Source organism: Schistocerca gregaria, chromosome 4 (genome assembly GCF_023897955.1).
Source record: "Schistocerca gregaria isolate iqSchGreg1 chromosome 4, iqSchGreg1.2, whole genome shotgun sequence".
Taxonomy (NCBI): Eukaryota; Metazoa; Arthropoda; class Insecta; order Orthoptera; family Acrididae; genus Schistocerca; species Schistocerca gregaria.
Window position 1 is genome coordinate 172,216,305 of NC_064923.1, and position 72,089 is coordinate 172,288,393.

A 72,089-nucleotide genomic window follows, 5' to 3' on the forward strand; every position below is an offset into this window, starting at 1 on the left:
TTGCAACTGCACTCTTAGCATATTTAATCCCCTATCAATTTCCACTTTAACTATGGGGAGTTTATTAACCTCTGTAACCATAGGGTTACTGTGTTCTACAGGGCGACTGGAGTCGTTGCAGATAATGATATACGTATGTGTTGGTTTGTGAAAGAATGAAAACTTCAACCTATTGCCTTTTCATGACAACAGTTGGTCTACATAGCTTGATATTCGTTCCTCCTCAAATTCGAGAGTATACTTAATGTTCGAGTGTTGTCGGGTAAATAAACTATTTACTCGTACATCATTTATCTGTTCAATTTTTAATTTGACCAGTAAAGGAGAATGATGTACACAGCGCTTATACAAGACAATTGCATCCAGCAATTCTGGGTTATTACTGAAGATCACAGATTCTAAATCATTAATAGAAACGTCAGCTAGTGAGCTTGATACTCAGTTTCCCATTATCAACCACTTCGGTTGTTGAGGCAATTCTTTTCATATTCAAAACAGGTATAGCTAACACTGAGCTGTAACAGGTCAAGAAGTTTGATAAGCTCACCTTTTATTTGTTAGTTGCTGTTAATGAGATTTTTTTTTATGATTTGGAGCATATTCTCAATCGATATGTTTGTGTAAGGACGATGTCCAAAGACGCCATCGCCATACTGCCAGCGAGCTGGATTTCTTTGACCTCATTCGTGGATATCACACTTTTTGGTACACAATAATCTGTGAAGTGGCTGAAGTGTCCTCCCGAATGGACGCAACTGGTCCTGGCGGGCTGAGACAATTTTCGACTGGCGCCACGGGCGACGCTTTGATGCTCGGCACTAATCACAAGTGCGGCCCAGTTAGAAACCTCCACACTGCCTCCATTGAAATGGACTTCGCAGTGTGATAAGCGGCCACAACAGACAGCAACGGACAGTTCATGTTCGGCATTGGTGTGCGACAGTTCTAGAATGGATTTCCAGAGTTGCTGTTTGTAGCTACACTTCGTAGTGCAGGTCAGCCTGTGAGACATAGTCTACAAGTGGGGTCGCCTACGGCCTTAGCATAGGGGTAAGCGTTTACTACAGTGCTTGACAGTGTAATGCCCATTACAGACATAGTCTTGCTGACATTCGGTTCAGTAACTTACTCCATGACAGGCCAGTGCTTACTTGTTTCAGTCTGAAAGCACATCCAACGTGTTGCTGTGAAATTGAAATAAAATACCGCAGCACAATAAAGTGTATATTTGTGTGACACTAATTTGTTCGCACTGTCACACTTCACCCATCCACCCATCCACCTAAACAAAAGACGATCTGTGTGAGCCATTCTACCCATATGACCTGTACACATCAGTGGCAGTATTTTGCACCTTGCAAAAATTAGACCTGCACACATTGTCACGTGATCAGTCTGAAATTAGGGAATAATCTATAGATTCTGTATCTTTATGAGGACATTTGAATGTGACTCACATCGCAAGGTACACTTTCTCCACTAATTCTTAATGTTCATTCCGTGATGGTTGTTTGATTTTTATTACCAAAGACTATGAGCTCAGTGTAGAAAGAGGCAGAAACGGGATATAGGTCTCACGGTGTGTGTGCGGGCAGTCCCCGCCAGCCCGGTAGCAGCGAGTAGTCTGGGGACTTCGCAGAACAGCTTTCAGTGGCGGTTTCCCAGTCCAACTCACCACAGTAGTACCCAGAGGGATACGCGGGCTGGCTCAGGGTTCTTCCATGTTAGAACAGTCACCGACCTCGCAGACTGTATCGCGAAAGCGCAGCCATAATGTGTTCTCGAAGTCGGCTGGCTCCTTGCAGTGACGTCCGGAAATCTTCTTGTACAGGACAGAGGAAATTTGCAAAGTCCTAAGCGACACACGTCGGCGCCAGCAGCCATTCACTCAGCAGTCACATGCGCCAGGCTGCTTCCCGCAAATTTGTCACTGAGTGGGCTCCAGTTGCTGGAATGTTGTTTAGATAGCAATGTAGTGATAAATTATAGAAGTGCGATGCCAACACGAAACTAAATTTGTTGGCTGGTCGGTGTTCAGAAGAAAGAGCACAGTAGGATAACGTCCGGGGAATTGTGTGATTGTGATTGAGAGGTTTGCTGGAGAGAGAGAGAGAGAGAGACTGTGAGAAGGTTTTCCATCTTTCCACCCGTGAGGAACTGATGTACTTAGTGTCATTTCTTGTTGACATGGGTGGGATTTATTTTTTGTTCACAGGCAATACTACAATTTAGCGAGCGATTAGGTCATTGTAATTGTAAAATTAGACGATTCTGAAAATCGTCTTTCTAGCTAGGAGATCTCGTCTAATACGTAGCATATGGAGGCTCTGAAAGCCCTTCTTTTGTTGTATTCTGATGTCGAGATGTTTCTGAATTTCGCAGGTCAGGCTGGAAGTTCATGTCTCTCGTCTGTTGTGTGCAGAGGAGCTACAACACCGTATTCAGACTTAGTAGTTTGTATACCGCAGCCGTCCAAAATCTTTTATTGTAGCATCCAGAATATTCAGAAGGGCTGCATCTATCCGATGGCGTAGATTTCTTCGAGAATCGTTACTCCATTTCATCACCATGCTCTATTCACCGTGATATTGTGGCTCATATTGACATTTTGGGGCTGTAAAAATAGATTACTGCGTTAACGTATTTTAATCTCCACTGAGGTTTCACACTAATTGTTCTGAAGTAGTTCCTTTTAGATTTTTGTGCTGAGATGATGTCAGCCATTTCGCGTTTTATGTTACAAAATGAAATGATCATATCGCATTAATTGACTGAGAATCCTCTCTGGAGTTCAGTCACCATATTGCAAGTCTTTTTAGTTCACGCCACCGTGGCGACTTCCCTGCCACTGATGAAAGACACACAACACCCAGTCCCGTGTCGGGAATTGAGCTCGGGACCCCTCGCATGGTAGGCGTTAACGCTAGTGCTGCGCTACGTAGGCGGACTTTAATTTCACAAAACATGTACTAAAAAAAAAAAGGAACAGAGCAGAACTAGACAGTTATTTGCTGAAGACAGCGTTACGTAGTAAGGCGCTTCCTCGCATAGTGGGGGAACGGAAAGGAATGTGCTGGAGGGGGGGATATATGCATGCGCGACAGCAGAGAGTGGACAAACGAAGTCCGCATTTCCTAACTGTGCTGCTGCGGACAACAATTGGTACATCGTATTATACGTTCGTCATGACAAACATATCAAAGGGTTGATTTGATGACGTAGCGTCCACTGCTCCACAGATTTACTTTGCGTGACGTCGGGAGGTGAGAACAACTGACACAGCTTTGTAAAGACGTGAACCACAATTTCTCTCAAAATGATAATTGTCTAACAACAAGTTATTTGAAACTGCTTGCAATAATTACCATTTAATGCGATTTGAACTGCATTGTAAGTAAAAATTTCATACACAACAAAATCAACTTCAGGCACAAACCGAAATCATTTTGCTTCTACTCAATAGAATTTTCAAAAATGTGTAGGGGTGAGTGTGTGTTTGTGTGTGTGTGTCTGTGTGTGTGTGTGTGTGTGTTTGTGTGTATGTGTGTTTGTGTGTGAGTGGATGTGTTTGACTATGGTTACATGTAATCACTGGGTGTAAAAAAGAATTAGTGGTAGAAAAAACTAATTTAAAAGACAATCATAAAAATGGTCAGTAAGTTGTCATGTTTTTTGCTGATAACGGGGATTATGAAAGGAAACAAATGCGTTCGACATTACAGTGAGAGACCGAATTTATAATCCATTGAACAAGCAAACAATTAACAATCAACCTCGAGTAACTGCAGAGAATGCTGACCAATAACATCGAAAATCACTGAGATCTCGACAAGTAAGAGTTGCGGTAATTATAGGAGGGCCTTATTCAGTTCGTGCCTTGAAATTGACATAGGTTTAAATGTGGAAATATCATGACGAATTGATCTAGCTGCATTTCGTGTGGTACTACAGCATACAACATGGTGGGAGAAACTTAACTCCTCCTTGGGTAACATGTTGAACATTATAGTCGATATAATTAAAACGATATGAAGTCCTAATCAACAAGACCAGGAAGTTCTGTTTGTAATGTATGCAGCTGAAATGTTGACAAACAAATTTTTAAACTACGAGTCTTTAAAACTAAGAAATATTATTACCTTGTTCCAAACTCTACATCCTAATACCATCGTCACTTCGATTTCAGTCAGTTTCCGAACAAACTGACTGTAAATTCACGATGATAGGTTCAAGGCTTATATCTATAATCACTTCCCTATCAAGTTCTTCTTTCTGAAGCTTGTCAGTATATTGTACAGATTGTGCACACGCTACGCTTGGGATGTATGTTGCCTCATGCACGTGCGATTCAGTGTACGTGATGTTGAATGTTTTGTTTCTTTCTCCCACATACCCTCAAACCCCTTTGCCCAAATTAATTCCTTGGCGCTACAGTGACAACTGGGTAAACGCAAAATTGTGTAACCCCCATTAAAGTGTAATGAATTCACGTTTGTACGTTCTGTCACGTGACTTGTGTAAATTAACAAGCTGCAAGGAGACCGGCAAGAATCTAGATTATACTGTGTTTAATATTTTTATATGTACTCTGTGGAAAAATATCCGCTCTTCTGGTATTTGTATTTGATGTAAATCTGTAACAGTTGAATTATAACTGGCGATGACCGACTTTGGAGCAAGGTTTGTCAAGAATTGTAAATCACCTCACAAAATTGACAGCGTTCATTTCCGAATGGTAGTTATTGGTGTTTTTCTTACACGTAAATACAAGTTTTCTCTCAGAAACAAAACCAGATTAAGAGTCAGTATGCAGAATAATTATCCGAGAACCTATTCCTATGAGAATTTTAAAACCCCCACTACCATCACTCATTTTCTCGCAGATCGGCCTGGAATTATTCTAAGTGACCCATTTTCATCGAGGTAAAACAGCATTAAACCATCACCCCTCCTTGTAGCAATAACCTTTATGTGAGATATAATTCGTGCTGCACCTATGCCACCTATGTGAAGCACTTCACATTAATTGCCATCACCTGGCTTTCTTCTTACTCGCACATAAACATTTACAGATACAGATACATATTCGCAGCTATACTGCTGCAAGGAAAAAAAAAGAACTAATAGTTGAACGAATAATTCTGTTGTCGCAAAGTATGGCAACAGTGCAGCATGTAGAAGCGAGATTTTCGAACTCTAGCTGTAACTCTCCGCTAACCTCTTGGATAGAGAATGAATTTTATTGGCTTCGAGTGGCTAGTGGAGAGGGACGTGCAGAACTGTGACCCTTATTACATGACGCAAACAATAGTATTAGATTAGAGTGTCTTTTATTTTCTTTTTCATGTTCGTTATACGATTATGTCATTGTTTCATCTGAATTTAAATGCGTTCTGACTTCAAATGGATTTGTGTACTGCATTTGTTCTTTCACAAGAGGTTATTTGTCCTTTATCGTCGATTTTTTTTATGTCGCTTTTTTATTAATAACGTTCATTTGCAGTAAGCTTGAGAACGAGAACATAGAATTAATATCCTACAAAATCACTTAACAATTCACATGATATGCTGTAATTATAGGATGTTCATTGTGATGTAAGTATATGTTGTTGGTTATCTATTGTTTCTTCTCACTACGTACAGTAGTTATATAAGTGAAGCACACTGCGAATGATGTTAGTTAAATCCATTGAGCAGCTTTGCCCACTTCGGGCACCAATGATTTGTCTGCCTCCATATGGTACAATAATGACACAGATATTATAGAAAAATTAATTAATGACCACTAACAATTTCATGATCATAGCAAAGAAATACAGGGTGATTCAAAAAGAATACCACAACTTTCAAAATGTGTATTTAATGAATGAAACATAATATAACCTTCTGTTATACATCATTACAAAGAGTATTTAAAAAGGTTTTTTTTCACTCAAAAACAAGTTCAGAGATGTTCAATATGGCCCCCTCCAGACACTCGAGCAATATCAACCCGATACTCCAACTCGTTCCACACTCTCTGTAGCATATCAGGCGTAACATTTTGGATAGCTGCTGTTATTTCTCGTTTCAAATCATCAATGGTGGCCGGGAGAGGTGGCCGAAACAACATATCCTTAACATACCCCCATAAGAAAAAATCGCATGGGGTGTCTGCGAGTCGATTTTCCTGGGCTGCGAACAAATGCTTGCTGGATGTGTGCTACATTTTCATCACTCGTTCTCGGCCGTCCAGAACTTTTCCCTTTGCACAAACACCCATTCTCTGTAAACTGTTTATACCAACGTTTAATACACCACCTATCAGGAGGTTTAACACCGTACTTCGTTCGAAATGCACGCTGAAGAACTGGCGTCGATTCACTTCTGCTGTACTCAATAACACAAAAAGCTTTCTGTTGAGCGGTCGCCATCTTAGCATCAACTGACGCTGACGCCTAGTCAACAGCGCCTCAAGCGAACAAATGTACAACTAAATGAAACTTTATAGCTCCCTTAATTCGCCGACAGATAGTGCTTAGCTCTGTCTTTTGTCGTTTCAGAGTTTTAAATTCCTAAAGTTGTGGTATTCTTTTTGAATCACCCTGTAGTTCAAACTACTGTACAAGTGGTTAAAGAATAGCTTCCAAGAACAACTGTTCTGGATACAGGTGCTATTGTGAATGCCGTGTCACCCACGTTATTTAGCCATACTAGTCACAATACTACCGACGTTTCCTGGACGGAACTGTAAGGTTATTGTTGCAATCAGTGTGAAGCCATGAAACGTTAAAATACAAATTCAGGTGGGGGTTGTACTAGGAAGTGGGGATAAAACGCCAGTTCCTAAATGGAAGTGGTTTGTTGTACAATGTATGTCGGCACTGAATTCGAAGGGAGAAGGATATAACGATCAACTTTTCCACAAGTAAATGTTTTTTGAACATCAGTGACCAAAATACTGCAATCAACATGGTAAAGACAAGGACTAAATGTTGGAAAGACATAAAACTGAACTTACTGAGAACAGAATTTCACAATTTTATAATATACCATCTCACTGTATGTCAGTTGAGAATAATAATGATTGACTATTAAAAGGTAAAGTTACAGTCTAAAAATATAGACTACTTGCAACATGGAGAATAAAAGGATTTGCTTTTAAGTACAAACATGATTTTTAGGAAGAAAAGTATTATTAGCACATACCAACATCATGTGGATGTTCAGCCCCATGATATTCACTGTCAGAATACATACTTTGTTCTATGGAACAAGTGAGTGGTAGTTATTTGCAAACTATGTCAAATGTTCGAGTCTAGCACTAGATGCAAGGGCAGTAAGCAAAATTTTTTCCGTGTGAATTAGACCAGATAATTTAGATGCACAGTTCCAGAAGTTTCATGGAAATAAATGCCTTATTATCGACGGTGAGACATTCCTATTGGCAGGTAAGCTTGTCAAAATAATCCACAAAATATACTTCCTTATTTAGAGGAAGGAGTTACCAGTTTCATCTATTACCATTTCGATTAAATATTAGTTCATATGTATTTATTACCGCTGTGGACATAGAGTTAGAGCCTGATTTACTTGATGATCTATTAACCTGTGCCCCCAAATGGGAAGAGCATTTCGATTTATTAGAAAGAATATGAAACAAATTTTCAGAAGCAGGATTTACAGCTAATCTGTGGAACGCTAATGATTAAATTTCTAGGATGTATCATTAATTCCACAAAGTTAACAGCAGACCCAGAAAAACTCAATGATATAAATAAGTTTCCTTAGCCAAGTGGAATTAAAGCATTTTTTTAAATCTCATTTTTATAATTATTTATACGTAATAAATTTGAATAGTGCAGCTTTGTTGAACATGTTGAAGAAAAATGCACTGTCAGTATGGACACATGACCTCTAGAAATATTTTTATTGAACAATTCATCCTTTAGTTAACTCTGATCTTTTACATTATACAAATATGTCCACAGATGTTTGTGTTGTTACTGATGGCTCATTCGCTGCTTTCGGAGCATGTTTATTCCAAATAATGAACAAGATGGTAATCTTGATTTTCGTTTTACAAGTGTCGCTAGGTGTCAAATGAAGGAATGTGAGTAAACTCACTCCGCTAATGTTTGGGACCTCTAGCTGTATTTTACACTCAACAAGTTTTGTTACTATGTTTTATGCCAAAAATACCAGTGATTCATCAGACATTGAGCTTTCTTATGGCATGCAAATTACTCCAAACACACGTGGTGCACTGGTGACAATTTTTACAGAAGTATAGTTTTGAACCCAGGCATATTTCTGGAAAAGATAATATAGTGGGAGATGATCTGTGTTGTCTACCACAAAGTTTACCGGAGCACACAAGAATTATGGAACACCTTTACTTGGTGCACACACCATAGACGGGAGAACTGTGGTGCAATGAAACCTAGAAGAAAGGTTAATTCGTTCTACTATTTTGCTTATGTGAGGGGACTAACATAGCATCTCTTATTTGAGAAAACAAAACCTGTGAACAAAAGACGGCATATGGCATTACATCCCACAGTATCAACTAGAACGCTAGAAAAGTTTTCAGTTGATATTTCAGGACTTTCGCAGTCAGCAAGAGGCAGAGTTAAACATGTAGATGTGCTTTACGATAATTTAAAGGCGACTTCTGCCACCGAATGTATCAGAATGACCAAATGTATTGAGAAGACACAAAATATAGTGGGTGGGTGGCAGGAGGTGCCGTATTAAAAGTCGGCAAGGACTTTCCAGGTGATATGCTGGTTTTTAGCTATAGTGCCCCGTTCACCTTGGTCCAGGTCAAACGGTCCCGCAATGTTGAGGCCACCGCTCCAGCGACCCAGTGCAACATGCTGCTGTGTTGAGCCGGCCTTGTACAGCCCGCTGAGTTCCACTGATGTCAGGGGGCTGTACCAGCAGCCGACTCAGTGGCCACCGTTCTTGATGTCTCCACACTTCTCCGCCAGGACCCGTCACATGGCCAGCTAACAACTGCAAAACGCCCGTGCCACATGAACATGCCGGTGTGGGCCGAGTCGCGGCGCCAACAAGTGCCTGCGATGCACCGTCAAAACCTGTGGCCCTTGCCTCGGAATGTCTCCAGCGTGTGTCCGGAGCCGAGAAAACTGCCCACAGTAGTGAGGTGAAGAGTGGCCGACTGCTGGCTGGCTGCAGACCCTGCGATGGCCTCAGAGCGTCGAACCAAAGACTCGCTGTGGACTGGGACGCTGGCACCCCATCTGTTGCTGCTTCTAGTCCGGTGGTGTCATATAGGAGAGTTGCCACACTTGAATGAATCTCGTTAGAAAACCGCACTTACTTATATATGGCTTTATATATGGCTGTGCACCTCTGATTTGCTAACACGCTGCTCCAAGTCGCGTACTCACCATACCCCAGTTGCGCCAGTGAGCCCCTTCCACCTTCATACTGTGCTATGTGAACTGTTGCATTTATGCTTTTCAGTGGTTTGTCAGTCCTGTGGCCTCCATTCTACTTCACAACCGTTGGTATGCTTAACTCACTGCAATCTGTCCCACACCTGGCTGTAACTTGTTCTCACAATATCGAACAAATCTAACTTTCCCTATCCTAAATGGTAGTGCTGTTACAATATTTTCTCACGTATGTAAAGTTACACACTATGAGGTTTACCACACAAGGCACAGTTACTACAATAATTTTGGTTGATTATGTAATGGGTGATAAAAAAGTCAGTATAAATTTGAAAACTGAATAAATCACGGAATAATGTAAATAGAGAGGTACAAATTGACACACATGCTTGGAACAACATAGGGTTTTATTAGGACCAAAAAAATACAAACGTTCAAAAAATGTCTGACAGATGGCGCTTCATCTGATCAGAATAGCAATAATTAGCGTAACAAAGTAAGACAAACAAAGATGATGTCCTTTACAGGAAATGCTCAATATATCCACTATTATTCCCCAACAATAACTGTAGTCGAGCAATAATGTTGTCAACAACACTGTAAAGCATGTCCAGAGTTATCGTGAGCCCTTGGCGTCGGATCTTGTCTTTCAGCATCCCTAGATATGTTGGTCTATCACGATACACTTGCAACTTCAGGTAACCCCAAAGCCAATAATCGCACGGACTGAGGTCTGTGGACCTGAGAGGCCAAGCATGAAGAAAGTGGCGGCTGAGCACACGATCAACACCAAGCGACGCGCGCAAGAGATCTTTCACTTTTCTAGGAATATGGGGCGTTTTTTTTTTGTTCTGATAAAACCCCATGTCATTCCAAGCATGTGTGTCAATTTTTAGCTGTCTATCTACATTATTCCATGGTTTTTTAAGTTTTCAAATTTATACTGACTTTTTGACCACCCGGTACCTACAACTGACAAAAATGCTGTAGCCTTGCCCTCTGACCCCACGTCAGCCTTCACTAGCCAAGCATAGAAAACATTTCTGCATTATCACTGAATTAAAACCAATACCAATATCACCCAGAAAGTAATCTTATTATGAGAATTTTCCATTAATTCAATGCATTCATAGATGCATAGATACTAAATCAGGGAACACAGAGGGAGGAATAACTAGATTTATTCGAACAAATCGTAAATAAATTCCCAGTATATACAACACCATAGACTCTATATGAACTAGTATGCAAGACGAGGGAGGAGCATAAGTGAAAAGATGCTATTCCATGTCTCCGGACGGGGGAGTGTTCCCAGTAGGAAAAGATAAGGACAACATCATTTTGACCGACAGAACAGGACACTGGAGGGAGGTATATTAGACAAGAAATTTCAATTGTCACAAGGGTATCAGGTAGAAAAACGTATTCTTTTGAAAAACCATCTAAAACCTTCACTAGTGTGATAAAGGAGTTGTAAAACACAGCTGCTATGTGCTGATCTTTTACTATAGACAGGATTCCACATGAGAAATGGTAATTGCTAGCTATCCAAAAATCAACAAAATTCTAGGATTATATGCGCACAGTGACCTTAAGAACTATCTTCATAGATGATGTATTTCATGAAAACTTTGTATGCATGGATTATTAATTACTATGGGTGTGTGCTGGCTTAACAAATAAGGTCTATAGAAACGTTTGGCGCCCCATTTATACACGGTATCTACATGGAATGAAGAAGGCTGTTTGATTAGTACTGTTTGTACTTAGACATCTATTACAGGAAGAAAATTAGTATATAGGACAGGAAAACTTTCAAACACATTGTAAAAGTTAGATGTATTGTTTACTAGTCACTGCTGTTTGCAATGCCTGTGTTATTAGCACTAGTTGATATGTATCTAAATAGCAGTTATTATAAACGCAAAATCAGACAACATATTGCTCCACAAGGTACTTTCACAGACTCGTAAGCTGGAGAATACTATCCTCTACTTTTTCTGGTAAAAATTTTTATTATGTTACAGAGTGAGGGAAAATAAAACACAGAAGAGGGCAGGAAATACAGCAATAACGTGACTGTATCACATGTTGAAAGTGAGCACTATTCATCTCGTGGCACTTGTAGCCCCTTGTGAGCAAGTTAATCGAATTGCTACAATGTTCCACTGCAGTTCTTGAAAACTATGAAGGCTGTTGCAGTACACGTTAGACTTAAGGGCTCTCCACACAGAGTAGTCGCACAATAACAGAGCAGCTGACCTAGGTGGACAGCTAGGCCCGCAACCAGGTTGGCCTCTGCTAACAACATTTTCAGGGGAGAAGATTGTGTACATAAGCTCCAAGATTTGGCCGACTGTATGGGCAGTTGCTCCTTGTGTTGAAAGAGCCTGTAGTCATGGCAACTAATAAAAGTGGCCTGTACGAATGGATGCGATTGGACGTGAATTTGTTGCATCAGTAACGCCCCAACCAGTGTAACATTTAAGACTACTATGATTTTGTAGTATGAAAAAAGGGGAAGCAGCTATTAAGACGTGTAAGTACGGACTCTTCACTGTCTGAACGTTTTATGATATCGTCTGAAAACTAGGCATTCAACAGTAAGGAAGATTTCTTTTAATATTTCTTCAGTATTCTTGGACCAAATAATATCAAACACTGGAACATGAAGTACATCCCCTCATTACCAGCTGTTTGGAATTACACAACATGTCGCTTTACTATATGTTAAGAATGGAACGTTGATTTAGTATTAATATAACTCAAAGCCATGTAAATATTATTACCAGCAGTATAAATGATTAAATTTGTTCTGGAACGTCGCAAGTTCCAAATGAATGTTTTGCTCAGATTTGAGTGCGTTTTTTGTTCATTCTCTTTGTTTTGCCAATAAATTTCGTGTGGGTTTGACTTGATCCACATACTAAAACCTCATTCTGTCTCACCAATAGACGATGTAGCCCTGGATGACGTGAATTTTAAGACGTTGAGAATCTCAAGGTTTTTGACATTAGGCCAGGGTCAAAAAACGAAAACTGTTTTATTGACTGTTATCTCATTTCTGTAGTGGCGTATGGATTAATTCCTACAGAAGAATGTGTATAATTTGCTATATAAGCATATTAACTGTGTTTAGCTTCCCTAAAAGTGTTGATATCCTTGGGGATGACACAAAAGCAGGTACTGTGAATAATATTTAGTGATATACTCTGATGTAATTAACTCACTTTCTAAAACGTCATTGCGTTAGAGAGTACGCTTCGAAAATATAGAACGCTTATGGACACGTATGGTGTGAAGTTAAGGCAAAGACAAGCTTCCACTGTGCTGGGATGTTTTAAACTGGACAACAAGAACTAAAACTTCGATTTAGCTCTATGATGAATTTGCCTGAGATGAAATCAGCAAACAGCTATTCGCTTCTGGCGTAGTGCAAGATGATGTTTACTTTGTGCGATGTGGGCCGACTTTCCCGGCACTTTCACACCCGTTAAGGAACTCAGGTGTGCGAAGCACAACCAGGATAGCAAATCGTTGGCATGCCTAACTGTTGTGCATACCATGCACCTCTCGATTTGAAATGTTGTGCGTGACATTGAGTTGCATATCAAAAATAGTGATAAACTGACTTACAAGTCAATGTTATGGACGTTAATTACAAAATTGATTTCGACATTATGAAATCGTTCATTACACACCTCAGAGGTTTACACAACCATGTACTGGACAGTGTGCGATGATCTATAACTGAAAAAAGTAAATCCCGCCACACTCCAACACATCCATTTCATGTATTTAGTTTATCCTTAGATATTCCTTTCGCGTAACAATTTTACTTGTAAGTTAACACAGTACTTTCATTCAGTAGAATCTATTTAGTTAAAATCTTATGTAGTAGTTATTCTGTCGTAAAACTGTTTCACTTAACCTGATAACGATGGACTATCTGATGGCATCAAGAGGTACTGTCCCAGATATGACCGTATTTTACTCTTGACGTTGTCAGCCTGGGGCGATGTGCGATTTGTGATAGCTGAAGAAAACTTCAAAGGCCAAGCATTTTATTGGATGACCGGCCATAAGAATAAGAGCCGATGATGTGGATGTAGATGTGTGTATGTGTGTTATGTTCGGGTGTATGTCAATCAACTGGAGGTTTCTTCTGAGGATTCTGAGTTGTCTTAGCAGAGGTTGTAGATGCATACTAATCGATAATGTTTCCGAACATTACATTCCGATAAACTGCTTTATCAGGAAGCTTTCTTAACTAAATTAGCATCTGTAATTCATTTAAGTTCATTCTTTCATGAAATATGATCTGTAACTTCGCAATGTGTCTACGATTGAAGGACCCGTCGCAGCTTTTTCAGGTTTTCTGTTGGCTACGCCCAAATGGGGTGGGGGGGGGAGGCTGTGGGGAGGATTATTTATTCACATTATTCGCATAGTTATTTAGTGCTATGTAATGTCAAGACAAGGAGATCCCTCAGACGTTTGTTTATCTTAGGAACTTCTAGTTCATCAACTATTACTGTATAATTTCTACTACTATATCTCAATGATGAGCGTTGAGTGCATCAAGGTTGAATTTCGTTCCCAAAATTTTTGACCGACACTGTCTCCACCGTTCTAGGGGGCAATATAATGAGCTGCTAGATTTCGTTAAAACAGCTATATAAAATTTTGTACTACAAAGTGAGTTTGTATCTATGTAACAAACTAGAATACTTTTAACCTTTTGCTTGTAGTTTTTCAAAAAGTGTGTGTGATGAGTTGTTGTCTCCTTCACATTTCTAGCCGCAGCCGCTGGTCCATCAGGGCATGTAATTAGTGAATTCTTGATTGAAAAATTATTAATCCTGACTTACTTGAATTTCATTCGAATGTTCTGCACATACAGGGTGAAAAGTATTTAAACCGACAAACTCTGGGAGGTTGTAGGGGACATAAAAACAAATATTTTTCCATAATGTCATTTCTTCCTATGAGGATTATTTAAACCGATGGAGGCTGTATTACGCTCTTCAGTTTTTAGAGGCCGTATTACGATCTTTAGTTGTTAGAGGGCGTATTACGCTCTTCAGTTGTAGGCAACTGCTGTCCACCAGTGTAGTAGTGCATTGTCTCTGTTTACTAATGGAGCGATTCACCTGGAGTGAGTACAGTGATGCGGTTGGTGCGTAATATGTAGCGCACCACAGCGGACGAGCCGCATAGCGGATTGATCAACAAGTGCGGTTCTTCGTTAATGTGTGAGTCGGTGTTGTTGGTGACTGTTTAATTGGGCTGTATCTGGTACCTAGGAAATTAAATGGCAGACACTATTACAATTTTCTCTCCAGATCATTTCGAGATTTGCTTTAAGACGTCCCGTTCCCTACAAGACAACGTATGTGGTTCCAACATGAGGGGGCGCAAAATATTTCAGTGGTCGTGTGCGTCGATTCCTGGACCGACGGTTCCCAAAAACGTGGATTGGCTAAGATGGTCCTGTAACATGACCTGCTGGATCCCCAGATATGTCCCCTTATGTCTTTTTTGTGTGGGGTGAGATGCTAACCTTGTTTTCACAACTCCTGTTGCATCAGAAGAGGATCTGGTAGCCCGGATAATAGCAGCAGCAGGAACAATTCAAGATAGTCCTGGAGCTTTTGCCCGTGTCAGACAGAACATGATCAAACGGTGTAAACTTTGTGTACATGCCAATGGAGGCATTTTTGAAAATCTTCTGTAATTCAAATTTCGTTGTGTTAATGTGTTGCCTCGTGGTCCTAAAAAATGGAAAAGTATTTGTTGGTTTAATTAACTGGCCGCCAGAAAAATCTTTCTCTACCGGTTTAAATACTCCTCATAGGAAAAAATAACAGCAGGGAAAAATATTTGTTTTTATGTCCCCTACCACCTCCCAGAGTTTGTCGGTTTAAATCCTTTTCACCCTGTATACTCCTACAATTCTCTAATGTTACCTACAATTCTCTAAATGTTAAAATCTCTCGTGTAATTTTTCAGAATAATAAACTATTTGGAAGAGATACACTACTGGCCATTAAATTTGCTACACCACGACAACAGGAAGAAGATGCTGTGATAAGCAAATGATTAGCTTTTCAGAACATTCACACAAGGTTGCACCTACAACGTGCTGACGTGAGGAAAGTTTTCAACCGATTTCTCACACACAAACACCTATTGACCGGCATTGCCTGGAGAAACGTTGTTCAAAACTGGCTCTGAGCACTATGGGACTTAACTCCTGAGATCATCAGTCCCCTAGAACTTAGAACTACTTAAACCTAACTAACCTAAGGACATCACACACATCCATACCCGAAGCAGGATTCGAACCTGCGACCGTAGCAGTTACGCGGTTCCGGACTGAAGCGCCTAGAACCGCTCGGCCACACTGGCCGGCAGGCGAAACGTTGTTGTGATGCCTCGTGTAAGGAGGAGAAATGCGTAGCATCAAATTTCTGACTTTGATAAAGGTCGGATTGTAGCCTATTGCTATTGCGGTTTGTCGTATCGCGACATTGCTGCTCGTAGTGATAGAGATCCAATGAATGTTAGCAGAATATGGAATCGATGGATTCAAGATGTAATACGGAACGCCGTGCTGGGTCCCAACGGCCTCGTATCACTAGTAGTCGAGATGACAGGCATCTTATCCGCATGGCTGTAACGGATCGTGCAGCCACCTCTCGATCCCTGAGTCGACAGATGGGGACGTTTGCAAGACAACAACCATCTGCAAGAACAGTTTGACGACGTTTGCAGCAGCATGAACTATCAGCTCGGAGACATGGCTGCGGTTACCCTTGACGCTGCATCACAGAGAGGAGGGCCTGCGATTATGCACTCAACAAGGAACCTGGGTGTACGGATGGCAAAACGTCATTTTTTAGGAAGAATCCAAGTTCTGTTTACAGCATCATGATGCTAGCATGCCTGTTTGGCGACATCGCGGTGAACGCACATTAGAAGCGTGTATTCGTTATCACCATACTGGCGTATCAAGAGGCGTGATGGTAGGGGGTGCCATTGGTTACACGTTGCGGCCACCTCTTTTTCGCACTGACGGCATTTTGAACAGTGGACGCTACATTCCAGATGTGTTACGACCTATGGCTCTACCCTTCGATCGATCACTGCGAAACCCTTACATTCCGGCAGGATAATGCACGACCGCATGTTGCAGGTCCTGTACGGGCCTTTCTGGATATGGAAAAAGTTCGACTGCTGCTCCGGCCCGCACATTCTCCAGATCTCTCACCAATTGAAAACGTCTGGCCAATGGTGACCGAGCAACTGGCTCGTCACAATACGCCAGTCACTACACTTTATGAACTGTCGTATCGTGTTGAAGCTGTATAGGCAGCTGTACTTGTACACGCCATCCAAGCTCTGTTTGACTCAATGCCCAGGCCAATAAACTCCTTTATTCTGGGTATTGATTTCTCAGGATCTATGCACCCATTTTGCGTGACAATGTAATCAAACGTCAGTTCTAGCATAATATATTTGTCCAATGAATACCCGTTTATCATCTGCATTTCTTTTTGGTGTAGCAATTTCAGTGGCTAGTAGTGTAGTTTGGCGACGCAACGATTGTGCTCCATATCATACGTCACCTCCAGCGGTCGCAGGTTCTGCTTGTTACGCACTGCTTCCACAAACTGCTTCTGTTTCTTTTCCTGTTTTGTGCTCGATTCCTTCACATGTGTTCAATCCCCAGGGCTGCCAAGTCCTTCGCCAGGTCGTCCATCAATCGCTGTCTTGATCGTCTTATGGCGGGGTCTACTGTTTAGTTCCTCTAGAGCTTTTTTGCCTGTCTTTCTACTTGTATACGGTTTAAATGGCCCGCCCACTCGATTATTTTGCTCCTTAGCTTTTGTAGGACTTTTTGTTATTACATCAAGTGTTACATTTCCTCGTTGTTCCTCCAGTTCTATTCACCTTCTTCTGTCTTAGCTCCCCATATCTTCCTCATTACTCACCTTTCAAACGTTAATAGCTCATCCTCCTGGTTCATGAACCTTACATGACTGATGGGTATTACAACTTTTCATCTTAGTATTCGATGATATTGATTTTACACTGAGCGTAACCCTGAGGGAATAGACGCATGTCATTCCCACTGCATTTCTTGGTTATGCAGCCATAAACAAAGATCGTAAGTATTGAACCGGTGAACTTACATGAACCTCATGCCATTGTCTCAAGAAATTCCTCCTGCTCTTATCTTCTTCCTAACTGCATGAACTCCATTGTGTCTTGTTTCAACTTTAGCCCATGCTTCTGCGCATGGCTAGCTATTTTCTGATACATGGTTTTCAACTTAAATCATTGGAGTCTGCAGGTTGCTCGTTTTAACGAAATCAGATTATTGTTGTTGTATCTATGCAAAGCTCACTTTGTACACTAAAGGTAGCAATTAAAAATCAGGCGTTACGAAACCTACTATTTGCCAGCTACGACCTATGGCAATAAGGAAATCTCAACGTTCTTACGAGAAAAGGTTTGATGGCACCACAGATAATCTTGCGCCACTTCATTAAATCTATTTTTCCCTTCTTGTCGGTTTCCTAAAAGTACACTTACCTTTTTCACATCTTTTTACCAAACTTGTAGCGTAACAACTACTGTTTGGAAGAGGCTCATTCGCGATGCCCCATAGCTGTACCTGTGAGCAGCTACCGGAATCTTCGACCTTCTTACCGGCAGACCTGAGCATTCTTAGGCAAGGCTCCTGTCATCGTATGCAGAGGTGTTGTCCGCTCACCTGGGAGCGAGCTCCGATGTTATCGAGAGCACTTTGGTAAGGCAGCGCCTCACGCTGCCAGCGTCCCGGCACGCAATGCAGACTCCGCTGTGTTGAACGGGTAAGCAAATCCTGGCTGCGTGCTTCATTCCGCCGGCTTCGGCCAACGCCACTCTTAAAAATAAATGTATTTAGAGCCAGCACTGTATCACCGACGCTCTCTAGATTTTACTGGATCTGATTTCCGCATTCCGAGCTCTCTGGGTCGTCACAGTACATGCAGAGGTTAACACGACACAATGTACTTCTGGGTACATTGCTCGAACTCCTAGCCAGATACAATTTTGATGTAACCGCATTAGCGAATATGTTTCTAGAGCGGCGCATACTGTTCTGCTTTATAGCATGTCGCAAAGAATACTCACCCAGCTGCCGTATTCCTACTGCAAGCCTTTTTCTCAGCTGTGGTACCTGTAACAACATTATTAATGGTAATTAAGAATATTTCCTATGTATTTCCAAGCAATTATAGATTTTAAAAAGGGAATTGTATGTGATTCTGTAACCGCAAACTTTCAGAAGAAAATATTGCAAATCTCGGTGCCTACAAAATGTCATGAAGCAGCAAATACCATCTCCAGGACCGCAAGAAGGCAAATCAAGATACAAGACTCTTGAGTCTCGCAAGTCGTCAGCATGAAAACGCTCTCCAAAGCAAGTAAGAAGCAGGGAACGTGTTTACACCACAATCGATCCACAAAAATCATCAAGCAGGCAGCACGTAGCTCCTGTACTAAATGGAAATGAACTGATAATGGCAACTTAAGACATTTCTGACTGACCTATAAAAGTGGAGAACTGATTCTTCAATCTATATTAAAAAGGATTTAAAGACATGCAAGGTAGCGTGGGAGGAGGAGAGAGAGGAGGGGGTAGCCGATCTGTGACAGGAGAGCACTCCTTTGCGCAATCGTACCCAGGCAGGGAAGCGTATTATGTCTAAGAGCATATTCGAGAAAGAGACTTGCTTCTCTAACCTGGACGCAACAAAGACGGTACTAACAAACTAGTAGCCCTTATTTGTAACAGAGTAGCGTGGAGGGGAATTTAAGCACGGTAAAAACCGTTGCATTCACTTCAGTGTCCGTTGCCTTAGTTACTTATAGCTATTTCTCACGCTTCCTTCATCAGGTACTATTAAAGAAAACGTATCGCCCTCAGTCAGGTTCAAAACTGTTTTCAGTACGTTTCCTTCGCAGAACCAGTAACAATTTACGATGCTGATGACGTTGGTTGTAGCAAATCGTGTATTTAATTCACCTTTTGCCTTTAATAAACATGTGTATAGTAATGCATTTGTGCAATTTTCAGCTGATTCAATCCTACTATGTAGCGATTCGTTGCCAACAGAGACCTCACAGTTCTGGCGATTAGTACACCGAAATATTACTGGTGTCCAACGTGTTGCATATAATTAGTGTCATAATGTTAATCACATATAATATAGAGATTAAACGCATATACTCCTCCACAATAATAATTAATACAGCAGATTTAGAGTTTGCTCCTGCTCTCTTAGAAACGCATTGTAATTCTGGAACTACGTCCAAATAGGGAAACCATATTGCTGCCGTTTTTATGAAAAATATTACACATATGCTACTCGTGACTCAAAGAGATAATTTATCAAGAACCAACTTCAGTAATAAATGTAAATAAGGTTATATTTGGACATCATATAATTACGGAACGGAAACGACAAGAAAGACTTATTTTTCTGTTTAAACGGTGATCAACGTCACTGGCGATGTGGAAGAAATATTAGCTGTAGGCTATGAGCAGTTCTGTGTACGAAATCGCTCGCAAACGGAAATGTTTACTGTATTCGCTGCTCAGAGCAATTAATAAAAATTATGTACTCAACCCGTAAAATTGTTTACAATGGTCGAAAGTGTAGCCACACGTTGCGACCTCGTTTGCTAAAATTTGACAAATTAGCTGGATAGACCAAATAGGCACATGAAATGAGGTATCAGGTTATGGCTAAATAAATGATGCTGAGTACCGTTGGTTTTACTGCCGCATTTACTCATATTTAAACAGCCTCAATAATTTCGTATTAATATCGATGTGAATCGCCACCAAAAAAGGTATGCTAAGAGGTGAGATCACACGTAACAGCACTGTAATAGATACAGGAGAGAAAAAGACACTCAGCAGCTCATATAAAAATTAGGGAGAATCTCAGCAACACAGAAGAAAATTACTCTCAGTAACATTTAAGTGCTACAGAATCTTTTGGTTTTGCCCCAAGTGTTTTTTTTTCCTAAAAGCTGCGTGCGAATTGTATCATAATACAGTAAGAGAAGCTACTCACAATTGCAATGGACTATAATCGTAACGTCTTAGTACGGACTGTATGTCAATATCGAATCTCATGATTCAACAAACCGTCCGCGTCTGTAGCAGTGGATAAACAAACTAGTGCGGATGTGATCAGACACTCTGTAGGTGAAAACATGGAGGAGCTCAATCTGAGGCAAGAGCTAATGCATATGTGTGGAAATCAAAGCTTTCTCGACTATCAAACTTGTTTGGTAAATACAAATATTGTGCAGAATCGCTCTCCTTTCGGTTGTCTCAATTAACGTATGCAAAGAAATTTTGATATTTTTTAAAACTGAGCATATCCTGAAAGTTATCTCAAAACGCAAATTATACAGGATTAACGGAAATTCGCGCCACAGACTGTTAGGTCTTGACGAGGAAACTGGGCAGATAAGTTTTTTAATAGGAACTCACGTCCCGAAACCTACCGTTGTACTACGGTGTCAGTTCAGGTGAATAACTAATCCACTTCTACGTGAGGAACTGAATTAGACGTGACGCAATACAGTTGTTAGATGACAATTCGAAAACAAACAAAACGAAACATCCGTTTATCACTTGAGAACATTTGTATTTAGAAACACTTACATGTTACGTATTTACATTGATCAGAAAAAAAGAACCCCGCATACTGTCCGTACAGAGTGGTACGGATGCATTGCAACAGAGAGATTGTGTTTAACGGCTATAGTCACTGTGAAAAAATGTTACATATGTTCTATACACTAAACCGAGGCCTTACTTCTGGAATGTTAATGGAGAGAAAATATAGTTCCGGGATATACTGCTTGGAAAGGGATTTGGATGGATGACTTGTTTTGTTAAGAGATGCCTTAGAGGAATTTTGTAATTGTCAACGTACTCTCCGAACTGTGGACGAGACTGAATATTAATGTTACATTTTGTAGTAAGGAAAAGTGTCTTTGACCTATGAGAATAAAATTCACATGTGTTAAAAGATAATTTCAATGCGTTATTCTTCGGTATTTATGATTCTGTATTCAGCCACATCATCGACGGTTCGTGGATAGAAAGAAACGTGGGACAGTGAACTCGTGGAACGAACCTGCACTACGGAACTAGAATTTTTTGGAGATATTTTCAGATTGACATTGACGTAGGATACGAGAGCTACGATCTGTTAGCTACCGAGATTGTTAGTCTTGCATAACATGTGCAAATACTTCCGTCCATTATTTTTTAAGGAGCCTCAAAAGTAACATGTACTTAGCTAAAGAAGTGACTTTAACTACGAAATGTTGTTACAGCTTGGAAGGAATCCACCTTTCACTGCTGGCATTCAGAGAGAACACGTTAGATAGAATTTAAAATGCTTAGCACGTTTAGTCACATTCAAGCCTTATTAGCAAAAAGCAATAACCTCTATTAAACAGTATTCGTAACTAAATAATATTGCGCTTTGATGTTTAATAAAACTCCAATACTAATTCAGCAGTACTCAGTTGTCTCTGATTTGTCTATTCAATGATTTCAAAACTGTAAACGTAAAATAATTACACACTAATCTCTGATGTGTCCACCATGGAATTTACTAGTGTCTGCGGTTCATTGCCTGGTTCAAATGGCTCTGAGCACTATGGGACTTAACATCCGATGTAATCAGTCCCTACTACTTGAACCTAACTAACCTAAGGACATCACACACATCCACGCCCGAGGCAGGATTCGAACCTGCGACCGTAGTGGTCGTGTGGTTCCAGACTGAAGTGCCTAGAACCGCTCGGCCACAGCGGCCTACCTCATGACCTGGATGATTTAGTATTAGTCGCAAAGAGGAATTACGGACTTGCGTTTGACGTACGGGGCTGAAGGATTTAGTGCCAGGAAAGTCTAACGAATGAACATTGACAAGACATTTATTGTGTTGGGCGTACACTAACTAGCCCTAGATCTCAACAGAAAGGCTGTTCCCAAAACAGGATTTGAGGTGATGAGACAGGAAGCTGTGGGAGATGGTTTATCATCAAGCACCTGTCAATTTATCCGTAAAGTGTGTAACACCAAAATACAGTGTAGTTTTAATGGTGCGCAGCAATTACATTCCTATCATAGATAATGCACTGGGCCCAAAACTCTGAACTCGGTGTTTCCGAAATGTATTATGTGCCAATACTTGCAATAATGGTTGTAGGGAGCTGCTTGGAAAGTCTACTTAGGTTAAATTATTCGTGCCAGTAACTCACTAAATAATAGGTTAATACGACTGGTACTGGATCTCAAGCTAACCGTGCAACAGTAAAATTGTAAGTAGCATGAAACAATTTTATCCTTATCAGCTCCATTTTGCTGGATATGATATCACAAATAAAAATGAAACATATCTCTAGTTTTTGCTTTACTAAGATTTTCACCCATACACGAAAATAGCAGAATTTTTTTCCGATGTGGATATATTAGTTACATATGATAATAATGAAATAATGTAATTTATGTTGCATTCACAGTTCAGAGCGTAGTAATTAAGTACCTTGATTAAGTTTCTGTAGTAAGTGGCAATGTTTGTAACGTGTCATTACGATTTAATCGAAAGGGATTTTTATATAACTCATGATACGACTTGTGAAGAAAATATCCCTGAAATACATTTCCTTCATGCCTACGTGAATTTGCACCCTGGAAATTGGGGGTCAGCTTTTGATGAACTAGGAGAGAGATTTAATTAAAATATGGCAGCCATAGAAAAGAGGTCCGCAGGGAAGTCGTCTTTCAATTTGGCTGACTACTGATGCACTATTGGTACGGATGGTTCAGATGTAGGGTATGTTAATGTGATCAGCACCTATGTTCAACTTCAACGTGCGGAAGCCCCTGACAGACAGCAGGTGGTAGCAGTAGCAGAGGAGGACATGTAAGGTGAAAACAGTGCAGCCGTTGTCGTAACGTCGAAACGGCGCGATTTATGTGCGACCAAAAGGGGAAAAGCATTGGCTGTCGGGCCAAAGGTGGACAGATTTCCGAGAAGGCAGTATCTGTAGGCGGTTCGCGTTGTGACGGTACGTCACATAAATGGACATTTGGAGAAAGGGAAAGGAAGTTTTTGTTATGGGACGTGTGAATTGTAAAGCGTTTCAATATTGTATACGTGTGCGCGATGTATAGAAAATAGTAAAGAACGTAAGTTATTATTATCAAAACACTAATATCGATGTAATCAACAAAACACAGTTTTTTTGGTATAATCTCTGTGTAACATTGGCCATGAAGATCAGAGACAATGTTTTCATTAAACGAGCTCTCCTGTTTTGTTAACGTCTAGCGATAGGCCGCCATTGTAGTGCTGTCTTATAATTAACGTAAGTTTTATCTGTACATTGAAAAATATAATAGAAATTGTCATTAGAAAGTGTGTATTATTGACTTAGTTGTCACCTCTCACGATTGCAACCATTAATTATTATTAACAAAATTTTTACAGAATTTCGTAGTGGCGGGAGTCCATCTCCCCTAGCAGGATTTAGTCGACCATTACGCTGACTGTATTATTTAATTAATATATCATCTCACAATATTAAATGTAAATGCGAGAGACTTCTCAATTTAATTTCAAAGTTAAAAATAGTCAAAATAGATTTGGTTTATCAATATTTAGAATATTGAGTGAGTTGAAAATGGTTCAAATGGCTCTGAGCACTATGGGACTTAACTTCTAAGGTCATCAGTCCCCTAGAACTTACAACTACTTAAACCTAACTAACCTAAAGACATCACACACATCCATGCCCGATGCAGGATTCGAACCTGCGACCGTAGCGGTCACGCCGTTCCAGACTGCAGCGCCTATAACCGCACGGCCACCCCGGCCGGCTGAGTGAGTTCAATACGTTTCATTTTGGCCGCCTAATGGCAGACTCTCTCCAGTTTTGCCTTACAAATAAATGAACAAAAATACTGAAAATCATTACATTCCGCAATATCTCAGTTAATCTTTGTGGAATTTGGTACATGAATAACCAGTATCCCTGAGACCCACATTAATAATTACAGTTTGCGTAAGAATACGCATATTTTCTTTTCTAAATACCAGCGCTCACGCAAACTATTTATTAGAAGGCGGTGAGTAGCATGCTGTATTTAAAAAAATATTACATCGTGCGTACTTCGGGGCAGCCGATGTCCGTACGAGTGTTATCGCGGTGTAACTTAATTAAAAGTCTCATGCTAGCCCACAATATTTAAAGCCACCCTAACCAAAGTGATAAAATATATAATTACAAAAATAAAAAAAGAGATGTACTTATACCGTGATAGCTTGCCGTCACTGTTGTAGTATACGGCGCATGGCAACGTGGTGCTATCCAGTGCAACAGTTGTGGTACTAAATGTAGCACTTCTGCTACTAAATGCAACTGGGTTTTCTCTTTTGATGCTAGTCATTTGTTACGATGAGCATTACTGCAATGGGTATTTAATTCTAAAGCATTATGTCAAGATGAAAATACTAAATAAATTGATTTTTCTCTCTTAACAACATGTGGGCTGGGTGGGCTCTTCCTTGGCTCGAGTATGAGGTAGAATGAAACAGCATTTTTACATAAGATAACTTTTATTCCAAGTTTCGTACAACTGTTTTTTTACTCGATGTTCTGGCTCGGAGAACGGCAGCTGTGTCGTTTGCGTAGCCTTCTGCTGCGGCGGCGGCGGCGTCTGATTGCGCGTGGCACTGTGTATCTCGTGTCGCCATCTCGCCCAGCTGTCTGGAGACGCACAGCGTGAGGTGGCCCGTTTAATTATTGCGAGCGATGTCGTGCATCGGGTGGTGATACCTTGGATGTGGCGTCCCAGTGTTTCTCTTCTCTAAGCGGCCTCGTGTGTTGTGCGTCGGCCAGCGGAGCGGCGCGGCGGGGGGAAGGCCAGTGTCCCGGACTCGAACGACGGACTTCCGCTTGCCAGTCTTCGGCTGTCAAATCTTCATCCCAGCTCACAGGTGACTGCTGATGTGAGGCCGTCTCCTTCCCGTTCTCTCGAGTCACCCGGGTATGTAAAAATCCGTCATCAAACAACGTTTAATTTCTGTCTTCTGGCGCCAAGGCTGCTGCTTGCTATTCCGTTACAGCGGTGGACTTGGTGCGTCTGTGTATGATGTAGTCTCTTCTTGCATGACGGTCTTCAGCACCGAAACTGACTGAAAACAACTGCTACTCTTCTCTTGTTCCTTCCTCTCCTTCGTCTGTCAGGCCCACTGCATATCGCGTATTAATTCACTTCAGTTTACTGGATGTGAACGCCTTCACGGTCATTGCCTCTTCTGTCACGTTGAAAAGCTTCTCGAAGAATCTCCTTAACGTCGGTCATTGACTCTTGGAATGTACGTGAAGGCCTTTGATCACATGTGACGACTGAGAACCACGTGAGCCGGTCATTGCGTCTCCTGTCACGTTTAAGAGCTTCTCGAAGAATCTTCTTAACGTCGGTCATTGGCTCTTGGAATGTAGGGGAGGACCTTTGCTCACGTACGACAACTGAGAAACACGTGAGCCGGTAGGGCGATGTCCTGACGGCTGAATCGACAGCGTCCGCTTATGTGGAACTTGCTGACTTCACGGTCATTCTCTTCTGCTCTGATGTTTTGCCCGCTGTTTGCCAGTATGTAAGTATCTAACTAAACCAATCTTTTCATTTATATTCTAATTCCTACTTCACTTTGATTTCACTAATTTATTTACTTAAGTACCACTCAACATCAAGACTGACACTGACCGAATTATGGTGCACCACGAACCGTACATGAAAGGGTGAGCGACGGGAGCGAATGGGCGTAGGAGCGAATAGACGTGCAATGCGGAGCAACTGACCATCCAAATGAACCAAGGGGCTACCACCAGTGCCCCCTCAACGCACGTTCAGTGAACGTTGCCTCGAATGGTCCTCCGCTACAGGCTCGTTTTATACGCCCATGGTACCTGCCGTCCTTAGGCGACAAAGGCTTGAATTTACACGCCCGCAACTCGACGTTGTAACTCTCCAACGACAACCTTAAAGTCCATTAAGAAAGAACATGAAGTAGGTAAAGTTATTTTGGCAGTTACGACTTCTTTACCGATGAGCTAACACGAAAGAGTTTTGTCAACAACTACATTGTACACCGCTGAGCATATTTGTTAGCGAAAGAGAGAGAAGAAACATCGTATTTTAGCAATGGACAAATATGCATGTGACAAGCGTAAAATTAATATCTCAACAGTTAAGTCCAAAGTAATGTCATCAGAGGTAACTTTTATGTGGACGAGAGTTGTAAGCGCAACGAAGAAATTTAATGCGCCTACAATGTTCTTTCACGGAAGAAGACGCTTGCTAGAACTCACCCAGTGCAGACGTACGAGAGCAGTTCTGATCTGAATTACTGAGATTGCGAATCGTGACGAGATTGTTTTCGAGTTTAGAAGTGTTTGTTGCGTGACGGGATTCACGGCTTAAGAAACTGATTTTATAAACTGAAACAGGAACAGACAGACTCATTTAACCGTGCACTACGGGTTAATTGAAATCTAATAACGGTATTAGTGAACATTGGATTTGACTTTAAAGTAGTAGGACCTTAAGGAGAAGTGAACATTATGTGAAAGTATACACGCAATTAGTCTTGAGTAGGGCCCAAGTACACGCCATCATGAAGATAAAACAATTACGCTTAAGTGTTGAGTTGTGGTAATTGCCAAGAAACTATAACTCAATCGGACTGACTTAACTAAACTATTCGATGTGCGTGTGGTGCGGGAATTATAAGAATTTCGTGATAAAATACAATAAACTGTTCGTTACCACTTAAATATCCGGTGAGGACTACATCATTAAATAGTTTGATAAATGATTCAATCAACGACTGCTCATGAAAGACTATTTCATTGAAGAGCAAATATTCACGTCATTACGACGCAATCCTGAGCCAAAGAGTATCTCTTGGTCTCGCTGCATACCAGCACAACAATTCCATAGCAACTACTGCAAATCCGGGCAATTAACAATACAATATTAATAATAAAAATCATCAGTTATACGAGTTCGCCTAAGTGGAAACGCTGCTCACTTGTGATTGAGATACAACGACTGCGCGAGGAACGCCTTTTCGGAAGTTTTTCAGGTTTTTCTTCTCCCGTTAATATACGGAGACTGACGTTATATCACATCGTGTCTCTACTCTGCCGCGAGAGCTCTGGCAGTAGCAGCTCTACGGCGTCGACTACATCAGCACGCGGTTGGAGTCCGGGGGCATGCGACACAACGTACACCAAGGTGCGACAGATGGTTTTTTAGGTGAGTCATGTTTTTCGCTCAATCGGGCAGGTGGTGGTTGGCATGTATTGCGTGAAACTTCTGAAGGCAATCATCCTGGAAGAATAATCGGAAGTGTGCAAGCTCAAAGAGGAAGCGTCTGGGCTTTCCTTAGGTGATCTCGTCATTCATAAAGCCACAGTCGATCAGCACAAGTATGCATTAACCTTGGGGACATGCAATTTTGTTCTTCGTTTGCAGGATGATTTGTGTTTATCATGTAATCAAACTATAACGTGTCTTCTCGTCCACCTATGAGGAGTAGGTTCCATTCTCTTATCGTGAAGTTCATCTGACATTCCCTTCCTCCAAGCGTTTAGTTTTAAGTGAAATTGATTCATTGAATCCGAGATTCATCCAGTGCCTGCAATATTGTTTTACATTTTCTTATCGAATTCCCGTGTGAACCTCGCTAATTTGGAAAAGAAAGCCCGTCCTTAGGGTTCCGTACCATAATCGGAAAAAAAAGAAACCTATAGTATCACTTAGTACTCCGTCTGTCTGTATAGCTGTCTGTCTGTCCGACTGTTCAAAACCGTTTCCTGAAGAACAGGTAGACGTGTCAATGATTATGGTATAAGGGCCGATCAAAAAGTTCCCGTTTCAAAGCCGTTCAGTCCGAATCGGTATCCAAATCAGGCATCACCGCTGTGAGCATTGAGGAGATCATCCCATCGACGCACCGGGTTAAAGAAAGCCATTTGGGAATAGATCGTGTCTGCTGCGTGAAGTCTGTAATTGCCTCAGTCATCTCCTCGTGCAAACGGCCCTTTTTAAGGGTTCGAAGGAGCAAAAATCGCATGGGGAGATACTAGGACTACAGATTTGGTTAGGACTATCTCCCACAAGGCGCACCATTGACAATGATGGTTATCTACAAACGTGATGCTCCATACACAATCATCATTCTCTGGTGGATGTCTTCGTCGTTCGGCATCCAATAAATCAATAACAACGTGTTGCTCCTGTTTAGACTCTTACGATAATAACGTCACCATAGTTCACATTTCCGTATATACAGCAAACTCGTAGAAAATACACAAATTTTAAACTACTCTCTTGCTTACATATCGGTGCTTATATATCCGCATCAGAGTCACCCCAAGTTGCATATCAGCTGTAGCGACGCCCTAAAACGGAATCTTTCTGATCGCCCCATCTATACACAAATGAATAAAGTTTTGCATCTCCCCAGCTCCCAGAACTCCTAAAGATAGATACTGACTGTGAATATTGTATGACAGACACAGTCCCTTTGACTGTTCAGAGATGTCACTAAACCCGCCCAAAGATGTAAACAACCGTGCATGAGCAGGGCCTATTGCTCGGAGGGGTTCCGACAGCCGATCAGTTCCACCAGGAAGAAGGTACACGGCTCGTGTTATCTGTGGTTCAACTATGCCTAGAGAGTCAATATCGTGGTTCGATGGCGTCCGCATTGTTACTTTGTGCCAGGAAAGGCTCTCAACAAGGAAAGTGTCCAGCCGTCTCGGAGTGAACCAAACCGATGTTGTTCGGACATGGAGCAGACACTGAGAGACAGGAACTGTCGACGACATGTCTCGCTCAGGCCGCCCAAGGGCTACTTACTACTGCAGCGAATGACCGCTAACTATATGGCTCGGAGGAACCCTGACAGCAGTGCCACAATGTTGAATAATGCTTTTCGCGCAGCCACAGGACGTCGTGTTACGTCTCAAACTGTGCGCAATAGGCTGCATGGTGCGCCACCTCACTCCCGACGTAAATGGCGAGGTCCATCTTAGCAACCACGACACCATGCAGCGCGGTACAAATGGGCCCAACAATATGCCGAATGGCCCAATCAGGATTAGCCTCACGTTCTATTCACCATTGAATGTCGCATATGGCTTCAACTAGACAATCGTCGGAGACGTGTTTGAACTCAACCAGATCAGGCTGAACGCCTTAGATACACTGTCCAGAAAGTGTAACAAGGTGAAGGTTCTCTAGTGTTTGTGGTGGCATTATGTGGGGACGACGCCGTTTGCTCTCTATGTTTCGGGAGGAGGGAATATGGACCAAAACAAGAAAAATATATTCATTAGGTGTGGGACTTAAAGAGCATATCTTAACAGCTATGAGCACTTTTTCAGTACAGGAGATCTGTTGTGGCGGTTTTGCGTGTCATCAACATAGACAAATGCAATGAAATAGATGATATGATACTCTATGGTATTCTGCGGTTTGAATTCACTCTGCTTTTTAGCAGTTGCATTGATTTGATTTTGTAAATGATACTGACAGTATTATACACTTGTATAATGCATTATTCATACTACAACTTCTCCCGAATCATGATTTTGTTCAAATTCACAAGAATTCCACCTGACGTAGTGTAATGATGTTGACTGTAAATTGTGTTCATATTACTAAAATTACAGATCGTATCAGTGCTTTTACAATTTTTGTCTTCGATGGATTTAATTATTCTTAGCAAACTGGTCATGAAAAGGAACCACAGAATACCTCCAGCACACAGTGCTGACGTATGCTACCAGAAATATTTTTCTCCGTGATTCGTGCGAAGTTTAATTTTGGCCTCATACATCAGCAATGAAATCTTGTTCGACAATAAATACCATCAGCACTGTTCTTAGAAAATGCAGTCTGATTCGATTAACTCTTTTCTTTTATTAATAGTGTTCAGTACCACCGGTGCACATTTATTTCTTACACATCGGAATATTGTTTGCAGTTTCAAGTAATTTAAATTTGCCGCTGTGATAAAAGTTAAGATGGCGGCCAAAAAGATAGAGAATTTCTTTTTTAATTACGATTTTCCTTTGATCAATAAATAATTAATCATTTAAATTGATGCCACTAATAGAAAAATTATTAAATTATTTTGCAAATTAGTTTAACACAAACCCGTGCTAGTTTCACTAGAAGTACAGACGAAGATGCTGTATAATCGCAACTAACAATGGCTACGCTTCCTGCAGCTATGATAAAACAATCAATAGAAAATAATAGTTAAAAGAGGAAGTGACTTTTCAGTAATTAATTATAAACGGTTTTAACGCAATTGGCTCTATTGGTTTTTACTAGAAAATGATCATAAAAGTACAATAATTTTACATTAATTGTATTTCATTCAACAGACCTCAAATCGACATCGTCTTGCGTCGTCAGCGTACATCAAAAAAAGACGAAAAAAGGGTACAAAACAAAAGAAAAGAAAGTTTAACAAAGAATGTGAGACAAATATTGTCTCTGTTTTACATAATTATCATCTTTTTAAGAAATAATTACATAATTGAATGAATATTATTGAGTTACGTAATTTTCCACACGTATATATATATATATATATATATATATATATATATATATATATATATATATATATATATATATATATATATATAGTGGATGTTATAGTGTTTCGTGGTAGCAAAGATGAATAAGTGCTCATAGTTCTTAAGGAATGATCTTCACAGCCCATTTTTACTTAACAGTTATTCCTGTTTTTGTCCATATTACCTTCTCCCGAAATATGGGAACAAAGAGATTGCTTTAGAAGGGGTCCACTGTCAGAGGTAGCAGAAAGTTTTAAGCTTATGACTTTCGACTCGGTCGTTACTGGGCCAGAAGCCGTTAACTCAAATTGATAGATTTACCCTTCTCTGTCATCCCTAAAAGTTTCTTACACCATTATGGAATCTTTATGTATATTTCAGCTACTGTTGGACGATCGAGCCTGCGTTTGTGGACGTCCTCAAACAGTTACCAGAATGCAAGTCGAGGTGTCATGTCGTTTGGCCTATTGTAGGACAGCGAAGCGATGCTGGATTTATAATAAAAAGCGCCGTGTGACTGTCTTTCTGCCAACAATTATTCTTTTTGTCGAGAGACTAGGGCTTGACTGTAAACAGTACCAGCACTAAGGGATGGTGAACAGCTCAGCTTCACACAGCGAACTATCGACGTTATTATTTCCTGAAGGATTGTGCAGCACGGATGTCTGGATTAGATACGAGTATCAGTACTGGTTGGTAATATACTGGGTACTTTCCCCATCACATACAACTTACGGCATTTTCAACGATTAATATCAAATATAATGATAATTTTGTATGTTTCGAATATCCTTCATTCCTTTTTAACATTTTTGTAGTTAATTTAATGTACCATAGAAGTTTATTTTGATGTTTCATGTACCTGTAATTACATGCAATTTGTATGTAAAGAATATATCACATAGGCAAAGCTTTAGTTGACTTGGAAGAGTGCGAGGAATATGCTTTAATCCGGCAGGGGAAGTTTTATCTGAGCTAAATTTAGTTGCCGAGGAAGTGACAAGCGAAAAGAGGTATTTAGTATTGACTTGGTAATGTTATTGATTGGCAGACGAGAACGGAGTGAAAGTTACGAGAAAGGGGAGGTAGCTGTTTTTGTGTTGCAAGTCAGAAGGTTGAATGAGCCAGAGGAAACAGTTTGAACACACACAGACGAGAGCTATGTTCCAGTTTCCAACAGACTATTATAGCAGTAATGAGACAGTAAATGGCGAAGTTTGGAGAACGAAAACGATTTTGATACTTTCAACGAATACGAGGAGTCGTAGAAAGGGAAATATTACCAGAAAACAAGACGAAAGAGGCAAGATTACTAGAAGGGTATAAGATCATCGAGGATTACTATGATTTAGAATGCACGAGAACAACCAGTCGTTATAAAAAAAACCGGAAGTATATGTCGAATCCTCTTGGATGGTTTTCTGAATATTTACCGGTTTATGTGTGGTTTAGGAGAGACTGAACTACAGCATTAGCACTGACTGCGACTGCTGTCGATTACTCATTGTTATAAACAGTGGACTGCCAACAGATTTGCTATCTACGATAATGGCAGAATCTGAAGCAAAGTAATTAAAATTCATTTCTTCAGCTTCTGTCACTATCGTAGATAGAGACTCATAGGTCTCAGGGAAAATTTAATTACATCAGATCTATAGAGTTGCTGTCGTTAAGTTATCTGAAGTGACGCTAAAAAAGTGACGCATTGGGAACAAGGCACGACGCCAATTGTATCGTTATGTGGCAAGTACTGATGTGGGCATAAAACAATGACCATATTTCAATCCCAGCACCTCATACAAGAATTTAGAAGGTTCACATCATTGAACTGTACACAGCGAGACGATGCGCCAAAGTGGTGGTGGTAATCTATTTTCGTAATTTTCGTTGGCCGGGGTGGCTGAGCGGCTCTAGGCGCTACAGTCTGGAACCGCGCGACCGCTACGGTCGCAGGTTCCAATCCTGTCTGTCTGTGATTTCCTTAGGTTAGTTAGGTTTAAGTAGTTCTAAGTTACAGGGGACTGATAACCTCAGAATTTAAGTCCCATAGTGCTCAGAGCCATTTGAGCCATTTGGGCCATTTTTTGTTATATTATGAAATATATCATTCAATGAAAAGACAGCCCACCACCATCTTATTCTTCCCCCGAGCACCGCAGAACGTGTTTTATACAACGATTGTAGGTATGATGAGCTACAGCAGCAGCATCGCAGGTGAGCCGAGAAAAAATTACAGTCACCCCTAGGGACGGATTTAGTTTTCTGAATTTGAATATATTTCTTGTAGAACACTTTTCAAATGCACAGTACGATACATGTAAACCTGAACTACTTCAATGAGTCATAACATTTGAACCAGAAACAGGACACATTTGCAATTGGGACAGTATGTACATGTCTACAAATTTCTCACAGACGTGCCCTCCACCACTAACGATACACAACTGTACTTAATTCACCATATTCTGCAACGTTCTGTGAAGTGTATCCTCGCCAATGTTGCTTATTTCGTATGTGATGGCCTCATGGAGTTTGGCAGTTGTCCTTCGTTTATTCTTGTTCACTCAACTTTTGAAATACTCCCACAAGAAAACATCCGGAGGCTTTTTGGAGATTATTCGTCACCAGAGGAACTGGTTGCAAGTTACATGGAAGCATTTGATGCGTGACACGTTGCTCCACCTTGTTGGAACTAACCTCCTGTAAATTCGAAGTGGAATTAAAAATTAATTTGAAAGGATATAAATTATAAGATTTGCTAATGATACTGCTATCACTAGTGAAAGTGAAGAAGAGTTAAAGGATCTGTTGAGCGGAATGGACAGTGTAACGAGTACATAATATGGATTGCGAATAAATCGAAGGAAGATGAAAAAACGGAGACCTAGCATGAATGAGTACAGTGATCAGAATAAAGATCAAAACAGTTTTTTACGAAGTAGATGAAGTTAAGGAATTCCGTTATCTCGGTAACAAAATAATCCATGACGGATGGAGCAAGGAGGATACAAAAAGCAGACCTGCACAGGCAAAAAGAAGATTCAGGAACAAGAGGTGTCTTATTATCAAAAGTAGGCCTCAACTTGAGAAAGAAATTTCTGAAAATATACCTTTGGAGCACGGTATTGTGTGGGAGTATAACACTAACAGTGTTAAAACAGAAACTGGGAAGAATCGAAGCCTTTGAGATGTGGTGCTACAGAAGAATGTTGAGAATTAGGTGCACTGGTAAGTTAAGTTGTAACAAGAACGGATAAGCTGCTTGAACACGTGTTGAGACGTCTGGGAGTCACTTTCATGGTACTAGAGGGAGCTGTAGAGGGTGAAAACTGTAGAGAATGACAAACATTAGAATACGTCCAGTAAATAATCGGGGACATAAACTGAAAGTGCTACTGTGAGGTGAAGAGCTTGACACAGGAGAGCAATTCATGGCGGACCACATCAAACAAGTCAGAAGACTGAAGATAAAAAAAAATTTCCCTGGTAAACTTTAGGTTCCACGTTGGTGTCAGAAAATTGGGCCAACAGTCCTGGAAGCTGACGCCGAGCACCAATCTCCAACCTTCTCGTCATGCAGTGGTGTTTCTAGGATGAATTATTTGTAGATGATATGGAGTTTACACCAGTGTAGATGTGTTGTTTCGTGTGTTGACGTAACATGACAGACGGAACCATACCCGATCAGTAATCAAAGTTACAGAGAGAGTGTCTGGAAGTTGAGTGAGAAACTGCTGAAGCCATCCTGAGTAGATCGTTCGTTTCTCATGATGTGGTTCTTGCAACACTGCCATCATGTGCACTCTGTGTGATCCTTGTCCCCATTCTTCTCAGCTCTGTGACATACGCTATGAGAAATGTCTCCCTCGCGGCTCAATCGATGCAACATTTTGTTTGGAGAGTCCTCCAAGCGCCTTCGAACATTACCTGTGTCCTCTGCACTCAGCGATGTCTCATGTTTACCACTGTCACTGTTTACTAAACCAATTGTCCCAACCTTCCTTACAATCGACCAAATTTTTGCCCGTGTTGAAACATCGCGCACATTAAATTTTCTCCGGAATGCCCGTTGTCTTGTAACCAATGAGTCTGTCTTCCAACAAGTTTTCACAATAAAAACACGCTGTCGATGAATATACTGCTGGTTTCTACCAGCTAAAGATTGCCGACGAATCACTAATTTGCTCGTTATTGTCACACAGCACGAACTACACAGCCACACAGACTTCTCAAACCGCAATCAACGAGCTTACGCACGAAATAAGATGAGCCGAACAAGGGTGGCAGTATAAAGAAAAGAAGGACCTCATGCTCAGAAATAACAATTAATTTGCTAACAAAAGGCGGTACTTTTATTTCTTCCAGAGCTACTGAGATTGTTAAAACTCGTTTTCCGTTTCTACGAGCTTTCGGATGGAAATTATGACCTGCTGAAGTAGTGCGGGTTTATATGGAACGCTCTGTACATTAAGTAAAGTTAGATGAATGTAAAGGACTGTAAGGTTCAAAGACAGTTATCCTAAAAATAATAGTTGGGTTAACATACCGGTATTATATTTTCCACTCGAACTTACATTCTCCCGCAGATAAAAATGGTTGTCAAGATACTTCAATAGGTCGTGAAAGTACACATGTCTGACTAAACTAGTGCATCTAACCGCAATATCTGATTTTGTATCAGTGGAACATGTAGGCGTTTCGAAATAGCATTGTGAATGCGCCCAGTTGAAATAGCGAAGATCCAGATATATTTACTAAATACCAGCCTAGCAAAGTCTCCTCACAGACATTAGGTATTACCTTTCCCTTCCTATCTGACAGTTTTTTTCAGTAGGCAGTAATTCGATAATTCACAATAATGTATCCACAGGTAAGTTTATTCACGGTAATCCACAAATAATGATACACAACAAGCAGTTCGACAGACAGTGCCTGTTATTTACCTCATTAAGACTGCCGCAATGGCATTCAGAGTGATCAGTAAAGGTAAATAAATCACAATGGTTTATAAACCCTAGATCCATATAGTAAAAGATGAACTAAGTATATGGACACAGAACGATTCAGTAGAAACCACAGAAACAATATATTTATCTGTGTAATTACACTCACATATGTTCCAGTGATTTCGTCTTTCTCTCAGTTTCAGTGTGAGTGTGCAAGTGTGTGTCTGGCGTCACCTCTGACTGAGAAAAGCAGGAGTGAGACTAACGGCTTAAAGGCTCAGCAGGAACACTAGTATTCAGTTATTTTACTGCAACTGTAGTAAGCGACTCGTTCCCCTGTAATGACATTCCAGTACCCCACGACGGATTTTCATCACCCTTTGGGTTCTCAATTATCTGTTCGACATTCTCATATCCTTTTCTCTTTCTCTCCATCTTCCACTTGCGACGTTGGGATGTGTATGTGTGCAATTGCCGTCGGAGTCGATTTGCTGCCGATTGTAGTGACAATAACCATATCGCTGAACACTTCAGTCTCTGCCATGCCTTCCTACCATAACGGCTACTACTCACGTTACACGATTTTCTGCTGCTGTTAATATTTCCCTGTATATTTGAGGCCAGAAATCGTTGTCTTCTTTCCATTTCACTGCGCTGACTCCCACTATATCTGAATTCAGCCTTAGTATTTCCCTTTTCAGATTCCAAGCTCCCCTACTGCGTTACAGCTTCCGACATTCCACGCCCCGACTCGTAGAATGCTATACTGTTGTTGGTTATTCGATCTTCTTCTCATGTCCACCTCCCTGTTGGCATTCCCATCCTGGAGGTCCGAATGGAAGACTAATCCGAAGACTTTTGTCAATGGAAAGATCATCATAGCACTTTTTCAATTCCAGATCACATGACCTGTAAATACACGTTACGTATCTTTAATACAGTGGTTTCCATTGGCTTCTGCATCCTCCTGCCGCTAATCATTGGTAACTGTTCTACCTTTTACGGATAGTTTGCCACACCAAGAACAAGGGAGTGCCTGGGCCCCCATCCCTTCCTCCAACCTTCTGTGCAACGTTGTTGACAGAATGAGGGTCACTTCTTATGCCGGAAGTCTTCCTGAGACAGAAATCATATCATTCAGTTTGTCTCATATACTCCATCATCGAGAAATAGGTCTCTTTCATAAACAATTTTATGTTCCTGTACTTTGGTGATAAATGAATTAATGAAGTTGCAGAGTGCGTCGGTATTTTTTTTTTTTTTTTTGCACTATTTGTCTCGATGTACAGTGGTTACAGTATCTCCAGTGAAGAAAAATATGAAACTGAAAAATCGTCGGTAGCTCAATATGATCAGTCATCCTGCAGCTTCTCTTACATTTTGTATCACGGTACGTCCTCTCGTTAGTGCAAACACAATTTTGGGTTTGTGCCTTTTCTTCTGAGATACGCTTTCAGTATGCAATTATCAAACCAGAGTCACTATAGTAATGCATGAAAACAAAGTGACTGCGGTGGTTCACATTACAGCGCAGCATGCCGAAATGTAACGCATACAAGAATGTTGTACACTTATTCTCCATTTAATGATTATATCATCCGTCATCATATTTCTTGCTTGGTTACAGATGATGAAAAGAAGTTGGATTTTTCTCTTATATGAACATATGTGCTGCAGCAATGCTTCAAAAAACGATGTCTTCTTCTTCCGAAAATTTTTCAGAGTTAACTGTTAATTGAAATTTTGCTTATCTGTCAATCTTTTACATATATATGACTTGCAACCCATTTAAGTTACTCGTATGTACCATTCCGAAGGTATAATAGTCTGAAGAGTCTAGCCACAAGGTTTTTCGTAACCGTCTGGTTTTTCCTGCTGGCCTTGACCAAATGGTTGTCTACTGTCACCACATGTTTAACTGAGCTAACAATTATTTCGAGGCTATTACACTGAGGATGATATAACATTTGTGTGGGTGACTGGCCAATTTGCATGATTTAACACCAATCGATAGTTTTGCGTTTAGTCCTACAAATGGTTATAAAAAACTCTTGGTTATATCTTTTCAGCGAAATCATTTATCTTCTGCTAAACGTACGTATCCAGTATTTTCAACTTTTATTGTACTACATGGTGCAGGCAGTGATTACTCCACATAATACTCTGTAATCGTTATTGATTGTACTGTCATTTTGATCGTACCTCTCTCAACTGAAGATTCTGTCATGAGGGAAAATCAAAAAAGAAAAAGAAAAAGAAAAATGAGCTGACAGATTTGTATTGAAAGTGAGAAAGTTAGTTGCTCTGTATCGATATCATATTTTACATAATATTTTTGAGGATATATGGAACTGGGTAAGAAGCAAATTATAATGCGACCAGCAGTAATTTGTTTATTAAGTTGTGTGCATCTTTCTGTAAATGGTATATAGTATCATGGGAGCCATACAAGCAGTGTCCAATGCGAAAACGTTCTGTTTTTTTAAGCATAAAAAATATGATATACTGGATGGACGTGTCATGGATAAACGGGGCATGCTGAAAAATTTCATATCTTCGATTCACGTAAGCAATGTTGAAAAAGCGATGGAAGGTTTACGCAGTTTGGGAATCAAACACAAACTAAATGCTTGAAACACGTTCCAGAAAATATTTTCGTTGTGAAGTAAGATATAATATACGAGGCTTTAATGTCTTCTCTATGACACTAACTTAACACAAAATTGCGTCAATTGCATCGTCTGGATTCAAAACTGAATTTCTAAAAGCAAATAATATTAGATAAAGCTAAAGTGAATATTCCAACATATTTGCATGAACCCCCACACAAGTTGGAGTTATTAGATCTGAATCTTAGTGGTTGTGTTCGCAAAGCGGCGAGACGCTTTGGAAAGCCGTCTCCTCATGAGAAACGTTCAAACACCAGACAAGTTCCGACCGAGTTTGCAAGTTAGAGTCAGGGGACAATTGATTTTCCTAGCCGCGCAGTCCGCAGGAATTTTGGAATTAGTTGGAAACTTTGAGTCCGTCACAGGATAGCAAGAAGACTATGACGTCACGCATGCTGTGGGTAGACCCTTAGAGCAGTTTGTCAGGGCACCCGAGAAAGCGTCTTACACGTCACCAGTTTCTGAATCCATCATATTTCCACCTTCGGCGGTCCCTAGTTGTTTTCGCCATGCGTAAAGCTTCGACAGTCACCTAAGTAGCATGGGAGTCTGTAAAGTTAAATTTGTGCTGAAAGCCATGCATTTTGAGATATAGGAAACTTTTTAGACAAGTATTTGGGATCGTAAAATCAACAACCTTCGCACATTTACTTATCTATTTTGCGTCAGAAAACGTCACTTCATGACACGCAAGACACAGAAGTGACAGTTACATATATCGCTATATTTCGAGAACATTGACCACAAGGAAAACTACAAACTTTCAGCCAGTTGGCCACTCAACAGAAAGCTGATTGGCTTGCGAATAGCGAGTAAGACGCTGATCCGTAACTACCTTTCCATGTTATTATAAAAACCTCAACGAACCCTTTAAAACCAACGAACTAAATGTGCCAACGACTTCTGAAATGTAAGGACGAAAGAGTCGCATAGTGTATTAGGACACCCATTGAAGATACCTTGTAACTAAGGCGAAACGCGTCTAGATGGGAAAAAAACCCTTCATGTGCAACGCAAAGTATTTAATGTTAATCTAATTCTTTTCTTACCAAATATACAGCATCATAGATACTGTATAAATTGCGAAATGGACATAGCGAACATATAAACTTACAACAAAATAACGTGGTGGAGTGAAATGTCACGTGGCGAGGGCCTCCCGACGGGTAGATGTGATCGACTGGTGGATGTCTTGAGGTGACGCTACTTCATCCACCTGCGTATCGGTGAGGATTAAATGATGATGATAAAGACGACAGAAACAGCCAGTCCCTGAGCCTTGAAAACCTACAGTCAGCCGGGAATAGAACCCGGTCCCCCCGGCGTGACAAGCATGCACGCTGTCCACTCAGATACGGTGGCGGACAATAACGTGGTCAGTCTATAAATTTATGTATTTATGAAATTTAAATTGAAACTTTAAAATTTTAAAAGTTGTGCTATCTCTTAAAGTCGGCTTATCCTGAAATGGATCTGCTTTTAGTAACTGATTAACAATCAATTAACTAATAGCCATTACCTCTTCACTTGATAATGGCCTAAGGCCGAAATTGCAATCGCAAAATAAGGAAGTGCTACAGTCGCTTGAGTAAATATAATGTCATTTATAAATTAACTATCAGTTTTTGTACGGTTATCACACATGTATAACTAACAATAACTGAATCGAAACTTTCAATTTCTATATAGTTCCACGCTTTACTTCTTTTACGCTTCATTTACTGCAGAAGGTATAAGTGAACATTTTAATTTGCAAATAACTTTACTTTTTTCACACATAACACCCAGGTTCTGTCATTTATTTCCGCACATACACTTCACAAATCCTTGTTTAATTCCGGTAGACACCTGAGTTTTAGCTGATCTAAGACACACTTCTTTCTCTACTGAAACATTTTCCGAGTTTCGGGGACATTTCTTGCACACTGTGATCTGTAAACTTGTGCAAAATTGCTTTAGTATTTCTTGATTGGTGCCACTTTATAAAAAAACAACTTTCGTCACATCAACTACGATAGCCAAAATGAGTCCCCACGATCTGTATCAGCTTCAGGAGCAAGAGCTCTAAGATCTTGTAGCACCGAAAATATCTACTTTATCCACATTGCCTCAAATGTAACCAGTATAATTTCCATGCCTAGGCGAAGTATTAACAGACACTCATTTCACATACTGGCTAAAGATTTCTGGTATTCTACTTAATGCCTAGGCTTTTCATAAAAGTGCCATAAATCAAATAAGCGCCGGTGAGCTGCAGCAAACCATCTCAAATTTTCAACAATACTACGACCAACGAGTCAGCTGCATTCAATCATTGCAAATGTTCAGCGATACTACGTCGTAAGAACATTAAAGTAAGGGACACAGACCTATTACAGCTGTTCCTCTGAGGATAGTGTAATCACGTACAACATCCAGAGGGAGAAAATCAGTGGGGTAAGAAGAAATTAACTACTGTGTGGGAACTTTACAGTGACAGTTTATGGATCAAACGGCTCTGAGCACTATGGGACTTAACTGCTGACATCATCAGTCCCCTAGAACATAGAACTACTTAAACGTAACTAACCTAAGGACATCACACACTTCCACGCCCGAGGCAGGATTCCAACCTGCGACCGCAGCGGTCGCGCGGTTCCAGACTGTAGTGCCTAGGACCGCTCGTTCACTCTGGCCGACTAACAGCTTATGGTTCATGGGTACTATCAAGTAGTGTTGCGCAGATTACCGGTACAATGCGACTGCTATGGTCTCAGGTTCGAATCCTGCCTCTTGAATGGTTGTATGTGATGTCCTTAAGTTAGTTAAGTTTAAGCAGTTCTAAGTTCTAGGAGACAGATGACCACAGATGTGAAGTCCCATAGTGCTCAGAGACATTTTGAAGATTACCGGTACAGGTTCGATTAGTACTATCTTGTGTACGACGTTACCTACATCAGCAATCAAATTAGGTAACCAATGGTGAATAGTCTTTGTGCGTTGGTTTGTTTTGTTTTGCATGTTGATTAATAATTTTGATATGGGTGAAAATACTATCCCCGTACCATTACAATGTGGGAGTACGACATTCATCAGCCTAGGAAGGTTCGGCGATGGCATCCAGCATGAGGTAGTTCGACTGTCTCAGAGGGACGAAACACTGGTTAAAGCTGCCAGCCCTGCGAGAGAAGACGGGACCTATACCCCTGGAACACTCCTGTCCCGTTAACAGTCATATTCCTCATGTGTTTACTCACTCGATCGGTTGCGGCGTGAACATGTCTGCACGGATGTACAAGTCTTGCCCCAGTTCATTGTAAATCCCACTCTTGCCTGGGAATCCAACAAGGAGGTGTTCGTGAGGAATGCCATCATGACACTGATATTAAAAAGTGTGCTAGTCACGAGAAGAGGAGCAGAGCAAATTGTGTTGGCAGAGTAGACAGTCAATTTCTTTGTAGAATTATAAGTCAAAGGCATGTAACGTAAAGAAAATGGAACGTGATTTCTAGCAGAACTAACTTTTATTACTATTACTATCTACAATATCACCAACATACATACGTTCAAACAAACGTTTATAATGTACATTCTCTCTATCCTTCTCTCAGCAAACACACACAACATACGTTTATCAATATAGATCATGAAAAAGATAAACTGGGGAACTGCAGATGAGGAAGCTAAGTGTGTGCATCAACCATATCAACAATAAGGATAAATGTACTAGTACACAGCGATTAATGCAGTGCTATAAGCGGTATAAGGAACTAAACACTCTGCATTAACCTCATTGATTTGATTTCGAATTCAACAACAGCAAGAAAGCTCTCGGAGAATTCATTTACTTATGTAATTGCGTTATAACGTGCTGTAGAACGAAACAGTGGTCTCTGTAAAGCGGTTGGCACAGTAGCGTGGAGAATGTACTAATGTGCAGTGCCACGAGGGATTTGAGATTTAACATGATTTCACGCATAATAAGACAACACATACGTGAGGTGTATGAAAATATTTGTAAGAGCCTTCGCACAGTTAGCATTCTGCTTGGGGACTAAGAAAGTAGTATTAATTTGTGTGAATAATTAAAACCTGTGACCGATGGCCTTTGTAGTCCGGTCCCTTAAACTCCCACACACCAACAAACGAATTAAAACCAACCAATCAATAAACGAATCAACGGAACAGTGGTAACTATTTAGAAATTTTCCCAATTCTCATCACACGTGAAATACAGTGGATCTGTGAACAGCGTTCACTGCATTCGGTCTTTTCACTCTGAAATGAACTCTGCCACTACTTTTCAGTTCTAACATTTTTAAATCTTAAATATCTTTTGCCAATTTAGCTTGTGGTATATGTGGAAAACCTAAGCATCATTAGTGCTCCATGGTGTAGGCTGGTGAAACTATGAGTCAGGATGGTGTGGGCGAGTGGTGGAGAGGAAGTGGAAGAAAAACACAGCTGCCAATTTTACAATTCCTTTTACCGACTCACCTGCACTGCTTGATACACTGGGTCAGTGGCCCGCTAGCGACTGAGTCCACTTGGCTGGTTGTGGCACACCTCATGTTGCTGACATTGTACCGCTCACGCCAGCAGCGTCGTTACGTTATCCCGCTGTTGGAACTGGACGCTTCTGTGGCCGCTACTGCCCATGGCTTCATCCGGTGGCGTCACAGTGGGGAAAGTCTACCGTGCTGAGATGCCCATCCGGCAGTGGATCATGGCGCGTGGTGTGCGAGGGAACGACCCACTATCCTCCGGGCAGGCGTCGGCTTTTCTGCTGGGTATGGCCTCGTGGGGCCTGCCACACCATGCCATTAGGTTCAAGCGGGGACTTTGTGTGCAGACACCTTGCCCTGCCATGACCTCAAATCGGTGACCTATGGTTGCACGTACGAGTACATATGGTCATCGCCTACCACAGCCTCATCTTGCTGGTTGGGTTGCAAGACCAACTATTACTAAATTGACTGGTACTTATAGTCGGTAGCAGCACGCTTGTCGTACATATGCACCACTACCAATCACGTATCTTAAAACATGGCACGCCATTCGCCCAATGTGGCGTCGACTGAAATAAGACGTGCATCTGACTGCTAAACGTCCTCGGATTGGGCCCACGGCCAACGATGAAACATGATCAGTTTATTTGTTTTATTTTAAAACATTGCTGCCCCCTATCTTGCCTCATACTCCACCTGTCAGTGTAATACTGCTAAGTTCACTGTTTAAGGAAGCTAACCCGCCTGTCAACATCATGCACGATTTGCTGGTTACAGAGGCAACACCTTGAACATGATTGCCGTCAGTGCTGCTGCCGTACACTGCTCAGGCTCTCACTGCTTCAGTCATATACTTTTATAAGGAAAATATTATGACCACTCCCACGCAGACAATGAATGACGACTGGTGGCGTTTCAGGCACGTGACGGGGTAGCAAAAACATGTAAGTGGAGCAGACACGGAAGATCACCCTACGAAATGGGAAAATACGTTCACATAAGCAGGTTTGAGATAAGGTAGATTATTATTACGCAGAGCCTAAGAATGAGTATCTCGAAAACCGTGAGTCTCCTCGCAAGTTCTCGTGCTACTGTCGTGAGCATCTACGGAAAGAGGTAGAAGGACAGTGAAACAACTGTTACGCGCTAAAAAGTTGGACTTCCACCACTTTTCGCAGAATGTGGGATTCAGAAATTTGTCTGCTGTAAGGTGTAGGGTTTGATGGTGAATTGTGGCATCTCTGCCGAAAGAGCAGAATGTCTTGAAGCCAGAACCGTGTTGTAGTAGTTTGAGCAGTATTACAATGAACTCTCATTGATGTCTCAGTAACCAAATTCGCCTGATCTAAATCCTTTGCAAACCATTTTCGTCTCTATCGGACGCATTCATCGCCTATTTACGCGAATTACACGACCGGTGCGTAGACACCTAATGCCACATACCTCCAGAAACCTAACATCGACCTGACGGTTCTCTGTTACGCAGAATCAGTGATGTATTTTGTTCCAAAGTGAACGATCAAGGAACTAAGCTTGTGGTCACAATGTTTTGGCTCATCAATGTGTGGTCGTTAATCTACGCAGCCAAGCTGTCAAAAACGGCTATTTCCGATATGACTATCGATATGTCGATCCTAGTGATGTCAGTGGCAATGTCTTCTGCATATCTTCCTGTCTTCCTAATGTTGGTTGGCACAATATGTTACAATATGAGCGACTGTGACAATTTCATAATACAAATGATAGTATAAACAGTTTTTTATTTCCAGAATCACAAAAATAATTATGGAACCTGTAATACATAAATGTATATGTAAATCTTAAATAAGTGTGAAGACTGTCATTTCATTTAGGATCTCGTTTTTCGATTCAAGGCCGTAAATGAATAATTACATTTCTTCTAAGATGTCGGTTCTCCGACTTTCCCCTGAAGCATTTAGTGCTTTGAGGTCAATATCTGTTGTACGATTGTGTCCTGTTTCATTTATATCTTTTGCTGTAGCTGACTTATTAGCTTTACCCAGTCTGAAACTCTCAACGTGTTCTTTAAAACGGATTTTAAAGTTTGTTCCTGTTTGGCCAATATATTATTTGTTGCAGTTACTTCAGGTAACTTTATAAATGCCTGGTTTACTCAGTTTCATGTAGATTGTACAATATCATGGACCGGTTTCTTTCTTAAGTTGTTGTTGGAGTCGACAGTGACCCTAATGTATGTCTTTTCAAACAACTTGGCTATTTTGTCTGACATGACTCCAAAATATGGTATCTTAATGCCCTTTCACAACGCATAACTGAAAACAAAAGGAAACAAATGAACATGTCACCAGTCATGTTCGTTTGTTTCCTTTCGTTTGGAGTTATGCGTTGTCAATGTGCATCTATTTCATGTTGACGACAGCCACTGATGCGTGCAATGTATTTCATAGCGTTTATTTATGGTCATCAGAATTAAATGTCAATGTCACTGCGGTGATTAAGAAGAGTCTGAATGCAACTTGTTTATATGAATTTCGGTGTTTGTATATGTTGGTTCACTGTGTACGTTGATGTTCATGGTCTGTTTCGTGTTGTTTATAATCATATCTAAAAAATTATTTCGCTCTTTCTCTGGTGTCCAATGGTAAAATGGATGTTACTGTGTAAGTTATTTAACCCGTTTGACAGAGTTTTTATTCCTTCATTAGTTCCGTCCCATTGCTAGGCCTGCACTCAGTTTGTACATTTTGTCATTTAATGTGAAATTTTTACCGGAATCTATTTCCCTTCAACATTTCATTCGGGGTGATTCCGTATACGTTTCTATCCGCCAGTCCAACTACGCTGCCCGAGAGTGCTTTTCATTTTCATACGTGGTCTAGCAATTGGCACCTCATCAATGGTTATTTTCTTCTTCGTTTTCGTACGTCAGTAGTTCTAGTTAAATTTCAATTTTCCCCCATTTCCACGCGTCTCAGTATTGGCTGAAAGACATCACACATTTGTCTAAATCACTTTTACTTTCCAGCTTTTATCGAGTGTGCTGGAATTTCGTGTACCACTTACGACATTCTAAATTGTATTTCTCTTTCTGTGACTACTCGCAGTTTCCAGTCAGGAGAAACTGTTTCGATTGTCGCCTGCACTCATCAGATCTTAAAAATATTCACAGTATCTGTTTTATGTTCCTCAGAGTCTCAGCTGTTTGTAAACTGTGTCTCATACGTCAACCCGTTGCTATCCGGCTAGTGACGGGCTACTCATAAAAAAGAAGAAAAGGATGGAACAAAATCTCCCTCCAAACAGACCGTGAACGCCTAACGGTACCGACCGGCCGCCGTGTCATCCCCAGCGCTTAGGAGTCACCGGATGCCGATATGGAGGGGTATGTGCTCAGCATACCGCTCTCCCGCTCGGTAACTGCCAGCTTTTGCTTTTTCTCTTCACTAATTGTGGTGTTTTCTTTGCGTTCAACAAGAGCATCCTGAACTAGGTTTGTGGTATTCAACTTAACTAATTGTTTCGTTTCTGGAACGCTTATTTGCTCCTCACTGTCGCAATGAATGTCTTGCAGATACAGATTTCTCTGTTTTATGGGTTTCATAGTTCCTCCATGCGTATTATTGAATCATTTCTTTCAGAATTTTCCTTGCCTTCCTTGTCCCATCTTTACCATTGGAAACCTGTTTCATGCATATTTGTCATTCAGGTTTGCGCATTATTTTGACTTTAAGCCTATTTCTAACAGTGATAGAAAGTTTCCGACTTAACTCTGGATCGCTAGTGATTTTCAAAAAACATTGAATTTTGAGTCCGATGCCCTTCCGTTTCGTGATTGGTACATAGAAAGAATCAGCATTAGCTACCATAACATCACGTCACTGATGTCATCCTCTGTGAGAAAGTGACTTATTTCAGCACCTGCCAAGGTCGACGAAGAGCTTTTCTTTTTTTTGTTTGTGCATAAACTGATTAGAGCTATTTTATTTGCTCCCAAACTGTTTACTCACAACGCCTTTCCTTACGAATAGTATTATCAATACAGTTCTTTACTATTATATGTTGCAAATTTGCACAGTAAAACAGTGAAAAGTAGTTGATAGGATAATTCAGAAAACTAGTATCCATCAACCGGGAAAGCATAAAAAGTAGGTCGCACTAGCTATTACTGGCAATGAAGACTGTCATTTTTTGGACACAAGAGTATGATTGGGTTCATGCTGCCCGACACGAAATTCTCTCCTGTGAGAACCGTTTCATCTCGGAGTTTCACTTGTAAACTATGTCCGCAATTATAGGATGTACGTATTCTAGTCTCTGTCTTGATCTACAGATTCTACTCTCTATACCTCCCTCTAGTACCACGTAAGTTATTCCCTCATGTCTTAACAGATGTTATTTCATCGTGTTCGTTCTTTGTGTTAGTGTTTTTCATGTATTCCTTTCCTCGTTGATTTTCGGAGAACCTCCTCATCCCTTACCTTATCAATTCATCTAATTTTCAACACTTTTCTGTACCACCACATCTCAAATACTTCGATTCACTTCCGTTCTGGTTTTCCCACAGTTAGTGTTAGGAAACCGACCAGTTAAAACTGATACCAATTTTCTACTTCTGAATAACCAGTAATCATCGATATTTGTTCGATCTCTGTTATAAAAGACGTTTTTGTTTATTTATTACCAATAACCAAGTAAAGAAACCGAAATACCGATTAACCACAATAGCAGTATCAAAATTTCTCGTTTTTAAATTAACCGTCCTTAACAAAAGGAAAAAAATATTGTTTAATTTGCATTGGTTTGAAATATTCCACTATTATGCAAAATGGGGAAACCGATCAGTGTAATTTTAATAACAGTGCCTGCAGAAACGAGCAACGAACACATGGCATAAGAATCGCTAAAGCATTGATCAGACAGTAAAGTCACTGTTGCCGTGTGTCGTGGATTAAGATATGCGTGTACGTGCAGTGTGCTAGTGGTTAGTTTGGTTTGTTTGTTGCTGTCACCACCCGACTTCCGTCGTATTGCAGAGTGGCACCAACCCTACTGCTGAAATACTTATACGAAGTGACATAGCAATGAATTACAATGCTACATTCGTCTGCCTTTTCCATGAAATAATAAAATGGGAAGTAATTTTGGTATCATTAATAAATTAAAAACTTAATGACAAGTGATTAATTGTTTACATTAAAAATAGGAAGTAGATATCTGCTAACTGTGTCCACGTAAGATCCCTTTGTCCGCTAATGGCTTTTGAAAATGGACAGATTAACACGAGAATCAGACTCGTTCACCCTTTAGCAATGACTACTCGTAATGGCCAAATAGTGCTGTGATCACCGATTATAACATGATTTCTGAGTGGAGTTCCAAAAACTCAAAATCAGTAGGAGAATACTGCTTTTTGTAGTAGTGAACCACATGTCAATTTCCAAGAAAAACAGCGGCGATGGGCCGACAAAGTTTCCTGTTATTTGCCTGCATAACTTAACAATTTGATTATGCGTATCTTGAAACTGAGAGAGTCAATGTTTTTCAATATTTGTTCGATTTCTACACTTATTACAGGAAATAATAGGAACAAGAAAATCAAAAACTAGTTATTTCACAAACTGAAAAAAACTATAGAACTGAAAAATACCTGGCTCGTCCATAACCGCCTTCCTAGACCATGTTCCCCTGTCCTCCAAACGTAAATTCTGAGCAATTTCTTCCTCAAATTACAACGTATGAGCTATGTTAGTAGATTTCTCTTGGACAAGAATGCACTTGCAAGACCTTCTTGCACCATCCATCATGAATTATTTTGCAGCCTAGGTGGCCAAAATCTTTAACTTCATCTACTTCGTTATCAACGATTATGTTTACAGAATGAAATTTTCACTCTGGAGCGGAGTGTGCGCTGATATGAAAGTCCCCGGCAGACCAAGACTCGAACTCGGGACCTTTGCCATTTGCGGGAAAGTGCTCTACCGACTCAGTTACCCAAGCACGACAGATGAACCGTCCTCGCTGCTTTACTTCTGCCAGTACCTCGTATCCTACCTTCCAAACTTCACAGAAGCCCTCCTGCGAACTTCGCAGTACAACACTCTTGAAAGAGAGACTATTGTGGATATATGGCTCAGCCACAACCTGGGGAATATTTCCAGAATGAAATTTTCACTCTGAAATTTCATATCAGTGCACCCTCCGCTGTAAATATTCTGAAAAAAAATAACTGAACTGTGACAATGTTTTACTGATGTCGTTGACTATTCTCAGGTTCGCAACAGCTCTCCTGACTTCACGCAGATGAATCTCCGGTCGGTCCCTTACTGTTTAGTAATAATGTCACTGTAGACCAACAGTATTTTCCTACTTTTGTGGCGCTGCAATAAGGCAGACTACCTACTTTTTATTAAAAAAAAAAAAAAAAAAAAAAAAAAAAAAAAACATCATGAGACTTGATGAATCCTTGGTTGGAGCTCAAATGTTAGTACTGAAGAATTATACTACGTGAAGAGTGACATACATATAAGACCTTCTTTGCTCTGAAACAATTTGGTACATATACACATTATTAGCATACCTGTACACATCAGGGGCGTATTTTCGCTGACAATAGTTCCCTACGAGTTCTTCCTTCAAGCGCCTGAGACCCTCTTGAGAGCAGATGTCAGAAGCGTCTACACACGGCAAGATGAAGTGTCTTTGAGCGCTGAGACATCAGTCTCGGCGAGGTTTTTCTTTTGTTACTCTGTGCATGAAGGAACAGGTGCCTATGAAGAGCGTCGCGCTCCAGCTGCACTTTTAATACTTTGAGTGGAAAACAGTAAAAGTTAACGACCGTCTTCGTGTTGGGTAAGAGAGCAGATTAGCCCTTGGGATGATTCTAGAGCACGCAAGAATCTCAGTACATAACGTGTTATGGAAGAGCCACAAGCATATTGATATTTTACGTGAATCGCAGCGATAGAGACGGCAGAAATACTCTTTACAGCTGAACACAAAATCGACAACCTGGATGCTACTATGTCTAACTCAATTAGTATTAAGGACAGATCGTTACTGACACTAACATAACCAGCATCACCAGATGGCATCTAGTATTCCTCTTTAATTTTTGGTTAAGTAACGATTACTATAAAATAAAGCTACACCAATTTCATCTGGGTAACTAAAGATGTTCAAAAGCCAGACAGGGTGTATATCTGATAAATGAAGCATTTCCGGACATACATTTATAGGAAATTTTTTACTTGTATTGACTTAAAGAATCACTCGTAAATTCCTGAATTCAACACCTACAATAATATTAATAATAATAATATCGGTAAAGACCCTGTCATATAACATTGGAGATACAGCTGTATTACTTGAAGTTAATTAACAATTTCTCGAATTCAAAAACCATTACTTACAAGTAAAACTTCACTTGTCTCTCTACGTTAATCAATCTATGTTATAAAACTACTTTGCGTGATTTCTTTAATTGTAGATTTTCTGATAAATTTCTTTCGTGTAGGTGTTAAGAACTGTCGCCATTTCAGGCAACAAACTTTTCTTCTTATCTGCATTCCTGTAGTCCAGTGACTGTACATATTATAACGCTGTACTTTCCTCATACAAACTAATAAGGCCGGCCGTGGTGGCCGTGCGGTTCTAGGCGCTGCTGTGCGGAAATGCGGGACTGCTACGGGCGCAGGTTCGAATCCTGCCTCGAGCATGGATGTGCGTGATGTCCTTCGGTTAGTTAGGTTTAAGTAGTTCTAAGTTCTAGGGGACTGATGACCTAAGATGTTAAGTCCCATAATGCTCAGAGACAAACTAATTAAGTGCACAAATTCGTCCTGATTCCAGTTCCTGCAAACTCATTTTTGCCGACTCATCGATGACATTCATTCACAGAGCGTATCCTGCGTGGGGTTGTTTTTAACTTCGCCGACAATACAGCTACACGTTGTAAGTAGGCTGTTTATGTGTTTCTATGTTGGCAGCGCTATGTAGCGCTCTGCAGTAATAACTCTGACAGCGCTGTGCGCACTCTGTGAGAGACTCTGCGGCTGGTCGGATTAGTAGTTGGAGGTGAAAAACCAGGATTGATGGAAACTGGGAGTGAGTAGTCAGCAATGATGGAGTTTAGAGTTTAATAATTAGCAGTGGTGGAGGTTTTGCAGTATTAGCGCGAGCGGACGGTCTGAACGTGTATCCGTCATGGAGATTTATTACTGATGATTATATAATTCTTTTGAACTGGTTATCACTTGATTAAGGTAAAATCTTCTAAATAAATTTGTTTTTCTATGAGATCTTTCCTTGGGTAAACCCAGAACTATTAGTAGTTACAGCCTTCAGTAATTAGAATCTTTTTTTTTTAGCTGGCAGTATTGGCGCTCGCATTGCTGTAGTTTGTGTCTTGAAGCTTTTCTGTGAGGTAAGTGACTTATGATAAGTACGGGTTATTCTTAGGATTTCTTCTAATTCAGGGTCGTTCGTTTTGTGTTAATTTTAAAGCAGTCAGATCTCGTTACCTTGAATATTGTGGGTAATTAATGAATAGGAAAAGTTTGAGATCTGTTAGTCAGGGCAGAATCTGTAGGTCAGACAAAACAGCAAAGAGACAGTTTAGCCAGTTTCACTCAGCAGCTTAAGAACATTGACTAAGCCATCAGCAGTTTAAGCAAAATTTTTATTAAGAAGTTTCAATTTGTATAGGAAGGCTTGTTGCAGTGTTGATGCGACGTAGTGGGTAGCGAGGTACTCTTCACTCATATTAACATGTTATCGAGTTCCTCCAATGACAATTTTGTTGATTTCGTCTGTTAATTCTATATAATATGTCTATGACGTTTTCACATGTTACTTCCTGCGTAGTGCAGAACTTTCGAAAAAACGGTTCAAATAGCTCTCAGCACTATGGGACGTAACATCTGAGGTCATCAGTCTCCTAGAACTTACAAGTACTTTAACCTAACTCACCTAAGAACATCAAATACATCCGTTCCCGAGGCAGGATTCGAACCTGAGACCGTTGAAACCACGCGGTTCCGAACTGAAGCACCTAGAACCACTCGGCCACCGCGGCCGGCCAGAACTTTCTAAACAGGCAAACCGCGTTATACGTTTATCGGGTGAAACTGGCGATATCTTCACTCAGTTACACGCCAGGGCCACATCTTATGGCTAAAAATGCGCAGATTCATGGGTACATAGATTTGTTTTGTGCATAAGTTTGGCAAAATATATCAACAAGATGCGAAAGTGTACAAACTGTGAAATACGGCACATATCCAGGGCGCAATACGGCCGATCAGCTCTCACAGAGTACTCTCTACTCTATCGGCAAAGCCGGGATAATTTCTCTGGTATGAGAGCTACGGTGAACAGCTCTCCAGGGATGGAATTTGTCGTCTACACGAGAAGTCTGGAGCGCGACTATCGGCAATCTTGTCCCAATCGCGAATAGTGCCGGTGAATTGACTGTCGGGGCTGTTTACACGATACGTCTCACTCGCAAAAGCTCTCTGACAGAGACTAGCTCTCGCGAGCATACCTATCATAAATCCTCTTTTTATTCTTTCCTGTACAGTGTGAATGTTAGCTTTTATTTCAACTGTGCTCCCCTTGGTAACTTTCCCAGACAGCCACTCGGATTCAGAACCGAAATTCGCCGTTACGGATGGAAAATAAAGTAACTTTTACTGCAAGCAAAGAAATCCCAGTCTTAGTGACATTTTTAATCGGTATCAGCGGAAGCTTAGCGACGTTTCGCAATTTCAACCTGGTATCTGTACCTGGACCCACAGCAGTTTCGTCAGCTAGCCTTGTACTAGCATGGCAGGAGAGAGACTGGGGACGGAGAGTTACGGCGACAGCTAACGGCGCATGTGGGCCTCCGCGCTCCGGTGCGTGGCATGCGTATTGCGCTCGATACGCGGTGCGAACCGCAAAGCCGACTAATGGCCCAACCCCAAGCGAGGGTTGGTCACCAGTAGCGGAGCCCACTCGCTGCTTCCAGGTACAACTGCAAACACGGCCACACTGGATCCGCCGCGGTCCATAGGACACCGTGACACGAGGTATCGTCTCAGTTGTGCGACTGGATTCGTGATTTCCTGTCAGGAAGGTCGCAGTTCGTACTAATAGACGGCAAATCATCGAGTAAAACTGAAGTGATATCAGGTGTTCCCCAGGGAAGCGTCCTGGGACCTCTACTGTTCCTGATCTATACAAATGACCTGGGTGACAATCTGAGCAGTTCTCTTAGACTGTTCGCAGATGATGCTGTAATTTACCGTCTAGTAAGGTCATCCGAAGACCAATATTAGCTCCAAAGCGATTTAGAAAAGATTGCTGTATGGTGTGTCAGGTGGCAGTTGACGCTAAATAACGAAAAGTGTGAGATGATCCACATGAGTTCCAAAAGAAATCCGTTGGAATTCGATTACTCGATAAATAGTACAATTCTCAAGGCTGTCAATTCAACTAAGTACCTGGGTGTTAAAAATTGCGAACAACTTCAGTTGGAAGGACCACAGAGATAATATTGTCGGGAAGGCGAGCCAAAGGTTGCGTTTCATTGGCAGGACACTTAGAAGATGCAACAAGTCCACTAAAGAGACAGCTTACACTACACTCGTTCGTCCTCTGTTAGAATATTGCTGCGCGGTGTGGGATTCTTACCAGGTGGGATTGACGGAGGACATCGAAAGGGTGCAAAAAAGGGCAGCTCGTTTTGTATTATCGCGTTATAGGGGAGAGAGTGTGGCAGATATGATACACGAGTTGGGATGGAAGTCATTACACCATAGACGTTTTTCGTCGCAGCGAGACCTTTTAACGAAATTTCAGTCACCAACTTTCTCTTCCGAATGCGAAAATATTTTGTTGAGCCCAACCTACATAGGTAGGAATGATCATCAAAATAAAATAAGAGAAATCTGAGCTCGAACAGAAAGGTTTAGGTGTTCGTTTTTCCCGCTCGCTGTTCGGGAGTGGAATAGTAGAGAGATAGTATGATTGTGGTTCGATGAACCCTCTGCCAAGCACTTAAATGTGAATTGCAGAGTAGTCATGTAGATGTAGATGTAGAAGTTCTGCCATGCGAAATCGTTGAAACGCTGGCCTCGAGTCTAGGCACGGAATTACTGAGCATGACCGATCCATAAATTCCCAACTTGTTTCTACTGTTAATTAATCAACGCTTAGACACACACACACACACACACACACACACACACACATACACACACACACTCACACATAACACCGGCGTTCACAAGAGGAGAGGGAGGAGGGCAAGGGGAGGGGGCATTTGTCCGTATTGGAATCCGCATCGTAAAACCCTTAGAAAAATCATGTAAATTTAAGGTGAGGTGGGGAGGGGGCAAAGGGAAGGAGAAGGTAGGGAAGGGAATATTGATGTCAGCTGCAACGACATTGTGCGGAATCAATGGCGACCGGTGAAAACGTAAGCCACAATGGGATTCGATCTTGAGATCCGCTGTTTACTAGGCAGTTGCGTTAATTTCTCGTCTCAAGGACACAGTACTTATTAGAAATGCCGGCATTCCTCAACACGCTCCCTGCTGACAAACCTTCCTATGACTTCTGAAATTTCCCCGGCGTATTTGTTCTAATAATTTCCGGGTATGCAGCCGGATCCCGTCGATATTCTGCCACGATATTTCGGCCCAGAGACGTCCGGCCATCATCAGGTGCGTACACAACAGCTGAAGTGCCCAGGTGCAGTCGCGGTATTTATGCCGAATCTCGCGCATGCGAAATGTCTGGCATCCTACAGCGCATGCGTCAGGTTTGGACATGCGTGGCATGGCCGAGTTGTACGTGCTGCCCTCGGTGGTGAAAATAAAAGATCACCTAGTCATTGAGTATCGAATGACGCTGTCGATTCCGCTGTGATTGTATAATTTTAATAACAGGATTCCAATTTTTATCCAGTTGAAAGCCGTTGTCACGATTTATAAGATTATCGGCAAGACGTATTTCCACTGATTCCTTGATTACGGAATCCCAAAATACGGAAACCGGAGCTAAAATTTTTTTCCATTGTATTCCATTGAATGTCCCAATGAAATACAGTGCTCTGTTAATGCCGATTTTGACGGTTGCCGCAGACGGGTGTATCTTTCATGTTCTGTACATCGTTCATTGACAGTTCTTGTCGTCTGGCCAATATATGCAGAGCCACATTCAGAGGGAATTTTGTAGACGCCTACTTTCTTCAGTTGTAAATCGTCTTTAACTGATCCAACCAGGGCCCGGTTCTTTGTTGGTGGACGGAAGATAACCTTGATTTTATTCTTCTTCAGTAATCGGCCTATTTTTGACGACACATTCCCGGCGTATGTAAGAAACACAGTTGATTCAAAGTCGTCATCAGCGTCATCAGTGCGCTGCTTCTTGTTATGACAGTTGCGCATGGCCTTTCTTATTTGGCGTGAAGTGTAGCCATTCTCGTTAAAACCTTCTCCAAGTGTTCTAATTCTGCGTGGAGATTATCATCATCCGATATTACATGCGTTCAATGTATTAAGGTATTGAGAACACCGGCTGTTTGTGCTGGGTGATGGCAGCTTGTCGCCTGGAGATACAGATCTGTGTGCGTCGGTTTCCTGAACACAGAATGTCGTAAAGACTCATCATTTTTACGGCGTACTAGCACGTCTAGAAATGGTAAAGTGCCATCTTTTTCAATCTCCATCGTGAATTTGATGTTCTCAAGTAATGAGTTTAAATGGCGAAGGAATTTCTCCAGTTCCTGTCTGCCATGAGGCCATACAACAAAAGTGTCATCTACATGCCGCCAGAAGACCGTGGGCTTTAAGACAGCAGACTCAAGTGCTTTCTCCTCACAGTCCTCCATAAAGAGATTAGCTACTACAGGGGACAAAGGGCTTCCCATGGCGACGCCGTCTGTTTGTTCAAATAATTCGTCATTGAATAAAAAGTACGTTGAGGAGAGTATATGTTCAAACAAGGCTGTCATTTTGAATAAGTTACCAATAAGATGTAACGATTCCATTAAAGGCACTTTGGTAAAATGTGAGACCACTTCAAAGCTGACTAATAAATCCGAGCTGCTAAGCTTAACTTCATTCAAGCGACTGACAAAATCCTCGGAATTACGTATATGGTGGCAACACTTACCCACATACGGCTTTAGTAGTGAGGCTAGATATTTTGCTGTGGATTAGGTCGCAGCACCAATATTACTAACTATTAATCGTAGTGGGGCACCATCCTAGTGTATCATGGGAAGACCGTAGAGTCTTGGTTGTACTGCATTGTGTGGTCTCAATCTCTTGATATCTTGTTCACGCACAGAACAGTCGTTCAAAAGGGTAGCGGTTTTCCTTGATATTCGGCTTGTTGGGTCCTTTTCAAATCTGCTGTATGTAGAATCATTTAGCTGACAATATATCTTTTCGTTGTAGGCTTCGCTTGTCAGAAGAACTGTGGCGTTACCCTTATGTGCAGGCAGGACGTCTGTGCTAGTATCTTCTCTGAGGCTGCGGAGAACAGCTCTTTCAGCTGGCGAGATGTTACTCCTTTGTGGCGCACATTTCAACAACGTTCGGCAAGATTCACGTCGAATTTCGTCTGCAGTATCCGCAGGGAGACGTCTAATGGCTACCTCAATGGAACTGATGAAATCCGTTAAAGGCAGTGAAGCAGGAGTAGGGGCGAAGTTTAAACCTTTCGCAAGCACTGACATCGTCGCTTCGTCAAACGATTTCCGGTAAGGTTCACCACGGATCGACCAGAGATAGCTTCTTGCGGCTTTCGTGTTACGAGGTGGCTAAACTTCGCACTTTGCCTGTTCGTACTGTTCCTGTGAGACCAGTCTGCGCGAGATTCGGCATAAATACCGCGACTGCACGTGAGCACTTCAGTTGTAGTGTACGCACCTGATGATGGCCGGACGTCTCTGGGCCGAAATATCGTGGCAGAATGTCGACGAGATCCGGCTGCATACCCGGAAATTATTAGAAAAACCTTCCTATGTTTCGCCACCTACTCGCAGTCCCCCTTCCATATTGTCACAGCTCGTTAATTTTAGATTGCTGCCCGAAGTGCATCCACACTGGAGCCTGTGGTTTCTTTGCTCTCAGAGGCCAATCAGTTACACGGATGTATGGTGTTTATTCTTTCACATATGTCCGAGAGAACAGACATCGCACTGAATCGCAGCTGTGATACGTACTTCGTAAAATGGAGGCAGTACGGGAGAAAGCGTGGATTTGTGCTGTGCTTGACGCCACTGCCTAGTAAACGTCTGCTTTCCACATTTGCGCAGATCGGAAGTCTGTTTACGTCCCTGTTGCGGGGTTGCGGGGGTTCACGAGCACGTGGCTATTTACTATGTGTTACCTTTCACTAGTGCTAGCACATAGTAAGTTCAAAAATGGCTCTGAGCGCTGTGGAACTTAAAATCTGCGGTCATCAGTGCCCTAGAACTTAGAACTACTTAAACCTAACTAACCTTAGGACAACACACACATCCATGCCCGAGTCAGGATTCGAACCTGCGACCGTAGCGGTCGCGCGGTTCCAGAATGAAGAGTCTAGAACCGCCTGGGCACGCCGGCCGGCACGTAGGAAGTAAAATGGCTCATTCGCACCGACAGCCTACCATCGGGATCAAGCTTAATAATGAATTTGCATGACCGAAGGTATTTGAAGTCGCATGACTTATATGTGAAGAAATTAAAATTAAACCGACTGGAATCCACGTCTCTATCACAAGCACTGTGGTCTACGTCAAACTCATCAAAGACACGATATTTGACAAGAGGGTACGAGACCAAAAAGATGGACTTAAATTTTAACAATCTAACTGCCATGTTGGGGCGGTGGTTGCTGATTTGCTGATCATGTCGGGCTTGGCTTAAGAACTGTCAGATTATTTGAGCTACCATTTGAAGTTCCGGTCGGGCTGACATTGTGGTTGCCGTGGTACAACCCACTGGTCGGGTACTTAGCCACATAGCAGAAAAGTGGATAAACTTTCCCATGCATCCGGTCCTTAATGGTATGCTGCAAATGCAGCCACATTCGGACACAGAAGCGCACACGTGTAAACAACGCTCCCCGGAACGACATAAAGTACGACGTCTCATAGCGTCGAACGACTGCTTAAGTGTACGCAAGGCGACGATCAATAAACTACAGAGGAAGACGGACACCTTACAGAGGGTGCCGAGACTTCAGATCCAAAACCCCACCGTCTTGACAGCAGCACTCGACAAGAGCGTCTTGAAAAGTCTGACAACGATCAGATGCCAGCAGTCCGCTGCCAATCCCATGTAGTCGAAGCGACGACACAAACAGATGGGGTTGGAAAGTTCGGGATCACGCAAACTTGTCCCAAAGAAACTAGGGTGATGATTGTGAAGGGAACCCACTGACGGTCGCAACAGGAAACGTGGCGGGGCGGCGTCCGTCTAAAGTTAGGCTTCTAACCAATGGCGGCGTACAGGACAGAGTCACGTAATGTGTCAGTACAACATCAGATGGCATAAGATCCCATGGCCGATGCACATGCGACGGAACGAAGACAAGCATATCGTCTTGCCTCTATCAGTATCTACGGTTGCGAATTAAGATGTTTTTACTCAAAGATGTAAGTAGACTGTTAGCGTGTTGGCAGCGCTATAGACTGTGTTAATATCGCTGGTTGGGCGGACCAGCAGTTGGGCGGACTGGCAATAAGCGAGTCGATAGAGAAGCGTGTGGAAATTTGTCTCTCAGTAGAGACTCTCTGTTGGTAGGAGCCTTCTACTACTACTACTACGTGATCAGGCCCAGTGGACCGCACGCATCTAAAAGTTTCCTCGTCCACTGTATTCTGTCCATTGCTGCTATCGGCCATCCGTTCACATGTATTGACACTTAGTTTAAATCTTCATGGAGTCCATCCCTCCAACGCTTCTTGGGTCTCCCTGGCGGTCTCTTTCCTGTAGGTATGAAATCACTGAGTTTCCGAGGCCATCTGTGAGTCTCCATCCGGGACACATGGCTGGCCCACTGCATTCGTTTGGCTTTGACAGTTCCTGCTGTGTTGCGCTGGTGGTATAGTTCCTCAAGCTCTTGTTTGTATCTGATCCTCCACTCCCCTGTGTCTGCAATCAGAACCGGACCAAAGATCTTCCGAAGCCCTTTTCTCTCAGAAACAAGGAAACGCGTCATAACGAGGTACTCTGTCTTGGCTTCGTTTATGTTTAGCCCAAATTTGCTGGCAGCCTCCTTTAGTCCTTTGGTCATCTGCTCAAGCTCCATCTGGGGCTACTTAACCAAAGGATCCATAACAAATAAAAATCACACACACCAACATTAACTGAGATGACGATCGACAGCTCAGTGCGACGTGGTACCAAGCGACCGTGAGGTTGAAGCGGGCAAATCCCATACACAGCGATGCCGTGAGCACCGGTGACATCACAGCCACCAGGCTGAGTATACAGACTCATTCCACGACAATGTTACTTGAAGTAAGGGACCCTGATCCAGAAACAACCGAGTTGAAAGACATAAGCGAAAATCATTCCTGTACCTCTAACACTGGGCTTCTCCTCCTGCAGGTTAATTGCTTAGCATAGTTTGAGAGTTGGTAGTATGGACGAAAATAATCGAAAAGCGTCCAATGTGAAGTACATACCGTAAGAGCTATGAGCACTTGGTCATCTCTGCTAGTGTGAAACACATGTTGCTCGTAGCTGCTAAGGTAAGCATTATAGGTCGATATTTACTTCATAGTTTTTCCTAGTTTTGTGCCGTATTACCTCCTCCCAAAATTTGGAGCGCTGTGCGTGGTCGGAAGCTCGTGGCATTTGAGCCACAGGAAGCTGCTGAAAGTCCAAGAACATCTTATTCGATCAAGGAAGTTCTTCGCTGGATTTTATTTTGTTGGCTGTGCGTGTCAAACATATTTATCAGTGGCAAAACACTACTTGATTAATTTTATTAACTAATTCTTCAATCACTGCCTCATGGAATAACTCCTCAGTTATAAGTGAAAGCGCAAAATTTCTCACGCTCTACTGGTGACCAGTGACATTATTGCGAATTTCATTCCTCATAATAACCTTGGTAAGTTTGATTTTCAGGTCGATTGTTCAACGACTGGGGACTAGTATTTGAACCTCTGCATTTCATATGTATTTCTGCACCAATTTGTTCTTCTTTTTTTACCAACGCTTAAAAATTAAATTTTTAATAGGTATTCCTTATAACCGTATTTTGTACACATCGTAAATGATATGACATAATAAGTGGAGTATTCTAGAGAGTTTTGTATCTTCAAATGAGCGGAAACACTATGATCGTGGGGAGAGGTTCCTAAACTGTATTCCTTCAGAGCCACCCTTAGGTGAACACAATCTCATATACACACCGTTTACTGTGAAACTAAGCAGCACTGAAGGGAGAATTGCATCTAGGAGACGGCTGTTCATGCAGCGTTAACAGGATAGGAAGAACACACAGAATTCTAATGTAACGCGCCGAATAGTTAGTAGTAAGTGAACCTCAATACAGCAACAGTTACCAGCACAACAACAAAAACCAAGTAATTCTCAGACACATGGGGTTTCAGACTGTAAGATTTATTCCCAGGTAATAAAAGATTTTGTTCTACAAAAATTATCACAGTTTATGGACTGCGAGGAAAGGAAAGAAAGGTGACGGTAACAACCAGTTGCGGAAATGAGATAAGCGATAAACTTATAAGAACTGGGGCCCACGAAGTACAAGAAGTGAAGGGGTATTGTTACTTTGCAAGGCATTCCTCACTAAGAGAAGCCGACCAATGTCAAACACATTTATCACTTTGAGGAAGGCATTTACAATAATGAATGTGTTGTGAACAGCACTGGACTACAGAAACATCACAAAATAAAAGAAACGAAGCATTTGAAATGTGATATTTCAGCTCTATGCCAAAAATTAGGTGAACTGACAGAAAATGAGGAGGCTCTTCAGTCAGTCGGTGCGAAAATGGATACATGGAAAACACTAACGAGAGGAATGGACACAATGATGGGTCACGCTATAAGGCATCAGGGTAATCAGGAAATAGCTTTCAGGATACTGAACGGATGTGCAGAAGGCAAACCTGCACCAAAGAAAAATAAATCGCCAGGTCTTGGTGAAATCCCAATTTGTTTTCACAGAGAGCACTTTTCGGCGCTGGCACTGTATTTAACTTGCATTTATCGCGAATCTACCACCCATTATATAGTCCCAAGCGACTGGATACATGCACAGTTAACGTTCGGTACGTAAGAAGAGTAAAAGGATGAATCTGCAAAATTACTGACCAATAGCCTTAACGTTGCTCTGCTGCAGAATTCCTGCGCATATTCCACGATCAAACGTAATATTTGCTTCGTACAGTATTTAATGGCTCCATCCCTATAACTCGCGCAAAGTAGCAGTTTAAATGTGTGTCGATGTATGGGTGGAGGCAGACTGTAGTACTGTCTACCGCCACAAGATGGTGTTGCTGCTTCTCGTGGGAAGCGCATCGCAGAGACACTTGTTGCGGTTTGCCGGTAGGATATCGATAAGACATCATGGATGCTGACAAGAATGGGAAACGGTGGACAGTGTGGTTTCTCTGGGGGGAAGGAGCGGTTGTTTCAGATATCCACAAGAGGTTAGTAAGGTATCTGAGAAAGCAGCCCCACGTCAGAGATCAGCGTTACGTTGGGTATCAGAGTTCTGAGGCGGCAGGGGCTCAACTGAAAATGCAGAAACACTGGTCGCCCCAAACGAAACAGCACTAACGTGTCAATGACTTAATAATGGGGCAAAGGCGAACCCCGTTGGATGAAACAAAGAAGGGAAAATTTCTATCACGGGGAACCCTCAACTCCATCGTCCATGAGGATCTGGAGAGGAATGGGCTGTGCACAGAAAGAGTGTCTCGTTCCAGCACCATTGTGTATGAACTGATGCGTCTCGAGATAAGCCCAACAGTTGATGTAAGAGTACAGTGCAAATACAGTGGAGTTCTTTAAGAGTCTTCTCAGGATGGATGACTCATGGTTCCTCCACGACATTCCATACTCCTCGAATCCGGCTCCAAGCCAGTGTGTGCTACTTGACTCAATGAAAGAGGTCATAGTAGTAACATGTTCACCATCAATGACGAGTTTCGTGCAGTTGCTCACCACTGGCATTGGGAATGCCCTCAAAGAATTATTTGCTGAGATAATATGGAAGCTGTCAGAACGTTACCAAAGGGAATAGATAATGGCAAGAAATATCTGTAATATAATCTGTATTGCTTAATACGAATAGAAAAAACATAGTGCTAATCATTCTCGAACGCCTCAAGTAAATTTCCCTGATGCAGAAACGCTTCTGGCACACGAAGCAGCAAGAATTTAGAAAGCATCGCTCTTGCAAAATGTCGCTTCCCTTCTTGTCGCTTGGTATCCCGAGAACCATGGACCATGGGCAACAGGTAGTTTCCATATTCCCAGATTTTTCGGAAAGATTTGACAAAGTGTTCCACCGCAGACTGATGGTTTGAGTATATGGAATAGAATCTCCGATATGTGAGTGGCTCAAAGACCTTCTGCGTAGTAGATCCCAGTGTGTTGTCCTGTATGGCGAGTGTTCGTCCCCAGAAAAGGGTATCGTCAGGAGTGCCACCCGGAAGTACGACAGAAGGACTCTAATTCTGTATATACATACACCATCTGACAGAAAGGGTGAGCAGCAATCTCCACACATCCAGTAGGCCTACATTACTTGAATTTCTCTCGTGACTGTGGAAGGAGTCTGTTCCATAGAATCAGTTGATACATACTGTTGACTCTTTTCTTTTCTCATGCGTCTTTCCTTCTAGTTACAGGTGAAATCCGACTGCTTTATCATGCTAATGCAGACCAGTTTGCTTTCTTGAACTGCCTATCTGTATTCTGCTGAAGTTTGAGGTATCAAGCAAACAAAATGGAAGAAATAACTAGACTCTGATGTTACCATACTATGGCTTCGCAACAAATTTTCGTTTACTGCTGATCTCCTTCAGACGAGAACTCATTTTTAGCCATCCCTCGTCGAAATTCTTTCCTCCCCTATGAGCGTTACAGTCGAGAGTAGGTTGTCAAAATCGCACAATATCGGCACATTTCATCATGCTTCTTGTAGAATACTAGAAATTTTTTATTTAACTACCCGAGTGTACCTTAAACATGGCAGAAAAAAATTAGTACACATTTTAGAGGTTTCCAATTCACTTATTGATGGTGCAATACATATGGATTACACGAAATAATTACATTTACAGATCAACACCACAACTGATTCTGAGGCATTAGGTATCGACCGATGCTGCAGCTTTTCGAGGGCAATGCAGAGGCTGATTTTAGCGTCCGGTCGGTCATACGGCCGGCGAATACGGTCCTGGGATCCGTTATGCCACGCCTGCTCGAACTGCTCACGTAGTTCAATAAGAGACGTTGGTTGACGTGTCGCACGAGTCAATTCTCGACCCATCACATCTCACACGTCCTAAGTGTAGACTAACCAAACGTTCGTGCTGGTCAAAGAAGTTTCTGAACGTCTTGCAGAGCACAATGAATTTCAAGGGCAGTTTGTCGTTTTCCTCTTGGAACAATAAATCATTTTCCTGTTGCAAGAATAGTAAGGGAACGGATGTAACAATTTTTGGCACGTACCGCGCTATGGTTAGAGTCCCCTCCAGAATCACCAAAGGTGTACGTTTCAAAACTGATGTGACACGTAAGACTTATGTGGCAAAACTCATAAGAACGACCATCCAGCCACTCGGACTACCATAATTTGATCCCTCTGAAACTCACTCAGTTGACTGTGCACAGTGCGAGTGTATCTCCGTAGAGTGATTGCCTGCTTGCTTCATACCTTTGTACTACACTCAACCTTCTGGCTCTGAATATTCACTATCAAAGGGCAGACATACATGGCCATCTCGTAGCTATGCCACAACGCTATCTATTGGTGGACGAGGTTGAAGCCATTTTCACTACATCTACTATGCCCCAAATGCCGTATGCCGTCATCAGGTAAAAATCGAAAGGTGTACTAACTTTTTAGGCAATTTATGAAACAAATGTTGCATTAGCAATTATCCGTACTTTCATGCTGCCACAGTATCGCGATGCCAGCATTTGAAAACGTAGTACGAATGCGTGATTAACGTCACTTGCCGGCTGAAGTAAATGATGATTGGAGGAATCCTTGAGTTAAGAAGAACTCTATGGATACCAAGCCCCATTTTGACTGGAACGGAAGTGGGTTTCTTCCTACGCGTCGGTAAGTGAGCCTGACGATGGCATGACGTAGCGCGGAATCTCGTTGCTCAAATAGAATAAAAACTGGATATTTAGACGGCTGGATATGTTTTGATTTTACCTTTTTTCCTGCAGGAGTGTTTGGTTGACAAGTCACACGAGTCACTTATCGACAGATAGACAGTTGTGTAAAGTAAAACGGAAAGGCTGATGTGTGACTTACTAAAAGAGCTCCATGGTGAAGAGATGCGTGGGAATAGACAGCAAGGGTGAAAGATATCAGTGGAACGTAGCATTTTAAGGATGGTGTTTGTAGATGGATGGTTGACAAGACGGGGGAAGAGTCGAGACCTATGCCGTTCCGAATCAAGTGTTAGACAGTGAGTGGAGTGGATTTGAAGGGGTAAGGGAGCACTCATGGGAGTTGGAAGGTAGGGATCTCTTACATCTGGTAGATGTACGGATTGCGTAGTCGGGTAGGGAAGGTAATTAAAGTTTCGTTGAGAGAGAGTGCGGAGGGTATACTGGTGTAGTGTTGAGGAAATGTGGTGGCAGAGGCGCAGTGGAGTACCAGGAGCAGTGAGCAGTGTGGATTCATCTGACTGTCAACATTCCTTACTAAAGGATGGACACAGATGGCACTGTGATATCTATGCAACTACGCTATCTGATTACCTACGACATTGAAACCATTATCAATACTTCTATTATGTTCCAGATTGCATTCGTCGTCATCATATGGAAATCGACGTCGTCTTTCCTGGTGTCCTTTTTTTTCCCCAACAGTCTATGAAACAAATATAACATTAGAAATTATCCATACTTTCTAGCAGCCACGATGCCAGCATTAGAGGAGATAGTACGAATGTGTCAGTAACATCCATTACGTTACTAAACTAGTTTAATGGGTGTGGTAGGTCCTACATTTTTCAGATTTTCGACGTTAGTTTATTACGAAAACAAAATGAAACATTATGAGACCTACCCCCACTGTTGAAATATTTGATCCACATTCACACGCTTGCCCTTTGTAATGTAGATATTTAAAGCTGTCCGTTAATGGAGTCCACATCACCCCTTTTTGCTACCGTTTGAGCTACACGGAGGGAGAAAGCGACGCATTCAGCGATTACATTGTTCAGCTAGCGCGCGGTGAGCGCTGTGGAAGGCAAGCGCGAGAGATAACTCATCCCTCGCAGGCGCCACGACTAATATTTGAGCGCTCACGCCTGTTGTACTCAAACACGACTTATGCAAACGGACGGGCGTGGGCCGCCCACACTCTCCCGGCAGGTTAATACCTGACGTTCCCCCATTGTCGGCGGAAAACACAATTCACGCAAATGTCGTAGCGCTAATGGCGAAGTGGAATACGCGCCTATTCAGCGCGAAACACAATAGGACTGGACTGCGCGGTGCATTGGTATGAGTGACCACTACAATATGGGCGCGAATTTTTCCCACCGAGACAGAACTGTTTACCAACAAGCGGCTAGGCAATTTGTATTAGTAATTACATGGCGTTGTATTAGTATTTACATGGCGTAGCTTCGCAATTACGTACAGATTATGGACATCAAACAGGTATTCCGAGGTAATTGTTTAATACTTCCCTTCGTTTGTACTTCCTCCCTATGCCTACTGCCTTCATCCTTAACTGTACCTACACACACAAACAAATGCATAAACACACACACACACACACACACACACACACACACACACACACACACACACAGGTACACACACGCACACATATAAAGACATTCTAAGTCTCCTACGGACACTTTTAGAGCTTAATGATTGACAGCAGATAGTAGCAGCTGAAACTGACAGTTAATGTTCTAAACAGGATTTTCACTTTCACGCGGAGCAACGATAGATTCTAAGTATTATTTATGGAGGTGATTTGTTGTTTTGTACTAGGACCAAATTAGATAAAATACATAAAAAAATTTAAGAAAAAGGAAAGATTGACAAACCGTGAAACGGAACAGGAATAATGGAATGCAACAAGTTATGGAAATCGAAGTGAGGTGAGAGAAAGGAAAGGAAAGAGAAGGAAATGCTAATGCGAGATGCATCAGGACCTTATGCGGAATTATCGGTGACGAGAGGAAACGTGTGTTGGACTGGGGTTCGAACACGAGACCTCCTGCTCATTACGCATTTGTTTCAACCACTGTGCCACCTCAACACTCTGCCGACAGTAATTTCGCGGACTATCTCGGCACACCTCTCAGCCGTTCCACGTTCCCATCCAGTTCCACCTATCCGAAAATTGTTCAAATTGCTCTGAGCACTATGGGACTTAATATCTAGGGTCATCAATCCACTAGAACGTAGAACTACTTAAACCTAACTAACCTAAGGACATCACACACATCCATGCCCGAGGCAGGATTCGAACCTGCGACCGCAGCGGTCGCACGGCTCCAGACTGAAGTGCCTAGAACCGCTCGGCCACACCGGCCGCCTGCCACCTATCCCTAGTCCCTGTCTGTGTCCTCCAAGTTCGATACTTTCAAATCGTGCAGGACGTCGAACGTAATGGATCTACATTGAAGGTGGTGGAGTCATTGCCCACTGAGGCGAATCAGGTATATGAATGCGTAGTGTCTGTTCTTTGAATGCACAATTACGTTCTACCTACCGTTAATGCAACTGCCTAGTGACCTGGGCATACATTTTCACTCGCCTCTGTTTCCCACATAAAGTTCCAATGCAGCTGACATCAATAGATTCTTCCCCTTTCTTACCTTTCTCCTCAATCCATCTTCAATTTACCTAATATGTATCACAGCTGCGGATTCCGCATGGTGTCTGTTCTTTCGGAAATGTCCGAAAGAAAAGACACCACACAGTCATACAATAAAAAAAATGTTCCCATGAACGTAGAAAAGGATAATGGACAATTATTTGAAAGGAAACTAAAAACAAAACCAAAATTCTTACATATCTAACTTTCATGAAATTAATGAATTCTTTGAAACATAAAACAGACTACAGTGGGTGAATAGAAGAACCAACTTAGATACAAAATGATTTTCCTTATCTCATAAAGACTACAATATTTTATTTTAAAGTAATATTCCGCCATGGATTTAGTTGTATTGCAACAGCCACTGCTAGTTCCCTGACCAGGTGAGGAACGAGGGTTGGGCATTGAGGTAACGACCCAATTCCACAAAGAGGTCTTTTTACGAAACACAAACTTGTCTCAAGTGCGGATGGATACAATGGAGGACGAAAAGCTCGAAATAATTATGACCTAAGATTTGGAAATCTCAATTTTGTGTCCTGCAATGTTCAAAGACTGTATAAACCAGGAACCATCTAGACCATGGTCTCAGAAATTAAGTGATATAAAGTAGACTTTCTGGCAGTACAGAAGAGGAGATGGCTGGGTGAGGACACCCACAAAGAAGATGGATAGATGCTATTCTATGGACAATGTCTAGATAAACACGAATTCGGCACTGGTTTTGTGATACGTGACAAAGTAGCAAATTCGGTTAAGGAATTCAAAGCTGGTAACAAAAGAATATCCTACATAGTTCGCATACACCAAATGGGAGAAGACAACCAGATACGAAGAATATTCAATTCTATAACTAAGTAGGACAAACAGTTGAGAGAACACCAGCTAGAAGTACCAAGATAGTTCTGGGACATTTTAATGCAAATCCCGGAAAAGAGAAATTCTGTATACCAACTATAGGAAGGCCGAGTTTACATGACTAATCCAATACGAATGGCCACAGGTTGATCAAATTTGCTATCTCAAAGAACCTGTGAGAAAGTTCTGTTTACTTTGAACATAAGAGAATACATAAGTTAATATAATGCTCAACGGAAAGAGGGACTCTCAACCAAATAGATCACGTCTTGGTGCACCAGCGCTGTAGCCACATGGTCATGAACATCAGGTCAGACCACTTGGTAGTTGTGTGTAAATTTAAAATTATTTTCAGCTAGACGCATAAGAAGAACCAGGAGATTCTAGAACATACTTTGAACCTTAGGAAATTGCGTGAAAGGCCAACAATTTGTTATAGAAATCAAAAACCGTTATGGAACCCAACTAAGTGTAGCAGACCATAAGTTGGGAAGAAGGAAGAGGAGAGGATGGTTCAACGATACATGCCAGAAGGCTACAGATAAGTGAAGGAAAAGGGAGAGATGGCTGACTGACAGAGAGAATGAGCAGAAGGGGTCAAAGCCAATCCTGAGAACATGCTTAGGCATTTTAAACTAAACCTTGATTTCCTTAAACTGAATGGGTAAATCAGATGGAATCTTTGGTAAAAGGGGAATGAGGCAAACCTCCGCAACTGTTGGATCTGTTAAGAGTGCAGCGTGAATGACATTATTTCTGCTATTTTTGATCTGAGAGCGGGTAGCTTTGCAGTTTCGGGTGATTAAGATTGCGCAGTAGTATTGTAATTATAAGCTCAAGATTAGGGCCTTCACTTTATGTAATTACATGTTCTGTTCCTTTATATGCTTTATAAGAAAACGTAAAATGTCGACGAATTACATTCAAAGGACACTTATTTCAAAGTTTAAAATTACATGTTTAGACATATTTTGTGGTATAATACCTATTTCACACTAAACGACGTACGGTTTCATATTTTAATGTTATTGCTGAATTATTATACGTTTTCTTAAGTCGCGCAGATTATTGTTACATCCAAGAAAGGGAATAATCTGTTTTACTATTCTCATACTGTTGTCAGTCGCCTTACACTCAAATCTAGATTACACAAATTCTATTTAGACAACAATGAGTAGTTTCGCTGTCTCTGAATTGTTTTGTTGTCTCTCGATCACAGCGCCCCTTGTTTGATTTCCGGCTGGTTCGGGGATATTCTCGGCCTAGGGACTGGATGTTGGTGCTGTCCTCATCATTTCATCATCATTATGGAAAATGGCGAGACTGGAAAGGGAATGTATGCGGAATTGGTTCGGGTGCTTATAACCATGGCGTTGAGCGCTCCACAAATCAAAATCGTCATCATCATTATCAGCTCCATAATTTTAAACATTTCTAGTTCTCAAAAGCTTCACACTGTGTAACAGTCGGCTGCATTTAAGTTAATCATGGAACCAGTTGCGTCTTTGTTTTCTTCAAAGGTGAAAATATGGGTTCTTATTGACAATGCTTTAACCACTGATAGGAAAATAATCCTCTGCCAAATTGTGATAAACGTATAACATGTACGGTGAAATCTCAAACTAAACAAAATTTACAAACTAACATATATATCAGAAATAAGCAACGGATTTCTTCAAAGAAACACCTTCCACTTACGTAGTTACAGGGAGAACCTACGACATATAACAATGACTTTTACAAAGAAATCAGTCTTGCACAGGTTGAAGGGAACATACCCTCGAACAAATTTCAGAAACTGAATTTAAACGTTTGTAGTAGGAATATTATAACCGCAACATACCTGACGAGTCCACCATCAGGGAAAAATTACCTGGATTCTTTTTATGTTGACATTTTAGGAAAAAATCAAAGCTTGGTTTGGCATATCAACCACATGGATTTCTGCTAATGAGACGATAGATACCGTAGCCAGTTCCATCGCTGATGTAATTGTTGGCCGGTAGGACTCTGAGGCTGCATGTAAACCCAGTTTAATTTACTGCGAACATTTAGGACCTACAAATAGTTCAAGATTTGCTAGATTCATTAATGGTGGATTGAAGGCACTGTGGCCAGATGGAGCAAAAGAAGAGAGGGCCCTACAGATGTACACATATGCAGCCCCATATATTTTGAAAGCGTGAAAGTCGTTTAATGTATTTTATTAAGACATGGTGTATTTTTCTCGTATGGATCATGCATTGAAACGAGTGGCAGACACGGTTGGACATCAACTCCTAGCGGCAAAGAAGAAGGTTTTCTTGAAATTTCCTTACCGTATACAACGCTATAAGCAGTAGCTACCTAATGTAACTGCCACCAGAGCCAGTGATAATGAGGTTTGAAGTTGCGATTTTCTATAGTAAGCACTTTGACATTGTGAAGTGAATGGTGTAAGCTTTTCTTATGATCCTGCAGTGTTTGTGAGTGAATCCTTGTCCACATAAGGTGGATTACCGACAGTATCAAGTAATTGGAGACTTGAAATATGCCTTTCCAAGACCTTTGAGGGCAATGAAATATGCATTTCAGAAGGTCAGTGTTTTACTAATGATATGGGTGGTGTAATTTCCAATAAACTGCAATCTGTGCTGAATAAGAACCCTGGCTGCTGAAATGTTGTTATCTTATCATGCTTATTTACTGGTGAAATTATAGGACTCCTGAGAGTATTGTTACTAGCTCCCTTCGTATGTATAAACATCCACCGTTGACTTCTTCAAAAGATGAGAGCTGTATTTCTAAAAACATGTTGTCAGACGGGAGATTGTGTGTGAGAATAGAACATTTGGAAAGGTATACTATAATTCATTACGCATCCAGTTCCGTTGTGACTTAAATGCATGAACAGGAGACAGTTAAAACTGAAAACTTTCTAGCAGAAGTGAACTGATTAAGAACTAACATAGATGCCAGATAGCGCCTCCTAACGTGTTCTTCCTTTGGTTTTCTCAAACAAAACAAACGTAAATTATCACTTAGATATTAAATACGAACCGTTATAAAACTTTACCAATCCACTGGTCTCTCGTAAAATGTGTCGGCGAGGGAGAAAACAAAACAGTACATTGTTGTGTATTCATTATTGTGTATTTTATATTGTGCATTCATTTTTTTTAAAACAGTGAAACAATATCAATAGGAATAACAGTTTTTCTAGTGGCATAAATATCCTACTTTCATACTTCAAACCGACTGCTAGAAATAAAACGAAACCGCAGAGTTTCGTGGCACAGCATTGTTTCGTCGGTTTCAAGAGCATATCTGTCTTTATATTCGTCCTACTGTTTATTAGCATATCGTTTAGAAAAGATTCCCTTTATACAACATGGTCGGAAACAGCATGGAAAGCACGTAACCGTTTTGGCATGTAGGTTGTGCTGACATACAATTATTAAGAAATAAACACTTTACCTTGCGCCGTTTCCGATTTAACTGGAATTCACGTTAACCAATCAGGTGTTTGCGAGAAAGGATTAAAACACTTTCGTGCCCTAGTAAGTGGTAATGGACAAAGATCAGTGGGTCCGTGAGGTACCACTTCTTGATATGCTCATTACCAGTTAGACTGTGCCTTTTTCGGAAGTGATAATTTACGTTTGTTTTGTTTGAGAAAACCAAACGAAGAACACGTTAGGAGGCGCTATCTCTGGCCGGCTGCTTCAAGTAGCGACGGTAACTACATTATTGACTAGCTACAATGCTAATTATTAGGCTATTGCGTAAGATGCTCAGCGTTTCTGTTTCGCATGGTGGCATTCTGCTTGCTATGGATTTATTTATCGACTCTCGGATTTTCTTTGTAATTCACTGTTGCCATTTTGTCGCTTGTTCAGGGTGACAGCATCAGAGGCAACCGGAAACATTGGCACCGAGTGTAACCGGCAG